Raw genomic sequence first — 60,685 nt, 5'->3', positions numbered from 1 at the left:
GCCGGTCAACTGGATGCCCTGACGGCAACTGCGTCACATCATCGTCGATGAGGGTGGGTTGCTGGTCATCCACCACCAAATCGAACGGAGATGGAGGAGACTCTAGTGTTTGAGCATCTGGACACAGATGCTCCTCTGTTAGGTTCGTGGAATCGTGACGTGGAGAGGCAGGTTGAGGGACAATGAAAGGAGCGGAGAACAGCTCTGGGGAGCAGGGACAGTTTGGGTTATTGTTCTGTAAAGCTTCGGAATTTTGGGAGGAAGGAAGACAAGACTGTTGGGTAATAGGAGGAGAGGAGGCAGAGTCTGACTGGCTGCTGGACAATGTGCTGTAAGCGTTCTCTGACAGCCATTGCAAGACCTGTTCCTGGTTCTCGGGCCTACTAAGGTTTGTACCCTGCAGTTTAGTTAATGTGGCAAGCAACCCTGGCACTGTGGAGTGGCGCAATGCTTGCTGCCCCACAGGAGTAGGCACGGGACGCCCTGTGGCTTCACTGCTACCTTGCTCCCCAGAACCATTCCCCCGACCTCGCCCACGGCCTCGTCCACGTCCCTTTCCGGGAGCCTTGCGCATTTTGAATTCCTAGTTAGAAATTGGCACTGTATACCAGTAGTAAAAATTGTGGGTGCACGTAACCCCAATATATTCTTTGAATTCCCAGTCAGACACTGGCACTATATGGCAGTAGCAAGAAATGAGGGTATTTGTATTCCCAATATATTCTTTGAATTCCCAGTCAGACACTGGCACTATATGGCAGTAGCAAGAAATGAGGGTATTTGTATTCCCAATATATTCTTTGAATTCCCAGTCAGACAATGGCACTGTATACCAGTAGTAAAAATTGTGGGTGCACGTAACCCCAATATATTCTTTGAATTCCCAGTCAGACACTGGCACTATATGGCAGTAGCAAGAAATGAGGGTATTTGTATTCCCAATATATTCTTTGAATTCCCAGTCAGACAATGGCACTGTATACCAGTAGTAAAAATTGTGGGTGCACGTAACCCCAATATATTCTTTGAATTACCAGTCAGAAACTGGCACTATATGGCAGTAGCAAGAAATGAGGGTATTTATAACCCCAATATATTCTTTGAATTCCCAGTCAGACAATGGCACTGTATACCAGTAGTAAAAATTGTGGGTGCACGTAACCCCAATATATTCTTTGAATTACCAGTCAGAAACTGGCACTATATGGCAGTAGCAAGAAATGAGGGTATTTATAACCCCAATATATTCTTTGAATTCCCAGTCAGACAATGGCACTGTATACCAGTAGTAAAAATTGTGGGTGCACGTAACCCCAATATATTCTTTGAATTCCCAGTCAGACACTGGCACTATATGGAAGTAGCAAGAAATGAGGGTATTTGTATTCCCAATATATTCTTTGAATTCCCAGTCAGACAATGGCACTGTATACCAGTAGTAAAAATTGTGGGTGCACGTAACCCCAATATATTCTTTGAATTACCAGTCAGAAACTGGCACTATATGGCAGTAGCAAGAAATGAGGGTATTTATAACCCCAATATATTCTTTGAATTCCCAGTCAGACAATGGCACTGTATACCAGTAGTAAAAATTGTGGGTGCACGTAACCCCAATATATTCTTTGAATTACCAGTCAGAAACTGGCACTATATGGCAGTAGCAAGAAATGAGGGTATTTATAACCCCAATATATTCTTTGAATTCCCAGTCAGACAATGGCACTGTATACCAGTAGTAAAAATTGTGGGTGCACGTAACCCCAATATATTCTTTGAATTACCAGTCAGAAACTGGCACTATATGGCAGTAGCAAGAAATGAGGGTATTTATAACCCCAATATATTCTTTGAATTCCCAGTCAGACAATGGCACTGTATACCAGTAGTAAAAATTGTGGGTGCACGTAACCCCAATATATTCTTTGAATTACCAGTCAGAAACTGGCACTATATGGCAGTAGCAAGAAATGAGGGTATTTATAACCCCAATATATTCTTTGAATTCCCAGTCAGACAATGGCACTGTATACCAGTAGTAAAAATTGTGGGTGCACGTAACCCCAATATATTCTTTGAATTCCCAGTCAGACACTGGCACTATATGGCAGTAGCAAGAAATGAGGGTATTTGTATTCCCAATATATTCTTTGAATTCCCAGTCAGACACTGGCACTATATGGCAGTAGCAAGAAATGAGGGTATTTGTATTCCCAATATATTCTTTGAATTCCCAGTCAGACAATGGCACTGTATACCAGTAGTAAAAATTGTGGGTGCACGTAACCCCAATATATTCTTTGAATTCCCAGTCAGACACTGGCACTATATGGCAGTAGCAAGAAATGAGGGTATTTGTATTCCCAATATATTCTTTGAATTCCCAGTCAGACAATGGCACTGTATACCAGTAGTAAAAATTGTGGGTGCACGTAACCCCAATATATTCTTTGAATTCCCAGTCAGACACTGGCACTATATGGCAGTAGCAAGAAATGAGGGTATTTGTATTCCCAATATATTCTTTGAATTCCCAGTCAGACAATGGCACTGTATACCAGTAGTAAAAATTGTGGGTGCACGTAACCCCAATATATTCTTTGAATTCCCAGTCAGACACTGGCACTATATGGCAGTAGCAAGAAATGAGGGTATTTGTATTCCCAATATATTCTTTGAATTCCCAGTCAGACAATGGCACTGTATACCAGTAGTAAAAATTGTGGGTGCACGTAACCCCAATATATTCTTTGAATTACCAGTCAGAAACTGGCACTATATGGCAGTAGCAAGAAATGAGGGTATTTATAACCCCAATATATTCTTTGAATTCCCAGTCAGACAATGGCACTGTATACCAGTAGTAAAAATTGTGGGTGCACGTAACCACAATATATTCTTTGAATTACCAGTCAGAAACTGGCACTATATGGCAGTAGCAAGAAATGAGGGTATTTATAACCCCAATATATTCTTTGAATTCCCAGTCAGACAATGGCACTGTACACCAGTAGTAAAAATTGTGGGTGCACGTAACCCCAATATATTCTTTGAATTCCCAGTCAGACACTGGCACTATATGGCAGTAGCAAGAAATGAGGGTATTTGTATTCCCAATATATTCTTTGAATTCCCAGTCAGACAATGGCACTGTATACCAGTAGTAAAAATTGTGGGTGCACGTAACCCCAATATATTCTTTGAATTACCAGTCAGAAACTGGCACTATATGGCAGTAGCAAGAAATGAGGGTATTTATAACCCCAATATATTCTTTGAATTCCCAGTCAGACAATGGCACTGTATACCAGTAGTAAAAATTGTGGGTGCACGTAACCCCAATATATTCTTTGAATTACCAGTCAGAAACTGGCACTATATGGCAGTAGCAAGAAATGAGGGTATTTATAACCCCAATATATTCTTTGAATTCCCAGTCAGACAATGGCACTGTATACCAGTAGTAAAAATTGTGGGTGCACGTAACCCCAATATATTCTTTGAATTACCAGTCAGAAACTGGCACTATATGGCAGTAGCAAGAAATGAGGGTATTTATAACCCCAATATATTCTTTGAATTCCCAGTCAGACAATGGCACTGTATACCAGTAGTAAAAATTGTGGGTGCACGTAACCCCAATATATTCTTTGAATTACCAGTCAGAAACTGGCACTATATGGCAGTAGCAAGAAATGAGGGTATTTATAACCCCAATATATTCTTTGAATTCCCAGTCAGACAATGGCACTGTATACCAGTAGTAAAAATTGTGGGTGCACGTAACCCCAATATATTCTTTGAATTCCCAGTCAGACACTGGCACTATATGGCAGTAGCAAGAAATGAGGGTATTTGTATTCCCAATATATTCTTTGAATTCCCAGTCAGACAATGGCACTGTATACCAGTAGTAAAAATTGTGGGTGCACGTAACCCCAATATATTCTTTGAATTCCCAGTCAGACACTGGCACTATATGGCAGTAGCAAGAAATGAGGGTATTTGTATTTCCAATATATTCTTTGAATTCCCAGTCAGACAATGGCACTGTATACCAGTAGTAAAAATTGTGGGTGCACGTAACCCCAATATATTCTTTGAATTCCCAGTCAGACACTGGCACTATATGGCAGTAGCAAGAAATGAGGGTATTTGTATTCCCAATATATTCTTTGAATTCCCAGTCAGACAATGGCACTGTATACCAGTAGTAAAAATTGTGGGTGCACGTAACCCCAATATATTCTTTGAATTCCCAGTCAGACACTGGCACTATATGGCAGTAGCAAGAAATGAGGGTATTTGTATTCCCAATATATTCTTTGAATTCCCAGTCAGACAATGGCACTGTATACCAGTAGTAAAAATTGTGGGTGCACGTAACCCCAATATATTCTTTGAATTCCCAGTCAGACACTGGCACTATATGGCAGTAGCAAGAAATGAGGGTATTTGTATTCCCAATATATTCTTTGAATTCCCAGTCAGACAATGGCACTGTATACCAGTAGTAAAAATTGTGGGTGCACGTAACCCCAATATATTCTTTGAATTCCCAGTCAGACACTGGCACTATATGGCAGTAGCAAGAAATGAGGGTATTTGTATTCCCAATATATTCTTTGAATTCCCAGTCAGACAATGGCACTGTATACCAGTAGTAAAAATTGTGGGTGCACGTAACCCCAATATATTCTTTGAATTACCAGTCAGAAACTGGCACTATATGGCAGTAGCAAGAAATGAGGGTATTTATAACCCCAATATATTCTTTGAATTCCCAGTCAGACAATGGCACTGTATACCAGTAGTAAAAATTGTGGGTGCACGTAACCACAATATATTCTTTGAATTACCAGTCAGAAACTGGCACTATATGGCAGTAGCAAGAAATGAGGGTATTTGTATTCCCAATATATTCTTTGAATTCCCAGTCAGACAATGGCACTGTATACCAGTAGTAAAAATTGTGGGTGCACGTAACCCCAATATATTCTTTGAATTACCAGTCAGAAACTGGCACTATATGGCAGTAGCAAGAAATGAGGGTATTTATAACCCCAATATATTCTTTGAATTCCCAGTCAGACAATGGCACTGTATACCAGTAGTAAAAATTGTGGGTGCACGTAACCCCAATATATTCTTTGAATTACCAGTCAGAAACTGGCACTATATGGCAGTAGCAAGAAATGAGGGTATTTATAACCCCAATATATTCTTTGAATTCCCAGTCAGACAATGGCACTGTATACCAGTAGTAAAAATTGTGGGTGCACGTAACCCCAATATATTCTTTGAATTACCAGTCAGAAACTGGCACTATATGGCAGTAGCAAGAAATGAGGGTATTTATAACCCCAATATATTCTTTGAATTCCCAGTCAGACAATGGCACTGTATACCAGTAGTAAAAATTGTGGGTGCACGTAACCCCAATATATTCTTTGAATTACCAGTCAGAAACTGGCACTATATGGCAGTAGCAAGAAATGAGGGTATTTATAACCCCAATATATTCTTTAAATTCCCAGTCAGACAATGGCACTGTATACCAGTAGTAAAAATTGTGGGTGCACGTAACCCCAATATATTCTTTGAATTCCCAGTCAGACACTGGCACTATATGGCAGTAGCAAGAAATGAGGGTATTTGTATTCCCAATATATTCTTTGAATTCCCAGTCAGACAATGGCACTGTATACCAGTAGTAAAAATTGTGGGTGCACGTAACCCCAATATATTCTTTGAATTCCCAGTCAGACACTGGCACTATATGGCAGTAGCAAGAAATGAGGGTATTTGTATTCCCAATATATTCTTTGAATTCCCAGTCAGACAATGGCACTGTATACCAGTAGTAAAAATTGTGGGTGCACGTAACCCCAATATATTCTTTAAATTCCCAGTCAGACACTGGCACTATATGGCAGTAGCAAGAAATGAGGGTATTTGTATTCCCAATATATTCTTTGAATTCCCAGTCAGACAATGGCACTGTATACCAGTAGTAAAAATTGTGGGTGCACGTAACCCCAATATATTCTTTGAATTCCCAGTCAGACACTGGCACTATATGGCAGTAGCAAGAAATGAGGGTATTTGTATTCCCAATATATTCTTTGAATTCCCAGTCAGACAATGGCACTGTATACCAGTAGTAAAAATTGTGGGTGCACGTAACCCCAATACATTCTTTGAATTCCCAGTCAGACACTGGCACTATATGGCAGTAGCAAGAAATGAGGGTATTTGTATTCCCAATATATTCTTTGAATTCCCAGTCAGACAATGGCACTGTATACCAGTAGTAAAAATTGTGGGTGCACGTAACCCCAATATATTCTTTGAATTCCCAGTCAGACACTGGCACTATATGGCAGTAGCAAGAAATGAGGGTATTTGTATTCCCAATATATTCTTTGAATTCCCAGTCAGACAATGGCACTGTATACCAGTAGTAAAAATTGTGGGTGCACGTAACCCCAATATATTCTTTGAATTCCCAGTCAGACACTGGCACTATATGGCAGTAGCAAGAAATGAGGGTATTTGTATTCCCAATATATTCTTTGAATTCCCAGTCAGACAATGGCACTGTATACCAGTAGTAAAAATTGTGGGTGCACGTAACCCCAATATATTCTTTGAATTCCCAGTCAGACACTGGCACTATATGGCAGTAGCAAGAAATGAGGGTATTTGTATTCCCAATATATTCTTTGAATTCCCAGTCAGACAATGGCACTGTATACCAGTAGTAAAAATTGTGGGTGCACGTAACCCCAATATATTCTTTGAATTCCCAGTCAGACACTGGCACTATATGGCAGTAGCAAGAAATGAGGGTATTTGTATTCCCAATATATTCTTTGAATTCCCAGTCAGACAATGGCACTGTATACCAGTAGTAAAAATTGTGGGTGCACGTAACCCCAATATATTCTTTGAATTCCCAGTCAGACACTGGCACTATATGGCAGTAGCAAGAAATGAGGGTATTTGTATTCCCAATATATTCTTTGAATTCCCAGTCAGACAATGGCACTGTATACCAGTAGTAAAAATTGTGGGTGCACGTAACCCCAATATATTCTTTGAATTCCCAGTCAGACACTGGCACTATATGGCAGTAGCAAGAAATGAGGGTATTTGTATTCCCAATATATTCTTTGAATTCCCAGTCAGACAATGGCACTGTATACCAGTAGTAAAAATTGTGGGTGCACGTAACCCCAATATATTCTTTGAATTCCCAGTCAGACACTGGCACTATATGGCAGTAGCAAGAAATGAGGGTATTTGTATTCCCAATATATTCTTTGAATTCCCAGTCAGACAATGGCACTGTATACCAGTAGTAAAAATTGTGGGTGCACGTAACCCCAATATATTCTTTGAATTCCCAGTCAGACACTGGCACTATATGGCAGTAGCAAGAAATGAGGGTATTTGTATTCCCAATATATTCTTTGAATTCCCAGTCAGACAATGGCACTGTATACCAGTAGTAAAAATTGTGGGTGCACGTAACCCCAATATATTCTTTGAATTCCCAGTCAGACACTGGCACTATATGGCAGTAGCAAGAAATGAGGGTATTTGTATTCCCAATATATTCTTTGAATTCCCAGTCAGACAATGGCACTGTATACCAGTAGTAAAAATTGTGGGTGCACGTAACCCCAATATATTCTTTGAATTCCCAGTCAGACACTGGCACTATATGGCAGTAGCAAGAAATGAGGGTATTTGTATTCCCAATATATTCTTTGAATTCCCAGTCAGACAATGGCACTGTATACCAGTAGTAAAAATTGTGGGTGCACGTAACCCCAATATATTCTTTGAATTCCCAGTCAGACACTGGCACTATATGGCAGTAGCAAGAAATGAGGGTATTTGTATTCCCAATATATTCTTTGAATTCCCAGTCAGACAATGGCACTGTATACCAGTAGTAAAAATTGTGGGTGCACGTAACCCCAATATATTCTTTGAATTCCCAGTCAGACACTGGCACTATATGGCAGTAGCAAGAAATGAGGGTATTTGTATTCCCAATATATTCTTTGAATTCCCAGTCAGACAATGGCACTGTATACCAGTAGTAAAAATTGTGGGTGCACGTAACCCCAATATATTCTTTGCATTCCCAGTCAGACACTGGCACTATATGGCAGTAGCAAGAAATGAGGGTATTTGTATTCCCAATATATTCTTTGAATTCCCAGTCAGACAATGGCACTGTATACCAGTAGTAAAAATTGTGGGTGTATATAGCCCCAATTCTATTGCTAGGGGACTTGCAGGGTATTTCTGGGGTGAAGGTGGGGGGGCACACCGTTGGAACGGGTATCGGGGTATATATCGGGTATACGGGAATACACTGACAGTGTATTCCATTCAGGATCCTGGGAAAGCTGGGTTGCGGCGATTGAGCCCGTCAGTGCCACGTTACACTGACAAGCTTCTCCCTGGAATTTAGCTCTTACAAGAGCTGTTGGTTGTCTTCTCCTTCCTATCCTAGCCTGTCCCTGCCTACCCAGAATCTAAGCCCTAGCTAGCTGGACGGAAACCTCCGTCCTCGGTGAATTGCAAGCTCAGAATGACGCGAACCTGGGCGGCGCTGTTCTTTTAAATTAGAGGTCACATGTTTTCGGCAGCCAATGGGTTTTGCCTACTTTTCTCAACGTCACCGGTGTCGTAGTTCCTGTCCCACCTACCCTGCGCTGTTATTGGAGCAAAAAAGGCGCCAGGGAAGGTGGGAGGGGAATCGAGTAATGGCGCACTTTACCACGCGGTGTTCGATTCGATTCGAACATGCCGAACAGCCTAATATCCGATCGAACATGAGTTCGATAGAACACTGTTCGCTCATCTCTAATCATTTTCTATTCAAATTTTTCTGGGAGGTGAAACAGCAAAAACCCAGAACTGCACTAACGACAATGCCATATCTAAAACAAATAAAAACACATGTCCAATAATGAATAGTTTTATTGAGTGTATAAGATGACTCAGCACCCATATGATTTCATGTATAAACAGTACGGGAAAATATGGACAAAACAAAACACATCCCACTGCCATAAAAGTCACAAAAAAAGGTTAAAAACCGGAAATATCCATTTGGTAATATGCTTGGTGATATGAGTATTTAAGACATACACAACTATGCATCAGTATGAGGAGAATGAAGAAATAAGATATGAACTACATTTTGTAAACAAAAATTTAAAAGGGTTATGTCAAAATCATTTATCCCCTATCCATCCACAGGATAGGGGACAAATTGCTGATTGGTCTGATTCTGATCCCACAAACCTCACAGATTCTGGGAATGGGAGTGTTTTAGTACTGTTTAGAATGTAGCAGTAAATGCAGAATGTGCACCCCCACCTCCTCCATTCATTTCAAGGAGGTGGGGGGCATGCATTCTGCACCCACTATCATATTTTAAAAAGGACACAGAAGTTCTCAGAATAGGTGGGGTTTCAGCAGTCAGAGCTCCATTAATCAACTTTTGTGGCAAAACCCCTTTATCCTCTTACTTACAAGGCACATTCTCAAATTTAAAGGGGATCATTCATTGGGAAAAGTAATTTTTAACTAAACATATCCTTGCATAAACTTTAGAAAGGCTATTCCACACGTACCTTTTGTATGTAAATCGCCTCAGTTTTTGAATGAGACAGTTTTTATTCATATGCTAATTCGGCTCTAACGTGCACCCCGGAAGTCTCAACAAGCACACATTCTCCTGTGTGTACAACATAGGCTGCTGATGATGACTCATCTCCTTGCTCTCACACATAGAGAATAGCAGAGATGAGTGCTCGCAGAGAACTTCCTGTGCTCGCTGGAAGCTAATTAGCTTATCAATAAAAACAGGCTCATTCAAAAACTACTGGGGCGATTTACATACAAAAGGTATGTGTGTAGTAGCCTTTCTAAAGTCTATGCAAGTATGTGCTTAGTTAAAAATGACTTTTGCCAATGATAGAGCCCCTTTAAATATAACACATCTGTGAAATACATTCATATTGCAGAATTTATACATTTTTTTTTAAACGCCAAGTATTTTAAGAAGGCATCTGCAGTATATAAAATACAAACCCAATTTACCCAACAAAATCCCACCGGGTACTGCAATAGGAATTACAATTACTTCTTATCCTCTAAAACTTGATGGGGGACAGCAGTCAAAGACCTCCCCATGATAGATAGTAATCCAACTGTAATATTTTGGCATGCGACTGGCTTAAGTATATACTTCGAAATGTAAAAAAATATATATAAACAAACTGTGAAACAAGCTAAAAAGCTATATTTTCCAGACACAAAACCTTTCAAAAGGAAAGAAAAACCTTTCAAAGTATGTACACCCATGTGTTATTGTATTTTCTTGAAAATAGAAGCCCTAAGGAAATTTGAAGAAAGCATGTTTTATTATTTTGACAATCTTAGAAAAAATATCAACATTCTGACTTAAATATTGCAGTTAGTAAAGAAATGCTACTTAAATAAACAGCTGATTGCACAAAATCAATTTGTCTGGAATAGTGGAATAAAATTTTAACTTCTACAATGCTAAACTTTCTTCACCAGATAAACGAACAAGATCCATTTACAGTATAATGCGTTCCAATTATATGAAGTGGGACTTGCTATGGAATGCCTTAAAGTGAACCTGCATACACAAGTCCCATTGCCAGGATATTGTCTGCAACAGTGTATAATATGTTCCAGGAGAATACAAAAGAACAGTTTATACAATGGATCGCTTGTTACATCAGTTTTACTGGCAATTCATTTTGTAGTGCCATGTACAGTAAGAAAAGGAAAAAGCTATTGAAGGCAACCTTGCAATAATTCATATAGTCTGCTTAACCTTCCTGTCCAAAGTCTTCTGTGAATTTCCTTAATTTCTCCAGATCCTGATCATTTACAGTGGGCTTCGTGTGAGCTAGTGACCTCAGCATGTCAGGCTGAAATGGAAAGCAATTTATACTTATTAGAAATATCATTCAAGGCTGTGAGCTCAGTTTTAGAGAACAGCAGGTATTTTCTTTAGCTTGACTGCATTCCAAAAATGCTAAATATATTTGTAACAATATACTAGTACCTCAATCACATACATAATTCTTAAAGTCATATATATATATATATATATATATATATATATATATATATATATATATATATATATACACACACACACACACACTGTTTATTAAGACTTGTAATGTTGCAATAAGAATAAGAAAAGTATATCAAAACAGAAGAAAGAGGAAGAGAAGGAAGCTGCCTTCAGAGAAAATACGGTGTCAACCAGGTACTTTCCGATATCACTAAAAAGGACCTTCAACTACCTCCACTAATTCTAGTTCAGTTAACAGGCGCTGCGCTACTGACTCCAGCACAGTTGGCATTTTCTCTCTAGACCAACCACCCCGACCAACAAACACAGTAAGTTTTTGAGCCTGATGTGCTATTTAAGCTCTGTAGAAGGGCAATGTCAGACAGCAGAATGAAAGGGGGCATTATTCAGAGCTCCAATCAGAGGCAACCAATGCCAGAGCTTAGATTCACACCCCTTGCCTGCTCCTGCCCGACACCACCACTTCTGCCAGTACAGATCCTAAATAGCACATCAGGTAGCACAACTAAAAGCGACGATTTCTCAGAAACCCTAAAGAAAAAATTCCAACTGTGCCAAAATCAGTGGAAGGGTGGCTTATTAAAGGATGCAAAGAACTGTATGTGCTGGAGGTGGTGAAAAATCCTCTATAAAAAATAGTGCAAGTTCCTAACACTATATACAGAGTATAAACAAACCAATGTGGAAAACAGACCTTGATAGAGATTGCCATTCTCTTGCTGTTTACAGATTGATACACTGTTAAAGTTAACTAATTGGTTAACAGTAAGGAGTGATTTTGGGACTTTAACCCTTTCCCGCCGATGGCATTTTTTGATTTTCGTTTTTCGTTTTTGACTCCCCTCCTTCAAAACCCCATAACTTTTTTATTTCTCCGCTCCCAGAGCCATATGAGGTCTTAATTTTTGCGGGACAAATTTTTCTTCATGATGCCACCATTAATTATTCTATATAATGTACTGGGAAGCAGGAAAAAAATTCAGAATGGGGTGGATTTGAAGAAAAAATGCATTTCTGCGACTTTCTTACGGGCTTTGGTTTTACGGCGTTCACTGTGCAGCCAAAATGACATGTCCCCCATATTCTGTATTTCGGTACGGTTCCAGGGATACCAAATTTATATGGTTTTATTTACATTTTGACCCCTAAAAAAAATTCCAAAACTGTGTTAAAAATTTTTCTTCTAAAAGTCGCCATATTCCGACGGCCGTAACTTCTTTATACGTAAGTGTACGGGGATGCATAGGGCGTCTTTTTTTGCGGGGTCGAGTGTACTTTTTAGTTCTACCATTTTCGGGAAATGTTATTGCTTTGATCACTTTTTATTCAAATTTTTATTAGAATTAAAACAGTGAAAAAACGGCGGTTTGGCACTTTCGACTATTTTTCCCGCTACAGCGTTTACCGAACAGGAAAAATATTTTTATAGATTTGTAGAGCGGGCGATTTCGGACGCGGGGATACCTAACATGTATGTGTTTCACAGTTTTTAACTACTTTTATATGTGTTCTAGGGAAAGGGGGGTGATTTGAACTTTTAATTCTTTTTATATTTTTTTAACTTTTTTATTTATTTTTTTTTGCATTTATTAGACCCCCTAGGGGTGCTGAACCCCAGGGGGTCTGATCACTAATGCAATGCATTACAATGCTAATGCATTGCAAAAAAGCATCCTTTCTTTTGCAGGCTGCATAGACCAGCCTGCAAAAGAGAGGCTTTGCAGACAAGCCTGGGAGCCTGTACAAGGCTCCCGGCTGTCATGGCAACGGGACGTCAGCCCTGGAGCATGCTCCAGGAGCCGGCGATCCCGGCCAAAATGGCGGCGCCCATGCGCCGCCGGGAAAATGGCGCCGGAGGGGTTAATGCCTCCGATCGGTCCGGGGACCGATCGGAGGCATTAAAGCCGGTTGTCTACTGCTTAAAGCAATAGACACCCGGCGGCTATGGCGGCCGCCCGGCTCCCGGGCGGTCGCCATAGTTACAGACCCGACATGCGCCGTACTATTACGGCGCATGTCGGGAAGGGGTTAAAAGGGCACTTTTATCCTGCCCTAAGCTCTGAACTTGCCTCCATTGACAAACTGTAAGCCTGGGGGAATACATGAGAAAAAGCAGCTAGCCCACTGAGATCTACAGTAATAAAATAGCGGTAGTAATATCAGTCTCAAAGCTGTTGGTAGCTTCCATATGGCTGTGGAGCTTACCCTCTTCTAAAATTACACTGGTATGCCACTAGTATATGTGCTGATGCCTTCAAATTGGTGGTACACTAAAAAATGTAGCTTACTACATGGATAGGCATTAAAAAGAAACTTACCATGCATACTACTGGCTCCAATAACTTATTTCCAGGAACGTCCATCCATGTCATTTCAATGGCATTTGGATCCCCAGGAGAACATGGAGTAAGTAGATCATTGCAAACTACATCCGGATCCAGGGGAGATTTACCTTGTACCTGGTATAGTGCATAAAACACAATGCATTCAGCAATACACAGAACACGAGGACTAATGTCTGCCTTCTTGGTGCTTTCTTCTAGTAATAAATATGGTGAAGAATTAACTGCAGTGTCCAAATGCCAATAATCCCTCAAATAATTTGTGGCTATTGATCAGGGAAGTGAGGACCTTTACAAATAAATATTGCAGTATACCAACAAACAAGTATACCCTAATAAAGGATGATGATTTAGAAGATTCATTATCGTCTGGTGAGTGCCCTCCTTGCTTTTTCCTTTCACCTCAAGTAATTTTCACATGCTTATTCTGTATATTTTTGAGGAAGAGCACCACCAATATTCTAAGATCATTTTATCTTCAGTTGACCTACATGTTTTTTGAATATATCTAAATATGGACTTTATTCAGAACTAGAAGAGCCATCCATATACCTCTTTTCTTATAGATGTTCACATCTACAAGGTATTGCGATTAAGTTTGTAAATAATTTTCCAGTGACAAACTCAATAGACCATTATACTCTGCACAACTATTAGGCCACTGCAGCTGACAATTACTATATGCAGCATTGGCTCAGCTTCTGATCTTGCACCATATTCTTCCAATACAAAAACTGAACTTTGCAGTAACTGGTAACCTTCAAGTAATAGTTGAAAGAACAGTGCCAATTGAATAGAAATTGTATAGAAAGAACAGAAAAATACCTTTTTGAAGTGAGTAGCAGACTGAACTTTTCTGACTGGCTGCATTAAGGCATCACGTACAATGATGCTGATATCTGCACCAGAATATCCATTTGTTCTCTTTCCAAGCTCTCGATAATCAGCCTCGGAAAGACTGTGTGGAGTTGTTCCAAGATGGAGTTTAAACATATCAGTTCTAGCATGTTCTTCAGGTAAAGGAATGTAAATTCGCTTTTCAAATCTGTGGAAAGATAAAAAAAAAAAAAAAAAAAAATTTAAACAATTTTCCTTTAATGAACCTGATATTATATGTATAATTGTTCCACAAACACTCTGTCATGTGTTTCATCACATATTCAGCTCAAAATTATATTGCATAAATACCACAGAAAAGGTTACTCTACCTTCTCCTAATTGCAGAATCCAACACCCAAGGTATATTGGTGGCTCCAAGTACCAAAATCCCTTCATTGTCAACTCCAACACCTATAAATAGAAAAAAAAAAAAAAAATATTACACACAAACTTTCCTTAATTCCACCAAGAAAGCTAAGGAACCTGATCAAGATCTCTTGCCTTGCATTTGGACCAAAAATTCTGTTTTAATCCTCCTGGCAGCCTCGCTTTCATTCTCACTTCTGGAGCCGCATAGTGAATCAACCTCATCAATGAAGATGATAGAAGGCTTGTGTTCCCTGGCAAGCTGAAATAAGTTCTTTACTAACCTGTAATATAAATAATGGCTCATTACACAGAAATCCTTTTAAAAAAACATGTATATAATAACAAACAATTTTAACTTCGCACTCTGAATTGTACAGGTGTATACAAAAATCAATCTCCTACTTGTTGCAGTTTGTTTATATTTATGGGATATTCAGAATTACTGTAAATGTGAAAAAAAAATTTTGTATGTCGCAAAGGAAAAAAGAAGCACCCTACAAAAACAAAATGGACTCCTATAAAACACACCCATAAAAGAGAACCTTTCATCACTGCCACCAAGTTCAGCACCTTGTGTTATTGCTCCACCGATTTCCAAACAGTTGGAACTTCTTCTTTAGCCCCAACGTTTTTGTGTAATAGCTGCCTGATATGCTATTTAGGTTCTGTCAAAGGAGCAGTGTCAGAAAAACAAGAAGGTTTATTTCCATCTAAAATATAACTTTTCATTGATTCCTTATTAAACTTTCCTATAAAAACTAGAAGTGTCAGTGCACCAATAAACCAAACAAATAAAAAGAAAGAGGCCTACTGTTTGGTTTTCCTCCCCATAGTCTCAGAACATGTACATTAATCCTGGTCCGAAGAGTTTCCTCCTACAATATCTCAGGGTTCTCAGGGATTTTTTTGTACTCACTTTAAAATCCTTTTCTCAGTATATTCACTGGGGGGCACAGCACCATGGGTATAGACCCGGCCACTAGGAGGCAGACCCTAGGAGAATGAAAAGCTGTCTGCTCCGCCTCAGTTTATATATCCTCTCACAGACACTGTACTAAGCCAGTTTGTAGCGCAGTAGTAAGAGACGCAAAAGGAAGAAAAAAAAAAAAACAACAACAAAAAAAAAAACGAACACAGAACCAACCACCACCAACATGACTTGAACCTGGGAAGAGCAACCATAAAGAAAACAAGGGTGGGATCTGTGTCCCCCAGTGTATACAACAAGAAAAGGATTTTATGGAGAGTACAACGCCCCCCCCCCCCCCCAATTTTCACGCTTATTTCACTTGGGGAAAACCGCACCATGGGATGCCTTTAAGGCAGTCCCAGAAGGTGGGAAACATACAGCCATGCAAACAACCTAGCGCACAGTCGCTTGCAGTACCTTAAAACCCAAGCTGGCATCAGAAGAAGCCACAAAATGGATCTGGTAAAACTTCAGGGAAGTGTGATTGGAAGCCCAGGTGGCAGCCTTGCAGACCTGGGCGGCAGAAGCTTGATGCCGAATAGCCCAGGAGGCTCAGACAGCCCTAGTGGAGTTAGCTGTCATACGGAAGGGCAGCTCCTTACCCTTAAGTGGATAGGCCTCCTTGATAGAAGAGTGAATCCATCTGGAGATGAAGCCTTAGAAACAGGCAGGCCCTTGCAAGGGCCCTCAGGGAACACAAACAAAGCATCCGAGTGACTGAAAGACAAGTCAGTGAGAGACAAGTAGACCTGAATCGCCTGGATAACATCCAGGCAGTGAAGAGAACGATCATGAGGATGCTTGGAATCAAGACAAAAGGTTGGCAAGACTATGTCCTCAATGTGAAAGGAGGAAACCACCTTAGGCAGAAATAACTGTGGTGGATGAAGGACAACCGTCTCTGGAGAACGCCAAAACAGGACAGCAAGCTCAGAGACCCTCAGAGGCTTGAAAGGTCGAGTTTAAAACACCACAAGGATGAGGTTAAGATCCCACAGATACACAAGTGGCTGTAAGGGGGGTGGGGGAACACAGTGTGCCACACCCTGGAGGAAGGGTCTTCACCTGAGGGCAGAAGGCCAGGGATTTCTCTTAGGGTCAGATTTCTGCCCTTTCTATCCTCTTTCAGAAGACAGACCAAGATCTTGATCCATACCCAAGTGAAGGAAAGCCAGGATCCTGGGAAGAGAGAAGGAGAGCGGATGATAATCATTACTCTCACAGCAGTGGATGTAAGCCTTCCACATGAGTTGGTAGATCTTGGGCGACTGGCGTTTCCGGGCCTTCAGCATGGTCTGGTTAACAGGCTCCGAAAGCCCACAATGCCTCAGAACCGCAGCTTCAACAGCCACGCTGTTCAACGCAGCTGATGTAAAGTGGGGTGAAATAGCAGACCTTGAGAAATGTCTACCCGCAGGGGAAGAGGCCAAGGAGCATCCGCCAGCAGGAACATGAGCTCCCCGTACCAGGTCCGGCAAGACCAATCCGGAGCCACCAGGATGGTAAGAAACCCCTCGGTCTTGAGGACCCGAGGGAGAATGGGAAGAGGAGGAAACAGGTACAGGAGGTGTAATTCAGACCAGGGAATCACGAAAGCGTTGGCTGCAAGCGCTCGATGGATCCCGGGACCTGGCTACACAGAGGGAGATCTTGTGGCTTATGCAAGAGACGTTGACGTCGGGTAGACCCCACCGGGAGCAGAGCCGAAGGAAGATTTCTTGATGAAGAGACCACACGCCTGGGTCGAGTCTCTCTGCTTAGGTAGTCTGCCGCCCAGCTGTCCATGCCTGGAATATGGACTGCCGAAAAGAGCTGGGACATGAAGCTCTGCCCACATAAGAGCGGTAAAGGTAAACAAACAAAAGTAAAAATAGTTAATGGCCAAGATGAACTCTACAAAGTTCATCATAAATTATGCAGCATCATTCTTCTTGTGTTTCCAGAAGTAGCTTCTATTTACAGGCCCCCGGCTAACATCCTACTTATGTCAGGTCTTCACAAACACTAATCACATGAGGACCAGGGATTGGTATTTTTTATTTTATTGCCCCTAATATAAAAGAGGAGAAGCAGGGCACTGATGGGAAAAGCAATTACTGTATAAAGTATTATATTCACTCTCTCAAATAAGCATGCTTCTGATTTTTAGCAGAATTGTAAAGGCAATGCTAAGTTAAGCTGCCCTTTCATTCAGGCTTTCTCCCTGGATGCAAGCCAAGATTAACAGTATATTTCACTTAAAATAGTAGTTGAGTGGATAGTGTGCTGAATATGGACAGCATGGTGGCTCAGTGGTTAGCACTGCAGCCTTGGAGTCCTAGGTTTGACTCAGACCGAAGACATCTGCAAGGAGTTTGTATGTGCTCCAAGTGTTTGAATGGGTTTCCTCACATTCCAAAGAAATACCTATATGGGACAGTGATTAACAAAGTCTGTAAAGCACTTCATAAGAAAAATGAATAAATATAATATGGATCCTTTTATTAGTTTCTTAGCAAAAAAGCATGGAAACTGAGAAACATGGAAAAAGATTTTATTTTTAGGCAAAATCATTCAGCCGTAATACGAATAGAGCAATATGCTGAAATGTTTGTCATCTTGCTGCTGACACCTTTATGCATGTCAACTATTGGGAATGACTATTGTTAGGAACTTTAGTCTCCTTAATTAGCTCACGTAAAATGGCCTTAGAATAAAAGGTAGATTGACAGGTTTACTCACTTTTCACTTTCTCCCAACCATTTGGAAACAAGGTCTGAGGATGATATTGAAAAGAAAGTGGAGTTGTTTGCCTCTGTAGCTACAGCCTTAGCCAAGTAGGACTTCCCTGTTCCTGGTGGTCCAAAAAGAAGTATACCACGCCATGGAGTTCTCTTGCCTGGAAAAGTTACAAGTGATGGAGATTAGTACAGGTTAACACTTCCACTGTTTTTTCTGATAGGTTTTCTGAGTATCTTGAAAGGGGTTGGCCAGTTCTTTACATACTAGAGACTAGAGGTGAGCGAACACTATTTGAAACAGCCGTTTCGATTAGCACGCTCTCATAGAAATTAACGGAAGCGGCTACATCCATTCATTTCTATGGGAGCGTGCTATTCGAAACGGCTGTTTCAAATAGTGTTCGCTCATCTCTACTAAAGACCCATCCTTAGGTCAAATCATCAATAAAAGATCAGTGGGAATCAAATTTCAGGATTGTACCACAGAAGTGAATGGGACAAGGCAGTAATTACATTGCATAACTGATATATAATGGCATGGGATGTAAACAATAGAGGGGTTATGAAACTCCCACTCCTGTGATCAGCAGAGGTCCTGGGTGTAGGGGTGGGGTAGGGTAACCCCTTTTAGACTAAAGCTCCCACGTAGCGAGCCGCAGCATCTGCATTTCCATAGGTATAATTGAGATATTGCAATTTTCAAAAATGCAAGAGTTTGCAAAAACACTGCTTTTTTCCCCCTGCAGATTTTTTTCTGCAATGTGTGCATGGGATTAGCCAGAATCCAATCCACTTTGAAGGTACTGTAAATGCATCTTTTCTGCTGCGGTGTGGCCACTGTGGCAAAAACAGTCTTTGCAATATGAGGCCCCGGCTTAAAAGCCAGAGATCCTGTCACATGAGCAAACAAACATATACAATAAGCAATAATATAGAAAATCAGTCAGCTTGGCATCATTACCACTTGCGGATTTGCTTATTATTAGGAGGGGCTTATAAGACTGCTCTTTCAATCAATTTTACAATATCTTTCATGTGCAGGCTTAAATTATTTGTTGGCAGCACAGCCCATGTAAGAAGCTCTTTAACTAGCAGAGTGAGGAACACAATTTAGCACACTTAAATCATCAGAGCCTCATATGAAATTTAATGATAAACATTTGTTAGACTAAAAGAGAGCCATATACAAAGCCAGTGTGAGGAACTTTAAGAAAACAAAACGATTAGGAGGGCGTGTGATGTGAAGGGGCTTGCAATAAAAAAAAATATGTACAATATGTTAACCTGTAAACAGATGAGGAAATTTTATGGGTAAAATGACAGCTTCTTTCAGGGCTTCCTTGGCACCTTCCAATCCAGCAACATCATTCCACTTCACATTTGGTTTTTCCATGACAATAGCACCTGCACACACATTAACAAGGGTTATTAGAAACACTGTACACTAAACACTTGGCTACACTAAAGGACTGCAGTAAAAATATAAATAACATTTTTAATCCCCTTAAGGATGTGGCTTAATTTGATCTTTAGGATATTACACATTTTTGCTTTGCTTCCTTCATCGAACTTTTATTTTTCCATTGTCACAGTCAGATGAAAATGGCACTTTTAATTTTTTTTTACTGCATTTTGATTCCATTCAAATCAATCATCCTGCAATAAATTTAACCTCCCTGCATATCCACTTTAGGCTAAGGCCTGCCATTGTGGAAACCCAACATATATGTTATGTTTTTGGGGGGTTTTTTGAGCCAAAGCCAAGAATGGCTACAAGAGGAGTGGGAAGTATATAGGCAGTTCCTATACTTCACCATTTTGCTCAATCCACTACTCCTGGTTTGGGCTCAAAAACAACAACAACAAAAAAAAAGCTGCATTCAAGCGTGGGGCCTTAATCTTAAGGTGTTATTAGGATGTATCCTTGGGGTATTAATGTAACAAGACTTCCAAAAATTTGCAGCATGATCATATGGAGCTAAAATGAAAGATCTCCTGGTAACACACCAGAGGCACAATCTCAGCACTAGTGAATAAAAGTATAGGACACTAATAGCACAAATGTACCCCAGTTACCTTGGAGCTGGCTCTGCATTTTCTTTTTTTCTGGGTCCTCTGACTCTCCATCATCACTTTCATTTCTAAATAAATGTGACACTTGCAAGATTAAAATCAAAATTATAAACTTGCTAGAACATTACTGGACCTATAGCAACTGTCAAAGCACTCCCTTTAAGGGCAAAGATAGACATGGTAAGCATTCTTTATCAGAGACTAATCCACTTTATATCAAAAGTGTTATATGGCAATTTTTGTTGCATGCTTGCTCTGAATTCTGTAGCTTTTGAATGGGTTTTTGAAAACGCTATCCACATGCATGCATGTAGGGAAAATTAAAAAACAAACAAACAGCAATATAGTAATTAAAAGGCTGTAAAGATCACACAGTAGAAAAGTTCTTGTCCTAACTGCAGTGTTAATTTATAGACAAAAACAACCCATACCCTTTCTCTTCAGCCCGCGGCGGCGCTCCTTCCTTCACTGGTTTTGGAGGAGCCTTTTCATTTTTCTTCAGGTAAGCTTTCAACTGTTCTGCTCGGTCAAGATACTCTATGCACTTTGACCTGATGCTTTGTTTTGCCTTTTCACCTTGAGCATCATCTGGGAGTTGTAAATAAGTATTTCTTATTTTAGTAATGCAAACATACTATAAAATAGTAAATATTCCACTATAGTGTAAAACAATCAGCTCTACAGAGTCTGCTTTGAACTGAAGCTCTCAGTTTGTCTGATTTTTAAAAGTGATTTACAAACCAAACCAATTTTATAGAAGGAAAGAACACAAACTAGACTGCTGTTTATTTTATTTAAAAAAAACAAACAAAAAACACACAAAAAGCACACTAACAAAAGAATGAGGCTTTAAACCAGGGGTCTCAAATACTTTTAGTAAAGGTCTGCTGAACGGGGTCTGCCATCAAGTAAAGATTCAAACTGAACAGCAGTTTACCAAGTTCAGTATTTTTCGGACAAAATGACATCTGACCAAAATAACAAAAAAAAAAAAAAAAAAAATTATATATCTATTATTATTATAGCATTATACTGAGAGCGAGGGCACTAAGGAGCATTATAATGTGGGTGGACACAATAAGGAGCATTCTAACATCCCATTAGTGCTCCCACAGAGTATAATGCCCCAATACAGCGCCTCCTCACTGTATGCTCGCAGCCACTCGTTGAAGGTTACTGTGTATGGAGTACAAGCTTGAGTAAATTATGTATTTTTTGCACCCTCAGTACAGATAAAACACTTGGACTTCCAACGGGTCATCAGATCTAGAATTATGGCTCTCTGACTACAGCAATAATGAACCGCAGATATTGACCATAATATGTAAGCAATATAGCGCCAATGTTACTCCAATTTAAACTGGCTCTAGTTATCACATTGGTTATAGAGATTATAATTATTCATTAGTTACTTTTTTTTTTTTTTTTTATGGTGGGGGAGGTGATAGAAAATCATATTCTTGTGCAACCCATACTTAGTTTGCATGCACAGAATTGGTTGCTGCATTTCTTAAATTTATGACATTTCTTAAACACCTGCAAAAATATATATGTGTGTGGGATGTGCAAATTCATCACATCTTGCAGGTTTTTGGGAAGTACATTTTGCTTGCTGAAAGGGGTTACTTGAGCATGCAGTGTCAAATTTTGCGTTTTTGTGCATATTTTTCTTGTAATCTCTACTGAAAAGTTACATGAAGGTGGTTATATACACATTAAAGTTTGCTATGTGCAGCATACATTTTTAAATGTTAGTGAATAACAGCAAAATACTAACTTGTCTTCTGTATCTTAGGAAGTACGAGATCTTGTTGTAGTTTGCGGTATATATAAATTGTGTACACCTTGATCTATTATTTTAAATGTTTTATGTGCAAATGTAAAATTGAAGAGTAAATACAAATGTATGTTTTAGTGTATTTTTTCAAAAAAATAATTTGACACTCCCCCTCCCCCATTCCAATTCTGGTGAATTTCTGAAATTTGCGCATGCAGGTGTGGACCCAAGTGATTTGCTTGGTTTCAACTTTTAACAACTAATCCAATTGTTTTTTTTTTTTAAATAAAACTTCCAAAATATCCGAAAACCCCTAGCTGCGAAAGTGTTAGAGGGGTTATCCGGTTTTTGACATTGACATCTCAGACCCGCACAGGTGACCAGTAGCGACAGTAGAGTTTTCAGTATTGTTTTCACACAGTGAGCCACACTGCTCACTTGCTGTACAGACTGTAGCGGCAAGTATAAGTACTGCAGCGCTGCCGCATCAGGTTGAATGGGACAATGCTGCAGTACCTACACATACAGCTATGGTTTGTACAGTGAGTGAGCATTGCGGCTCCAGTTCAACCATGCTCTCTAGGTACCCGTGACATGGGGGGGGGGGTTCTGGGTGTCTGACCCCCCCCCCCATAGATCTAATATTGATGGCTTATCCTAAGGATAGGGCATCAATCTCAGAAACCAGATATCCCATTTAAAGGAATATTTAGTGGTAACTATGGCTGACAAACTGATTGCATTGTTTGAATTGAGAATTGTAATTTGAAACCAAATGTGGGATCCGAATTAAAAGCAAGAATAAGGGCCCATTCACATGGGCACTGAGGGGGCGGATTATGGCGCGTAATCCACGTCAAAATCCGCCCCTCACAATGGTGGTCTATGTAGACCGCCAGGATTCTTTTTTCCCGTGAGCGGGCTGCCCTTTCTTCAGACGGATTCCATGGCTCAGTGAGCCGTGGCAGCAACTTCCGGAGTCGGCCCATTCATTTGAGCCGACTCCGGGAACAGAAGCCGCGACCGTTGTGGCAGGCGGGTTTTGACCTGAGAGTGACGCGGCTCACCATGTCAATCTTGGTGCCAAAACCCACTATACAGCCCCAGTGTGAACTAGCCCTTAGAGTATTTCTCCAGCTAAAGAATCTCAACTAGGCTGCTGCTCGCAAATGCAGTATCAGCTCAAATTTATAACCAAAATTCTTGTATGCATAAATGTTTAAACAGCTATGGTTACAAAACACAGCTCCTAGCAGGATCACGCTACAGTCATCATTAAATGCTGTGCACAAAATGGGACTCCACTGTAAAGTTGGCAGCCCATTCCTGCACTGGGTGCTCACAGTGAACAGTGTAGTATGCCATATTTAAAGTGACCATGAATTATTACCAAGTATTTGACAATTATTTATTATGATGTCATCAGTGAGCATGCAGACATCAAAATGGGCATGCCACAGCTGTCACATCATTTAAATAGCATCTTTCCAACGTCAAAAATTTACAAATTTGAAACAATTAATAAGGAAAGTGTAAGACATGTAGTCCAACAACTTTAGCACACTTACATTTTACAACGTGAAGAAAATATTGGACAGCACATTGATATAATCGTAGAGCTTCCTCATAGTTTTTTGCTTTGTCCTCTTGTGCGGCTTTGCTGGCCAGATCAATAGCTTTCTAAATGTTTAAAAAGAAAAAAAAAAAAATTAAACTCATCTTACAATTTAATGTAAAACACAAATGCTAAGTTGGGTCATAATTTTGAACTATGAAAAATAAAAAAATAAACCAACAAACAGAAGAGCAATACAAAACTTGGTAAAACTGTTGCCATACCGCAACATCATGAGCTCAATGGAGGAGAGACTAGCTTTCAGGACCCTTTCCATCAAGCCCTGCTACACCTATTCTTTTCCCATAAAAAGAGTCGCCTGATATATAGGCACATCATCACTATAGCCACATAAAGACGGCTAAGGATTGAACAGATTTTTATTTGCTGAATTTGGTTCATAAATCTGAATACCTTTTTATCAGATTAGCTATATGCAATTTTATAATATATAAAATATATGTAGATTTTATTATATATACACACACATATATATATATATATATATATATATATATATATATATATATATATATATATATATATATATATATATAATCATATATACACTCACAAAAAAAAGGGAACACAAATACCACATCCTAGATATAAATGAATTAAATATTCCAGTTGAAGATCTTTATTACATGGTATAACACGTTGAGAACAGTAAAACATAGAAATGGTCAATGTAAATCTAAATTAAACATCCTATGGAGGTCTTGTTTGTGATGATACTCAAAATCAAAGTGGAAAAATCAAATTAAAAGCAGATCTAACTTCAGTGGAAATGCTTCAAGACAAGGAAATGAGGCTAAGGAGAGAGTGAGTGCCTCTATAATCCCCCTACAACGCCTGGGCATGCTCCTGATGAGGCAGTGGATGTTCTCCTGAGGGATCTCCTCCCAGACCTGGATTAAAGCATCAGTCAACTTCTGGACAGTCTGTGGTGCAATGTGGTATTGGTGGATGGAATGAGACATGATATCTCAGATGGATGTGCTCTTTCGGATTCAGGTCTGGGTAGCAAGTAGGCCAGTCCATAGCATCAATATCTTCATCATGCAGAAACTGCTGACACACTTTAGCCACATTAGGCGTAGCATTGTCATGCATCAGAAGGAACCCAGGGCCCACTGCACCTGCATATGGTCTCATAATGGGTCTGAGGATCTCATCCCAGTATCTAATAGCAGTCAGAGTACCTTTAACTAGCAAACGTAGGGCTGTGCGGCCCTCAAAAGAAATGCCTTCCTACACCATTGCCAATTCCATACCCACTGCCAAACTGGTTATGATGGAGGATGTTGCAGGCAACAGAACGTCCTCCACGGCATCTCCAGACTGTCACATGTGCTCATTGTGAACCGGCTGTCATCCATGAAGAGTACAGGGTGCCAATGTCGAATCTGCCAAGCTTGACATTCGCTGGTAGATGCTGTAAGCACAACACCCCTTTGTGGACGCTGTACTCTCAGAGTCAGTTTCTGGTAGTTTGAACAGACACATGTACATTAGTGGCCTGCTGTAGGTCATTTTGCAGGGCTCTGGCACTGCGCCTCCTTGCAGAAAGGAAGAGGTAGTGGTCCTGATACTGGGTTGTTGCCTTCCTATGACCCCTCCATGTCTTCTAATATCTGCTCCATGCTCTGGACACTGTGCTGACAGACATAGCCACCTTTCTTGCCACAGCTGACACGGATATGCCATCCTGGAAGAGCTGCACTACTTGAGCAACTTCTGTGCATTGTAGACACCGCCCCATGCTACCGCCAATGGTGAGAGCAATGACAAAATGCAAAAGTGACAAAAATAAAAGCCAAAAAAGGATAAGAACAGAGAAATGGTCTGTGGTCATCACCAGCAGAACCCTCCTTTATCGGGGTGGCCTTGCTATTGCTATCATTTCTACCTGTTGTCTGTTTCATTTGCACAACAGCAGGAGAAATTGATCCACATTCAGTGTTGATTCATAACTGGACAGGTGGATTTCACAGAAGTGTCACTGACTTGGTGACTTGAAGTTACATTGTGTTATCTAAACTGGTCCATTTATTTTTTGGAAGTGTGCGTGTGTAAAATAAATAATATATATATATATATATATATATATATATATATATATATATATATGAATGATAAGATGATCCTTTACTAGTCCCACAATGGGGAAATTTCAGTGATACAGCTTCATAGATGATACAGTAATGTATTTTCTGGACTATAAGGCGCACATAAAATCCTACGATTTCCTCAGAAATCGTAAGTGCGCCTTATAGTCCGGTGCGCCTTATATATGGATTGAAACTTCTTACAATTGAAGTTAGAGATGCGCAAATACTATCTGAATAGCGCGCTCCCATTGCAATGTATGGAAGCAACCGCCGCCGGCAAAGTCTGCCTGCCGCTTCAAGGGATTCTACCATTAAAAGAAGTTCTTTCCTCTGACCACGTCGGAATAGCCTTAAAGGCTATTCGTCTCCTACCTGTTGCCATAGCCAGCGCCGCCTTCTTCCTCAGCTGCGTCCTCCCCTTCTGTGTTGTCTTCGTTGGGCCCCATGGATGACGCATGCGCAGTCGGCTCTGGCTGCGAGAGCCGACTGCGCATGCGTCATCCATGAGGCCCAAAGAAAACAACACAGAAGGGGCGGACGCAGCTGAGGAAGAAGGCGGCGCTGGCTAAAGGTAGGAGACGAATAGCCTTTAAGGCTATTCCGACGTGGTGAAGAGGAAAGAACTTTTTGATGGTAGAATCCCTTTAACTCCTTGCATGCCGAGCGCTTCCATTCATTTCAATGGAAGCGTGCCATTGAAATGAATAGAAGCGGCTGGCACGCGGTGGGTTAAGCGGCTGCCGGCAAAGTCGGCGTGCCGCCGCTTTCAATCACATATAAGGCGCACCGGACAGTGCTGCGCCTTATAGATCGGTGCGCCTTATATATGGACCTAGGCAGGACTATAAGGCGCTCATGGGCAATGCGCCTTATAGTCCGATGCGCCTTATAGTCCTCAAAATACGGTAGTATATAACAAGAGAGGAAACACATACAAGCTCATGGCAGATAGAGAAATACTAGGAGTCATAGCAACTAAAAAAAGAAAGAAAAAAAAGACACACTGCAGGATTATTTAGTTCTGTGTGTGAAGTGATGTTGATAATACGGCCTGACCATGGTTGAGGACACGAGGAAGGGTCACAGCATGTAGATATAACATGCAGAAACGTTTTTTTTTTGCAGAGGAGGGGGGCATATGCAGCTATCATGATAACATGTGGTAGTTCCTTTGGTAGGTGGTGAGATCTCATGCTCACAGCTGATAGTTCGGTATATTGCATCAGCGCTATTGTCCATTAACCACAAAAAAACATGTCCCAAATGTCCTTCATCACAAACCCTCCTCCTTTCTTCTTACCACTGTGTTCTAACGCCCAAAGAAGTCTGAAGCCATCCAGGTATACATGGTGCTGCTCTCTTGCCAAGCTTCCATAAACACATGGAGTAGGTGGGTGATGGTAGGCTCCCAGGCTGTACAGAGTCCCACGTGTCCACAGTAAAAGAAAGAAATACTAGTCAGCCGTAGGCATCTTCACACATCAGCAATAGACGCCAAAAATCATCTCATTGAAAGAAGAAGTCCGCACTTTCATGTAGGTCTCTCCTCCATGCTTTGTCTGCCTCATGGTGGCCATGCTGTCCTTAGCTCGTGGGGGGATGGTAACAGGCATATGTGCACACAGGAAATTCCAGCTGATCAGGTCTTGAGTCTTGTCCATGCTTTAACAACAGAAACAAAAGGAAAAACAAATACTCCACAGGGTCTTCCATTCGATTTATAGCTGCTAATTCATAGTGCTAGTTTGCTTGAGTAGAGGATTCTTGAAGATACAGAAAAAAAAAGAGTGAAAAGGAAAGATAAAGGTTGCTCTCAGCTTGGAGCTCTGTATCAAGGCTGCCACTCATGCGGCGCCATCTTGGAAAAAAAATTAAAATAATATATATATATATATATATATATATATATATATTATATACATACACACACACACAAATATATATGTGATATATATATTGGGAGAAACATCTAACATTACTACATCCTATACCACATTGTGCCATTATGGTACAGTGATAGTGCTGGCAGAATACTTCATTTACACACTGCTAAATCACAATGGCGTCTCTTGCTCATGTTTTGGAGGCAAGGAACTTCTGAAGCCAGTTTTTGGGATTTATGACACCAGTGCCAAGAAAGAAATTTTTGAAAAATGTGGCTACCTACAAATCTCTCTTTAGGGAAGGCAGTATGAGAACATGTGAATGCCTGTTCAGCCAGTCACTGTTATGCAACTCCTACAGTCACGAGGAAAGCATGAGTAATGGGGCAATACAATAAATGAATAGGCTCAGAGAAGAATCAATACAAATAAATCAATAGCTATAGAACCTTTAAAAGTATCTGAATGTCTTAAAGTTTACAGGGCAGTGTGAATCTCTAAGAGTCAGGGCACCTGGGAACTGTTCACATCAGGTTTTGCTCACCTGTTTAACAGATTAATTTTCCAGGTGCAAAAATTATGAGAGTAGTAGGATGTGAAAGTTTGGATGCCAACAAACTGCTCATTATACAGCATCCCAGAAAGCTACTGAGATGCCGGAACAATCACAGGCACGGCGTGAGGACCAAGTTCAGCAGCAGGACAGCTTAAGAGCTGCCGAAACGCCGGAGCCGGCAAACCATTAACGGCAGCAATTTGGCAGATCATCGATGCCAAAAACAGGCAGACGAAGTCGTGGGCAGAGACACACACACAAACGACATACAAAATACACGAGTGCAAAACTGGGCAATTCTTATTGGGCCACTACACAAACAAAAAAATTAAATATACCCGTGTGAAGCCAGGTCCTCCTGCTAGTATTAAATAAACTGTTCTCTCCAACGTAATATAAAAAAAACAAAAAACTTGCGAGTCTTCAGTAGGTGATACCTTTTTTAATGGCTAACTCATAATGATGACAGAATATGACGTTTCGAAGCCTCCTCTGGCTTCTTCTTCAGATATATCTAAAAACACTTTCTGTCATCATTATGAGTTAGCCATTAAAAAAGGTATCACCTACTGAAGACTTGTAAGTTTTTTGTTTTTTTATATTTCATAACCACTGGCTAACACGGTACAAAAACTAACATTTTCCTCTCCAATGTAGTACAGGAGATTGTCTAAATGTAAAACCATATATCAGTGCTTTATATACTTTAAGTACCATAAAAAAAATAAAGACATTGACTTCAGCATCTGTTTTTGTATCCACAAAACTGATCCATTAACCACAACCCAGCAGTGACATTTTACGATTTTTGTTTTTGATAGAATGGGGTGGAATTGGAGAAAAAGTGCATTTGTGAGACTATCTTACGGACTTCGTTTTACAGCATTCACTGTGCAGCCCCAATGACGTAACCAGTAGTAATATGCTCCGGTACATATATTTATATAGTTTTACTTACATTTTGACCCCTTAAAAATCTAAAACTCAGCAAAATAAAATTCTGACATCCAAAACTTTTTTATATTTCCATGTACAGGGATGCATAGGGCATCTTCTTTTTGCTGGGCCAGTAGGGATAATGGCCCAGGAGGGTATTTTTGTTGTTGTTAGTTTTGGGGGGGGTCACACAGTAGTGTATTGTCCATGCTCAGAGTTTACAGGCATTAGCTCTGGATCTCTGCTGTACATTACAGAAGGCCGCCATCTTTAAAGACCCAGCATCCGCCGGTTATTTTCTATTCATGTCTAGGGTCAAGTTCATACTGTTGCCTGTTTTTTTGATCTGTCATTGGATCAGCTGTCAGAATAAGAGATGAAAACTGAGCACCCTGTTTGCATGCGTCAGTATTCACTCTAATGTTGAAACCAAGGAAACTTTCTTCTACCTTGTTTCTTATTGTTTTAATGGAAGAGAAAGACTTATTCCATTAAAAAAAAAACAAAACACCCCACCATTGAAGACCGGTTCCATCTTAACTGTGAACATTTTTAACATATGCAACAAAGGGCCTAATAGGATCTCCCTGGATAAACCCTTTAACCAGCGCTATTCAGTCTGAGTTGGGATCAATTTTAGGGAAACACCACATGTCCGTGTTTCACCTGTGAAATACTGTTCGCGTGTCAGATTTATCAGCAATGATGCTAGAAGTCCTTTCCTCCGGCAACATACTGTTCTGTACCAGTTACAGCACTGCTAGGAGTCCGGCTCCCAGAATGAAGTTCAAGTTGGTAAATCTGGCTAAGACACGGACAGTTTTTCACAGGCGAAACATGGTCGTGTGTTGTTCCCCTTAGCTGGAGTCTGGGGAAAGAAAACAAAAAACAAAAAAACAAACACACCACAACTGACTCCAGCTTTAAAATAAAATTAATCTTAAATAATATTTTACAATTTATTAATATTGTTGCATAACTACTTCATAGAAAACTAATCACTCGGATTTAATGAATTACAGAAGCTTTACTGCTTCTCACTGACCATGGCTATCAGCCATTTGTGGAATCCATAACAGAACCCTTGGAAGGAGACTACCCATCCTGGGACAAGAAACCAGAGGATAAAAAGGCTACACCCCATCCACTTCTCCTAAATCTCCATGACTACTGAAATACAAGAGGAAAAAAAACCCAAAAACAAAAAAACAAAACAAGCCTTACAAATGATGCCTCATAAGCAACAATCTAGGTAAAAAAAAAAAATGCAGAAAATCTATACAGTTCCAGAGAAAAAGTGGCACTATCGCTTTATATTTTACGGCTCAGACATCATGTTCAAAGATACGGTCACATAAAGATCTTCAGAGTGGTGCTCAACATCCCAAAGAGACCAGTGAAATGAAACTTTTAGAAGAAAAAAGCGGGGGGGGGGGGGGGGGCACTCATCCAATTGAAGATGTTTTTCTTAAAACTCTATCTTTTATTGAAGCATAATATTTAAAACAAAGCCGGGAGGGAGAAGCGACATACAGTGGCGTGGGCAACAGCCGTTTCGTACCAACATAGGTGCTTTCTCAAAGCCTAGTCTCATACTAGGCTTGAGAAAGCACCTGTGTTGGTGCAAAACAGCTGTCGCCCACGCCACTGTATGTTGCTTCTTCCTCTCGGCTTTGTTTGAAATATTATGCTTCAATAAAAGATAGAGTTTTAAGAAAAACATCTTCAATTGGATGAGTGCCCCCCCGCTTTTTTCTTCTATAAAAAAAAAAAAAAATTAAAAAAAATCTCAAAGCCTGGGAGACTCCGAATCGGAAACTCCTGTACTGTACTGTACTGTACTGAGGGTTTGTGGACCAGAAGGACTATGGACTTGCTAGAAGTTGCCAACCACTCTTCCACTTATACTCTCCTCCTGGGTCTGGATGCAGAAATGGCCTTTGTTGGCCTTGGTTGAAAATTTATGCTGGCCTCTTTCGCCTCCCTACCCGTTCGGCAATGGGACCCAACATGGGTACCCTCTATCTCCTCATTTGCGCTCAGTATCGAACCCTTAGCTATCCAGATTCAACGGAACCCGGACACTGCAGGGATTAGTGTACAGGACAGAGTTTAAGATTTGAAGTTTTGCTGACTATGTTCTTCTCACTCTTAGTCGCCCTAACAACACTACCTAACCTACTGAGCACCCACCCTGGGGACCTACAGCCTCCTCTCTGACTACAAAGTAAATTCCAACAAGACAGAGGGCTTCCCAATTAATATTTCCCACAATCTTTTATCACTCCTCCAAAGCAGCCACAACTTCCAATGGAAAACCAGCTCCACCTATTACCTGGAGATCCAAACCTACTCCACCTGTAATTTCCCTTATTTATTCCGTGACCTTAAGGCTCTACTAAAATGGTGTTCTCTACCCATCTCTCTTTTAGGTCAAGTAGCAGGGGTTACGATGTTCATATTGCTAAAACTGCTGTATTATTTTGAAACTATGTCAGTCTGTGGCAGTCCTACGTTAATTCCAAAACCTTTAGAAAGTGATATTCTAGTTTATTTGAAGCGCCACCATATCCCGAAGTCTGTGATGTCGGTGTGGAGGGGTGATGGTGCACTGGTGGTCCCACATATACTTCACTACTATTGGGTGACCCACCTGCAATGCATCTCATTCTGGGCAGCTTCATCTGCATTCACTAAATGGATGAAGACTGAAAAATTGTGGCTTGTGCCTATGCATCCCAATACTTATTTATGGATCTCCTCGCACCCCCACCCCTTCCTTCCTTTACCCTTCTTGTTGGGACCCACTCGGTTCACTAAATCAATTTGGACTAACTGTAGAAAACTGTCTCCTCTTATCTCTCGATGCTACTCAATGGTTTCCCTTTTATACAACCCGTTCCTCCCGGAGGGTATGACTTCTGCAACAGCCTGTGCATGGTCAGCCGCGGGCTTTTTTTTTTTTTTTTTTTTTTTTTTTTTTTTTTTAAGAGTGGCTGATATGATAGATCTTGCTACCTTGGAGTTCCGGTCACTTGAATACCTTACCTCCATCTCTCTGAAGCAGAAAGGCTTCACTACCAGCAGGTTACTTATTTCAACGCTCCCTTTATGGTGATCTGTAGGTTTGAGATACTTTGCAGGGCAGGTACTTCAACTAAGGGCCTGATCTCCACCATATATCCATTCTCTCATCCGAAGGACCGAGACCATCCAACCGTTACATGTCCTGCTGAGAACCAGCTACAGGGACACAGATATCCGCCACTCAATGGCAGATTAACTGGTCTACAGCCTCCAAGCCCTCCACTTACATTACATTTAAGGCTTAGATGCACAATATACCACTCATGCATTGGTACCATACACTAGCCCTGTTAAACTCTCAATCAACTATTCTGGCCGATTACTAGTGCTGTTACTATGCCGCAATTTTTGGAATACCCTGGACGGATGTTCTTTTTATTCAGGGAGTGTCCATGAGTAGTGTTGAGCGAATAGTAGATACTAATACCTCGGCAAATCTTCACAGCGCTTAAACCCATGGTGTTTGGCTGCTTCCACGCATTCCTATGGGAGCGAGGTATTTGTCAGTGGCTTTCTCTAATAGATCACCCAGCTCAGGACCTAAAAGTATATCATCCACACAGAGAATACCACAGAGACAGTATCTCTGGGAAAAGATGGAATGGAGACAAACAGTTGGAGAACCTATGTTTAATTAAAATAAATAAAAATAAATTAAAAACAAAAATAAATCAATGATAGTCTCCCTTTACTCACAAACAGCGACAAAACTATATACTATACTCCATTTTTAAACAGTAACACCCCACCAACAGTAATAAAAGCTAATTAAATATTTGTACCTCATGGCTATTTGGACAGAAGAATACAAGTAGTTATAAATGTTGGAAGGCAGAGATGGAAATATAAAAAAAAAAGCCATCAAGCCTTAATGGTGTTGTCCAGTATTTATAGATCTCAGACTGGTGACGTCCCAGGTACTTTCCTGTGACTGCTGAGGCCACCGATTGGCAAGGCCTTTTGCTGAAACAGAAGCCCTGGCTGCCGCTGGACTGGACAGAGACAGGAGAGTATGTTTTTATTAATTTTTTGTCACCTTCCCAGCCTCTTGGCAGAGATGCAAAATCCTTAGACAACCCCTTTAACAACAAAGCTACCTGGTACGCTTAAAGGGTTAAAGAGGTTTTCGGGGTGGAGGAGTAAATAACTTGTGCCCAAACAGTTCTCTACCTCCATTCTCAACGATGAGGTAATGCCCGCTCAGTGACCCACCTCTGCCAGTGCAATACAGGACCCTAAACTGCGTGGTCAAGTATAGAGGAGAGGAATGCTCATCACAAAATACATTTCAATAGCTTAATGAAAGTTATACTTCAGAAAGGGGCTGTGAACAGAACCCATTTTCTATACCCCATACATATAACCTGGCAGAACAGAGGGAGCAGCTCCTCAAGCTCTTCCTCCCATAGCAGAGGCCGCCATTCACGACGCCCATCACCTGACCACCTCACCTGTACAGGTGTATTCAGCCCCACACCTCCTTCCCATAGTGACACAGGCCATGGCCTTGTAAGAGGCACGACGAGCTGGCCACCCCGAAAAGAAGACGCAAACCTCGGCTTGAATGTGTAACAGTGAAGTGGTTACCTGTAAAGTTGTGCCGTTGGCAGCCATGTCCACTCAGCCCCTCACCCAATAGCAACTTAGTCTCTGACGCACCGTCTTAGACAGCACTATAGCAGGGACCCACTTCCGGGTGTATATAAACACCTTCGGGTTTTCTTCGATTTCCGTATGGAACGATACATGCGAATTACGTCACTGCCGAATCAACCAACCATCGGAGTCAGGGAGTTCCAGCACATGACCGGATGACGACATCCATGATGTCAGGAAGCCGCACCCGCAGCAGTGGAACGCCTCTCGAGAGCTTGAGTGGTAGATTGATAGTGCATGCGCATTGCAGAGTTTCTATGCGTCACATGACTTTGATATTACTTCCTGCTGGGCAGTCACGTGATGAGTGACTAGGAGGACAGTACGTTGCGTATTAGAAGAATGACATTATTGCTGCAGAGTCATGGACTGTAGTAGAGATCTACGGCATATATTTCCTGTTAGCCATAGGAAATGCTCACATGATTATACAATCAGTGCTTGTCCTTACTAGGTTCTACCAATGTAGGCTTCATCCTAGTGTTCCCTGTGCCACCCAGTCTCTCAATACATACTTTGCACAGATTAGCCACCTGACTGATGACTATATACTAGTACATACTGTACAGTTCACTGTATAGATGTGTGTCTTTTGTGTACTGTATGTGAACCCTCAAGTGTAAAGCACCATGGAATTAATGGTGCTATATAAATAATAATAATAATTAATAATACAGTGCCTATAGTGTTATATTGTGCCCATACTGAGGCAAATGTTTCCCACTTAATATTGAACAATACAATTGACATTTTATACATCAAGGTTAAAGTAGCTCCCCAAGACAGAGTGATGTTGCCCTATTCTTAAAGCAGACCTCCACCAATTCCAGCTCACTGATTTCCCCCCAGCTGGAAATGTTTGTGCAGTCCCACTGTTTCTGAGCAATCACATCTGATTTTTTTTTCTATTAAAGGGACAATCAGATCGTGATGTGAGCGTTCCCTTGCGGTTGGTGGAGGTAGTCAGGCTAAGCACCTGGCAGACCTGGGCAAGTGCTAGGATCCCACAGTCTCTGGCGATGCCAATTAGCATCAATACAGATGAAAGTGCTCATTGCGTTGGTAATGGCTCAAAGAGCGAACAGTGTGTATGGATTTCATAAATACTTATCGTTTTTATCTCCCAGACTCCCGGCACTGACACGGTTATCCATGCTGGCTCTGGGCAGAGAATGGGCGAGTTAGTATGGGGAGCTATGAGCAGTGAGTAATAATGAAATCTATACTCATTGCTTGCTCCCTGGTGCCCTGAACATCATTACCGTAAGGAAGGGGAGGGGGTGCTTAGGCTTGAGAGGGCTATTATACTGTGTAGGTACAGATAATACAAAGCAGTTGGATTGGTTGCTCTGAGCAACTGCCTCATTTTTCTCTTCTACTTCTAAATAAACCATCACCCATTACATGAAGATGACCCTGGATTCAGTTTAAAGAAGAGAATCTCATATTTAAAATGATACCAAGATCATCATGATAGTCCTTACAGATCCAGAGCGAATCTCTGGTGGAAATGCTATTCAGCATTGAGATCCGAATGCAGATCTCAATTTCCGACAGCGGTTTTAACAGCAGATCTCTTCGAATCTGTAATGGCGGGCCCCATGGTGAACTTTTGACATGTGCCCCCCGCCCCCCCCGGCCGACGTTGAAGACCTCGTCCCACTTGACCCCTAATGCCACCCCCCCCCCCCCGCGCATTTCTGCGTACACTATAATACCCCATATTGGCCCCTGCACACAGTAGTATGTCCCAATAGTGGCCCCAGTACACAGTATTATGTCCCCATACTGGCTCCAGTGCACAGTATTATGTCCCCATACTGGCATCAGTACACAGTATTATGTCCCACTGTTGCCCCTGCACACAGTATTATGCCCCCATACTGTCCCCAGTACACAGTATTATGTCCCATTGTGGACACACATGAACAATTATTATACTCTGGGGTCTTTTCAGACCCCAGAGTATAATAATCGGAGACCCAGAGGGATGCAAACATAACAAACTACTGTTACTTACCTATCTCCCGGCTCTGCTGCATTCTCTGTCGCTGTCGGCCATCTTCCGGGACGTCATGTGACCGGGGTCCTGCTTCACAGGTCATGCAAGTAGGCCGAAGCTTGCCCGGAGCCTGGAGAGGTAAGTAACAGAGTTTTTTATGTTATCTTACCTCTCCCGGGCCTCCGATTGTTATGCTCGGGGGGGGGGGGGGGGGGGTCCAAAAAGACCCCTGAGTATAATAGTGCTTGTGGGGCCCGCGCCGTCACTTACCGATTCCGGCCCTTGCCAGGATCGGTAAGTATATAGGGCCCGTTACCGGCTGGAGATAACGGCTTATTAAAAAAATACAAAAAAACGCAGAGGTCGCAGTTGTCGCCAGGCCCCTAATGTCCCGGGCCCTGTGACAGCTTCCTCCGCTGCTTCCCCAGTAGTGATGCCCCTGGCTATAAGGAAGATCTTGGTATCATTTTAAAGATGATAACCCTAACGGATCCTGAGATATGGGGATCTAAAGTGTCCTTCTCTCTCCAGCCTCTGGCAGGATCTTAGAGCTGCATGTAAAAGGACGAATGAAGAAGGAGAGGGAAGGAGCAGAGCTGCAGTCTGCACAGATGATGATAAATCATCATTGTCTGTGCATAACCTTTATGTGACCCCAGGGGTGGGGTAGCATGAACTTTTGTCCATGTTATCTCCTATCAATCAGAGAGCATACTATATGTTTGTGCTCTAATTGTCACATAGAGATATAATGTAATACTCCACTGAGCCTAATCAGAGGAATATTCTTATGTAATACCCCTCTGAACATAACCAGGAAGTTTACTGGCGTTGTGGCCCAGATATTTACCATTGTCCAGGTCGCAGCGCCAATAGAATTGCACCAAACACATACAACACGTACACAAAGTCATCAATAAAGTTTACATTTGACTCATACCTGATTTTTTTTAAGTAAAATATGGGGATAGAAAGAAAGATTTTTATGTAAACTCATATTTAACTTGCATGCACAAAATTGGTTGGTGCATTTCTGTGATTTTGGCATTTCTTTAACCCCTTAAGGACACAGCCCAAAAGTGCGTTAAGGACCAGGCCTCTTTTTTCAAAACTGACGTGTCACTTTAAATGGCAATAACTTTGAGACGCTTTACTTGCACAAGTGATTTTGATATTGTTTTTTCGTAACACATTATACTTCATGTTAGTGGTAAACAGTAATCAATATTTTTGTATTTATTTATAAAAAAAAATAGGAAATTTGATGGAAATTTGGAAAAAATAGCAATGTTCAAAATGTGAAATTCTCTGCTTTTCAGGCAGATTTTCATACCACCCAAATACATGAATAAATATTATCTACCATATCTCTGCTTTATATCAGCATCATCTTTTGATTGTCTTTTAATTTATTTTGGACGTTACAAGGCTTACAAGTGTAACAGTGATTTTCCAGATTTACAAGAAAATTCCCCAAACTATTTTTTTTAGGAACCACTTCAGTTCTGAAAGGAATTATAAAGGCATATATAATAGAAACCCCCACAAATCACCCCATTTTCAAAACTGCACCCCTCAAATAATTCAAAACAGCATTTGGGATGTTTGTTAACCCTTTAAGCATTTCATAAGACTAAAAATAATATGGAGGTCAAATTTAGACATTTCATTTATTTTTCACTAATACATTCATTTAGACCTAAAATTAACACATTCACAAAGGGTTAAATGAGAAAATGCATCTGGAAGTTTATCATGCAATTTCTCCCGAGCACAGAAATACCCCACATGTGAGTGTAAACTGATTTTTGGTCACACGGCAGCGCATGGAAGGGAAGGAGCGACACTGGACGTTTGAACAGCAGATTTTGCTGGAATAGTTTTCAGGTGCCATGTCTCATTTGCAGAGCCCTTAGAGTACCAAAACATTGGAAACCCCCAAAAGTGACCCCATTTTAGACTCTACACCTCTTACAGAATTTATCAAGGAATATATTGAACATTTTGACCCTACCGTTGTTTCACAGATTTTACTAACATTGGGATGTGTAAATGAAAAATGACTAAAATATCACTTTATCCCCAAAGTTTTCATTTTCACAAGCGGTTGTAGGAGAAAAAGCACCCCATAGTTGTTTAATCAATTTATCCTGAACACGGCGATACCCCATACGTGATTGTAAACTGCTGTATGGGAACATGGTGGGGCTCAGAATAGAAAGAGCACTATTTGGCTTTTGAAGGGTGGATTTTGCTGGAATATTTTTCAGGTGCCATGTTGCAGAGCCCCTAGAGTACTAATACAGTGGAACCCCTCAAAAGTGACCCCATTTTGGAAACTACTCCGCTCATAGAATTTATCTAGGGGTAGGGTCAGCATTTCGATCTCACATCTGTTTCACAGATTTTATTAACATTGGGACGTAAAATTTTAAAATGACTTTTTTTTCCAATAAATCATCCATTTAGCACCATATTTTTAATTTTGCAAGTAGTTAAATAATTAAAAACACACCACAGTTTGTTACACAATTTCTCCTGAACACGGCAATACCCCATATGTGATCATAATCTGCTGTATGGGGGCATGGTGGGGCTCAGAATGGAAAAAGGGCTATTTGGCTTTTGGAGGGAAGACGTTACTGGAATAGTTTTCAGGTGCCATGTCGCATTTGCTGAGCCCCTAAAGTATCAATACAATGGAAACCCCTCAAAAGTGACCCCATTTTAGAAACTACACCTGTCAAGGAATGAATCAAGGGGTATTATCATTTAGAGACTAAAAATGCTTCCCAAAAATTAATTTGTAGTGAGCATTAGTATCCCAGAAGTGAATGCACAGCGGATGGTGAAGAAGGAATATGTAAACTGTGCGGAGTACATTGCAAACACCAAATTCCCTACTATGTCCTAGTAACTCCTATGATTGGGGGAGTCACTCTGGGGTCACTTTGGGGGTCACTTCTGGCGTCTTTTCCCTCATAAGCTCTAAATCTGGGGTGTCCCCTGATATACGCTCGCACAACTTATACATTCCCTTCCTGCCGCAGCCAGTTGTGTTCTAATAATTTGGCGATTTTGGGGGTGTTTGTCTTCACATTGCTAAATGCTATATTTTCTTTATTTTTCTGGTGACGTGGCCATATAAGGGCTTGTTGTTTTCGGGATGAGATGCATTTTGTAATGGGTGCTTACAACTTATAGTTCTATATACTGCTGGAAAGCTGACAGTGCGCTGAATTCAGCGCACTGTCGGCTTTCCCGATCTGTGTCCCGAGTAAAGCGCTATCGGTCCCGGTACCATAGCGCTTTACAGTCAGAAGGGCGTTTCTGACACTTAGCCAGTCCTTCTGCCCAGCAGCGCCTATCGCGCTGTACTGTGGAGCGGGGAGGAACGCCCCCTCCCTCTGCTCACACAGCTCGTCCATAGATGAGTATTATCAGGAGGGGAGGGGGGCGTTCCTCCCCGTTCCACAGTACAGCGCGATAGGCGCTGCTGCGCAGAAGGGCGTTCCTGGCTAAGTATCAGAAACGCCCTTCTGACTATAAAGCGCTACGGTACCGGGACTGATAGCGCTTTACCCGGGGCACAGATCGGGAAAGCCGACAGTGCGCTGAATTCAGTGCACTTTCAGCTTTCCAGCAGTATATAGAACTGCCTGTGCCCAATCTGATGAAAGGTCCTCTTTAAGAAAAAAAAATAAATAAAAAATTGAGTCCATGAGCTGTATCTGGTTTGGAGCTTCTGAATCCTGTCCAAGAAACTAGCAGTGCTATATGTAGCGATAACTCTGAAGAGCAGAGTCCATGTGAGGTCAGCATACCTGCAAGTAGCTCAAGTAAAGTACCCAGTAATGCACAAATCCTGCAAGGCTACGTGCACATCTGTGTCGGAGTAAGCCCATTAACGGATTTGTTGTTATTCGCAGGTCCTTCCTTCCAACCGCGACCAGGCTGTATAATCTACATCAAACCAAGCGAAGATCACTCCGCACAGAGAACTAATGATTATGACGATGACCATGAGGTCTTCCTCTTTCTCTTCCGTTTTTCCTTAGCTGCTATGGACTCCTAGTATATCTTCTTTTCTCAGTATATGTGTGTCTACGTCTGTAATATTACTGTGTATTATCCTGTATCTGTATTACTATGCTGCTGTAACATGCTGATATTTCCCCAATGTGGGACTATTAAAGGATTATCTTATTCATCATTAGACAGATCATTTTTACCATTTTTGATGAAGATGTGGATGCTGCTTAAGTTGGTCTGAGTAAGTAGGGCGCTGGCTGGCCTGATCTACACTATTGGGTTAGCTGACATGACAGACAGATCTGCTCCACGAACTCATTGCATGGTCATCTGTCATGGTGTGTATACCAAACGTTTCCTCCTCAAGTCAAGACAGTCCATGATTTGTTGATGTGTTTATTATTTATTGGCTATATGTTGTTATATAATGTTATATAAATATATATGTCTCCTCCCGCTGAAAACGCTTATGTGGCTTTCATTGGTCTGTATGTTTTGTTTTGTCATTTTTGGTCCTGTGAAGCCATTTGTATTGGCATTTTTCTGTGGTACAAAGGGATATTATGTCTCCTTTGGCATGCTGAATTTGCAGGCCTCCTTGAGGTGTGTAGAGTCTAACAGAACATGCATGCTCAACTAGGAATTCTGGGAATGGAATATGCAATTAAGCTCTCCTTGAGGGTAAAAGTTAAACTTGCTCTAGCACCACCTTTTGGCAGGTAGCTCACTGCAGATCAGGGTTAATCAACTGGTGGACAATGATAGCCAGATGTCTGGACCCTTGCCTCCAGGCCCTCATAATGGCTATGTTCCTAGCCTAATAGCATTGGCAGCAGTATAGAAAATCATCTCCTTTGCCTGGAAAGCTTCTGTGCAAACACTTGGGATGATTACCTATCTCTGCTACCACTGTTGTAAAGCATGAAGACATATGGGACAATGGACAGAAGGCACTTAGGAGCATTATACTATGTGTAGGTAGTAAGGGGAATCAATCCTGGGTGGTCTAGGCGGACACCAGTAGTTCTTCATAACATCCAGAGGCTACCATTGGGGCATTATACTTTGGGGTCTCTCCTATGCATTATAATGTTCCTTAGTCCACCACACACAGTCTAATGCCACATTAGTGCCCCTGCCATGGTATAATGCCGCATTAGTACCTCAATCAGAGGATAATTTAATGTTAGTGCCCTGCACATTGTATGATGTCACATCAGTGTCCCTACAAACTATAATTCATGTTAGTTCCCCCCACATAGTATGATACCAAATAATTGCTCCCTACACAGTATAATCCCCCATTAGTTCTCTTTAATACCCCCCTACACAGTATAAAGCTCCCTAATGTCCCCTAACTAGTTAGTGACACTGAGCTCTAATAAAAAAATTTTTTTGCTAATTTTTCATCTCTAAACCAGGGGTGTGTCTTATAATCAGATGCATTTTATTGGCAGAGAAATACAGTATACACTGGACATGTTCATCTGCTGTTCAGCTTGGACCTTCACCTGATGGTGAACCCCTGGTCAGTGGACTATTACTAAATGTAGTAGAGTACTCCTGTGCTAGCCCTACCATACATTTAAAGGGACTGTCTGGATTAGGACATTATAAAAACATGCTTTATTTTCATCCCTGTGAACACCATTATAGACGATCAAGATAAAAAATGTTTCAGATTTTGCTGAAAATTGCCTGCATTTTATGTACCCTGCTGGGTATATGCAAGACATCCATTATTCGGTCCATGTTTTTACACCCATGCTGTTATCTGTCTAGTCTTAGTAATTATTTTGCTATACAGATATGTAGGACAAGACCCTGTCTGAATTCATAAAGTTGAAATACGCACAATGAGAGCCGTTTCTTCATTCTGGATCTGCTACAGAACATGTAAATGAACAATGCGTAATTTTAGTTTCATGAATTTTGTTTTTAAGTATGTCAAAGGGAAATGATAATGTGTGTTTTTAAGCAGCCATGTGTTTCTAAGGGTCCATTCACACGGAGTAAACACACGCTCATTTTGGCAAAATACATGTGTAAAGAAGACACGTGTAAAATTAAGACTCTCATTGACTTCAATGACATTTTACATGTGTATTTTGACGTTTTTTGACGTGTATTTTGACGTGTTTTCTTTACACATGTAAAAAAATGTTATTGAAGTCAATGGGAGTCTTAGGGCCCGTTCACACAGAGTAAACGCACGTGTATTTTGGTAAAATACATGTAAAAAATACACATGTAAAAATAAGGCTCCCATTGACTTCAATGACATTTTTTTGCACGTGTAAAAAAAAAAACATGTCAAAAAACACGTTGAAAAAATCACATCAAAATGCACGTCAAAATACACAAAATGCCAAAATGAGTGTGCGTTTACTCCATTTGAATGGACTCTTATACTTCCCCAGGATGGCCATATTGGAGCCGTACACTATGTTGTCTGTATAGATGACTCTGCTCAGTTAGTCTCAGTCTATACAGCAAAACTGACGTGTGACCTACACAAAACAGGAAGAGTCAGCCCATTCTGACTGCTCCAGCAGCTAGAGTGAAAACTGCAGTATTGAAATGATTTTTATGTGGATAGCAGCAGAAAAAACAGTATAATGCCGGGGCGCTAGGTTACGTAAATGCCACAATTTGTCATGGCAAAAACCTCTGCATTTTACTGTACAGTAACTGAAAAGTGGATGGGATTCTGTCCCCACGCAATGCAGACAAATATCCGCAGTGGACATGCTGCTATTTCCAAAACCATTGCGTTTTTGTGAATCACGGCATGTCAATTATACCTATGGAAACACTGGGGTTTTCCGTATAAAGATAAGATACAGCAAACATAGTTACTTGCAATTATTTATTTAGGTTACTTGTATAGTGTCATCATATTACACAGATTTGCTATTGTGATTAAGGCACAGCTGGAACCGTTACTATTGCTGTCTATGCTATGGATCTAATTGTTGGCACTGTTACCATATCCATTTCATCCTATTGGTTATTTAGGAGATTTCTTCAAAATCAAAACAATCGTTGTATAGATACAAAAGTATACAGCCAAGATTCCGCCCACTCTTCCTAAAACTTCGGGTTCATGTGCATTAACATTAGATTGTGTCATTGGCATAAATAATATGTTTTAAATTTGAAAAGAACTGAAGCCTCTATTTGTGATTATAATTATTAATTATTTTTATTTTATTAGTAGTAGGGAAAGGTGCAAGACGCTACCTTCTGAAGGTCTATGGACAGAGGGAGAAGGCGCAAGACACTACCTTCTGCGCGGTCCATTTTCGGTGAGAGAAGGAGCAGCCGCTACCTTCTGGAGGTCTATGGACGGAGAGAGAAGGCGCAAAACGCTACCTTCTGCACGGTCCATTTTCGGTGAGAGGAGCAGCCGCTACCTTCTGGAGGTCTATGGATGGAGAGAGAAGGCGCAAGACGCTACCTTCTGCGTGGTCCATTTTCGGTGAGAGAAGGAGCAGCCGCTACCTTCTGGAGGTCTATGGACGGGGGGAGAAGGCGCAAGATGCTACCTTCTGCGCAGTCCATTTTCGGTGAGAAGGAGCAGCCGCTACCTTCTGGAGGTCTATGGACAGAGGGAGAAGGCGCAAGATGCTACCTTCTGCGCGGTCCATTTCAAGTATTGTCTATTGTCTTAGTGTCTACACTAAGGAGGAGAAGAGGACGTTTGAATTTTCTTGCGATGGAAATAGTGTGTAGTATTTAGGGAACTCCAACAGACAGGATTCAGCCCTATACCAACTGAATATTTTTTGGAGTTCTCACTATAATTCTTTTGTAAGATGTGAAAGGCAGGAATTAACAGAGCGTTGCCCTATCCACCGCATCAGCGTTCTTGTGCCTTCCCATTTCACACGTGGGATAATCTTTGATCTGACCAATATAACTTTCAAAATGATGAGCTCAGCCACTTGGGTGAAACACAGGTCTTTCCCACCAGCATGCAGGACCAGGATAATCGGTAAGGAAGCTGACCTGCTCACTTCCATAGCTTCCGGGAGTACCTGTTACCACTTCAAACCACTAACATCTCTCCAATCCATCTCCACATTTTGGAGGTGAAAGACTTGCCGCCAGGTCTGGTCACCGCACGTTGAGCACCTCAAAATATGTAACTGTGCCCTTGGAAGAACACCCAGGGGCATCAGCTCTTTGAAAGAAAATAACATTAACACAGTAACTCAGGACAAATGTAAAACAAAACAGCAAAACAAGAAGACTTTCATCTCGCAATACACTGGAGCATCTCGTTGGACAACCCCACCCTCAATGTTTCATTATCTGCGGCGATGCGAAAAGAATGGGTGTCAAATTCTGAAGGATCAACACCCACAGAACACAACGCTGTTTGAAATTGAAAACGAGTGAGGATCCTGCCATTGTCATGACACAAAAAATTTGTCCCATGAACATGAAAGCCCAAACATTCTCAAACTGATCTGAAAGGACAAGTAGAACCTTCAAATTTATGAAATAGGATCCAAGGGAATCCGTCCTAGACCAACGAATATGGAGCCGAACAGACTCATTGGAAAAGGTAATATCATCTGCCAGTAGTTCTCCCGGTTTGCGGACCAATGGGAGGACCAGTTCACCGATCTTAAGGGATCCAAAAAACACCAAACAAAAACTAACCCCAAAAAGGACTGCCTCTTACTGTGTGGCACAAATATTCCATGTTGTCTCTAATAAATGACATAGAAGAGCGTGAGAAATAGACTGTCTAGTGCCTCTAGAGTTATGATCGAGTGCCCACCCTTTTAAACCCTGCCTGATAATAAATTGTTTTGTAACGTCCAGCCAAACCCTAAACTGAAAGTAAAACACCCAGCTTCCAAAACGCCTCCAAGTTACCGCAGCCGAACAACCCAAATCCCTTAAATACAACAAATAACGAACCATAATATCCAGGCGGAACTCATTGCTAGAAAGATCAGAACCTTTATCCGCTAATTGACTACACTCACTTCACGCCATAGTATAGTAGGCATCCCAGAATTCCTACCAACAGAAACAGGACAAGCAATCAGCGGTGCTGTTGTCAAGACCTGAAACATGTCTAGCCTTGACCCAAATGTTCAGCTCAAGGCAGCGTAGTACCAGATGCCACAACAATGACAAAATGTGAATAGGGGAAGATGAAAAGTTATTCACACACTGAACTATACCCATTTTTTCCATCCTATTCTTGAGTTCAGGTCCCCATAACACCACAGCCACAACTATGGGAAACAATTCCAATAGGGCAAGGTTTTTGCATAGATCCAAACTCTGACACTGCAGTGGCCAGCTAGTAGTACAACAGGAATCACCCAGAATAGCCCCAAAACCAAGGGATCTGCCTACATCAGTGCACAGGGACAGTTCAGCATTTGTTACCTCAACTGATTGAACACACGTATGATCATTATAATTGCATAAAAAAATCACGCTATGGATTCCATGCTCTAGTCTACGAACACCGCGGGTAGCAATTAAGAACGTCCTAGAAAAGACACTCCCCATGGGCATAATACGGCAAGCAAAACCTACCAAGCCCCATAGTGATTGTAGCTGTTTTAACGTTTCCTTTGAAATTGAACAAAAACCTTCCATCAAGGAAAGCAAATGGTGCAACTTCTCCAAGGGCGAGTCTAAACTCTGTTGTGTCAGCAGGTGTACCAGACAAAACAGTCTTCTCTTCAGAAAGTGCAACTCCAAACTTATGTAACCCCTGCTAGGGGTAAAGTAACAGCAGTAGACAACACTGTACAGACACCCTGGATTACCTATCCCAGCCCCACCTTTTTCTCGGTACCCCTGCCACCTAGGGGAGGAGCTGCAGAGGATTGGGGGAGAAGGGGATTGTGGGTCAAGGAAGAGCAGGAAGGAGATGAGGGCAGAGAGTTCAGTACCTGCTGACACAGGGCAGAGCTCCAAGGACAGTCCTGCCAACACAGCAGCTAAGACCAGGAGAGGAGGTCACCCTGCAGCTAGACAGCTCTACCACTTGACTCTGGAGAGACCACTTGTTTCATCACACAAGCGGACCCTGCCCCACTCCACCAGGACTTGATTGCTGCAGAGCCAAGCAGAATTCTGGAAGTGGATGCCCCTATGTGTCTGGGAGTTGTGAGTAGCCACTGCTGAACTGTGTTATAGACTTGTTGTGGGAACTATTTCTGAGGACAGTAATCATAAGTGCACCAACGGTTCCAGCAAGCGCGCCAACGCCCGCGGCAACAGGGCCCCAACTGATGGACTGAGTTATTTATGTTGCTGCAGCTTTATTAGGGGAGATTTGGTACATGCAGCTAGTTATGTGGCGTGTGTGTGCCAACTTATCTGTGTGAGAGAATTATGTACTATGTGTGGGTCATTGTACATTAACCCTGTGTTCCCCAGAGTTTAGAGTATTAGGGGATCCATTTATACTATTATATCTGCCAGACCTGGCATGCATTTATAGCTCATGGTTACAAAGGAGCAACCGCTGGATTGTTTATATGTTATGTTATATGCTATCTTACCTTTCTACTTTTGCAATCTGCTCTCCTGAGAACATTCCTATTTAATTCTATCCCAATAAATATTCCCCAGTTGTTTTACTCTTATTTCTGTGAGTGTGTACTGAGCTTAGTCAGGAGTTTCCTGAGTCAACCCCTGGCAGAAGAGGACAACCCTCCTGCCTTCCTACAGAACTCCGAGAAAGATTCGGGTGGAGGCACTGCGCCATAGCGAATTTAAAGATACACACACCCCTCCTATAGAGTGAGGTCTGAAGGGGTGTTACACTTAGGGCCCCTTAACACAGAGTAAATGTGCGTGTATTTTGGCAAAATACACATGTAAAAATACACGTGTAAACATAAGACTCCCATTGACTTCAATGACATTTTACACTTGTATTTTGATGTGTATTTTGACGTGTTTGTTTACACGTGTAAAAAAAAATGCCATTGAAGTCAATGGGAGTCTGATTTTTACACGTGTATTTTTACACGTGTATTTTGCCAAAATACATGCACATTTACTCCGTGTGAAGGGGCCCTTAGACATGAAGAAATGAAAGATATCACGAAGAAAATGGCATCAATCCGATTCACCAGGGGCAACAAACAAAAAATCATCTAAATAATGGACTATGGAACTACAACTCGTCTAAAAGTGGACTACCCATTCTAAGAAAGAAATGAACAATTCTAAGAAATGACAGGCCCGAGAACAACCCATAGGCAAACAGGTATCATAGTAATAGAGACCATCAACCATGCAACTTAGCAGATGATAACAGTCTGGATGAAACGGCAACAAGCGGTAGGCACTCAATGTGGGACTTAGCCAACAGGGCACCAGTCCCAGACGACCAAAGCAAGGCAACAGCTCTATCAAAAGATACATATGAAACAAATGCATCCTCTTTAGAGATAACGTCATTAACAGAACTGCCCTTGGGGTAAGATAAATGATGGATGAGTCTCTACATACCAGACTCATTCTTTTTATTTAGGTACTACCCACAGGGAAAAATGTGTAGATTGAAGAAGGGAAGGGGGGACAAAAAGGGGTCCATGATCCTACCTAGGCTATCCTCCTTACCCTCCCTATCACACAGAACTTCTGGAGGTCCCTAGCAGACTAAGTTATCAGAGAAACTAGATTCCCTAGAATAAAAGAACGATATGAAAAAAACTAAAGTCAAAGCCTCACAGAACCTTGCTGCAGCCTCTCTATTGGGATACAGGTCTAGCCACAGCACCATCTTAACCACATTCACTTGGGTTTTTCTCTTCAGCGGGAACTGCGGGTTTACCCAGCTACTTAAGACACATGCATCAGATGACGGCATGACTGACTTCACACACTAAGCACTGAAGCTTGTAATTGCAAAAGACACTGGCCACTGGACCCTGAAAGACATTGGCTGGTCCAGTTGAGACATCATTAAATGTAACTAGATCTCTGTAGCTTTAAAGTCCTCATCGTGATTCCACCAGACACTACCTGACTCGAGCTGAGACAGAAGGGTCTTTAGCGTAGGTATCACCTCGCTATCCATGCCCCAGCAAAACCAAAGTAATCGGATGAAGGAGCCACGCCATCTTGATGATCTGCTGTGAACGCCAGGAACCATCGGAAGAAGAGGAGATCGCCAACACAAAGACCTCAACTGACCTGAAGGATGATTTCTTCTGGAGCACCTGGAATGATGGCAGAAGCAGCATCCTGAGACCACCTGGAGCCCTGGGAAGAAGTCCCCAAAGATAAACTGTGAGCGGACTTGAGACCCCCTGGAGCAATGCACGTCTCAAGCTCTAGGAAGAGCTGAATCAGCTGTGGGAACAGAGGGCGCTGTAGGAATCTCCAAGGCATCCACAAATTGGAGCACTACAGGGCTAGTGGAAGGGTCCTGAGCAGGAAGGACCTGCAAAATCTTGGAAACAGGGTGGGGGGCATGAGTCTCATCAAGAATCATGTGGGAAGCCACTGCAGGCTATGATGGAGGAGGTAACTCTGCCGCAGAAGATGAGCTCTGAGCTGCTTTGAGGGCAGGGAGCTAAACTGTGCTGTAGAAGGGAGGGGGTAATACAGGAAAGCCATAACTGTAGCAGTAGTGGAGGCATGCGGCTGCCTTGAAGCAAACTGCACATGTGATGCCAAACTTCTGGTTCCAACCGAAATGGTGGGGGAAGCGTTGCCCCTGACAGCTGAGAAACAGCAGGAGCAAGGGGAGGAGCTTGAGGCATCCAACGCCTATATCCAGGAGGAGTAGAAGTGCTGGGATTCAAACGCGATGGAGAGCGCAAGCACCTGGCGGATCAATGGCCCTGAACCCCTGAGGACTCACCAGGCGGGAGAGAAACACTTTGAGGGTGAATTCACACTGAGTAAACGCTAGCTTATTCTGAACGTAAAACACGTTCAGAATAAGCGGCGTCTAAAGCAGCTCCATTCATTTCTATGGGAGCGGGGATACGAGCGCTCCCCATAGAAATGAATGGGCTGCTTCTTTCACTCCGTGCAGTCCCATTGAAGTGAATGGGGAGTGCCGGCGTGTACGCTCCGGCATGAGCAGAGCTTGCCGTATACGCCGGCACTTCCCATTCACTTCAATGGGACTGCACGGAGTGAAAGAAGCAGCCCATTCATTTCTATGGGGAGCGCTCGTATCCCCGCTCCCATAGAAATGAATGGAGCTGCTTTAGACGCCGCTTATTCTGAACGTGTTTTACGTTCAGAATAAGCTAGCGTTTACTCAGTGTGAATTCACCATGAGACTGCAACTGGAGAGGATGCCTGACAGCCAGCCATCAACCTTTGTAGTTAGCCTGGAGCGTAGGGCCGCAAGCAAAGTCTTGTCTGCCATCCTAAACACAGGGAAGCTTGCTGTGCAGGAGCAGGAAAAAGGAAGAGCGAAGCAAATATAGTTATAGCCCTGATAGAGCCCACTTAACTTGCAGAGGGGGTTGGGGGTGTAGTAAAAGATGAGATGCAACATCCACCTCATAACAGGCATGCAATATTCCCCATTCCAGAACTTCTTACCTGGCCACCTAACAAGTCACAAGAGGAGTGATAACTCCTTGCTCCCCATAAGGCTCTACTGTCCAGGGGACCTTTCTTAAACAGGGAGGTCTCCACTTTGACTAAATGCTTACTTTGTATTTTACACTCCTTTTCCCAGCAAAATAACTTTTGTGTTTCTGCAATATAGAGCCTTAGTCTTAAGATGTGGTTCATACCGAACTTATTTGAGTTGAATCTTGGGACCAAAGTACCCGAACTTAAAACTAAATGAATCTTGAGAGGTTGGCCCATCTCTACAAATTATACATGTAGAAATGCATCCTTAGTATCATATAAAAGAAGAGAATCTCCTCTTTAATATGGCACCAAAAATGCAAGTTTCTACGATAGTGCCAGGAAATTGCTAGATGAGCAATTCCCCAGTAGCTGCTGGTGAAAACTTGGAAGAAGGGAACAACAAGACAGTGATCATGAACCTGCCCCCTGTCCCTGAATTTTGCCTCAACTACCCTAAACAGTAGAGGACTACTGGGCGACAGTCCCTTTCTATGATGCAAGTAATAACACAAAACGCAGACAATACAAACAACAATAAACAGGGTGGTCAGCTAGCCAAGGGGTTGAAACCAATGAAGCAGTGAAGTACAGAGTCAGAATCCAAAAGAGTAGTCAGAAATATGAGTGTAGATAGCAACAATACAGCACGCGCAAGGCAATAGCAAGCATAAGTGAGTGGGCTGGTAAAGTATATAAAGGAATCCGCCCTACACTTGATTGGTCAGGAGGAATGTCAATCAAAAGCTACTAACTTAACTCAATAATAACTAAAGGAAGTAAAGTACTGTCTGGACTCCCACACAGCAACGAATCCTCAGCTGTGCTACAACAAGTGAAAAGGATCACAACTGAGCGGGCCTCCTGTGCCGAAGTGTGTGACTGGAGGATGGCGCAGGGGCCCTCACAGGCAAAGATGTTACAGAAAGTGCCCGAGATATAACGATTTTTATATTACAAAATGTATTAATGACTAGAGATGAACGAACACTAAAATGTTCGGGGTTCAAAATCCGATTCAAACAGCCTCACACTGTTCGACTGTTCGAACGGGTTTCGAACCCCATTATAGTTTACGGGGGGAAATGCTCGTTTCAGGGATAGGCAACATTCGATCAAATTCTACTTACCAAGTCCATGAGTGAGGGTCGGGCTGGATTCTTCTCCCTGCGCAGCATCCCCGCATCCTCTTCCGGCCTTGAATTCACTCTGCTAGGCATCGGGCCTGGGCAGAGCCAACTGCACATGCCCGCACTACAAGCAGACATGCGCAGTCGGCTCTGCCCAGGCCCGATGCCTGGCAGAGTGAATGAAGAGCCGGCAGAGGAAGTGGGAGCGCTGCGCAGGGAGAAGACTTCTAAAGGTAAGAGAAGAACCAGCGTTGATTGGCAATGTATAGCATTCTGCCAATCAACGCTGGTTCTGCATCGAATCTTAACTTCGAACAGCTAGTAGTACTCGATCGAGTACGAGTATTTCGAATACCGTAGTATTCAATCAAACACCTACTCGATCGAGTACTACTCGCTCATCTCTATTAATGACACAATACTGGCAGAAAATCAAAGATTATACATTACACCTGTGTGTTCACTATTACTGTTACTCACTTCTTCACCCTAAAGTTCTAGCAGCAGGATAACATTCTCTGCAGTGATGACTTAACCACCTTCTACATATGACCACTGAGGCCAGTGATCTAATGGAGTGACCACCTGGGGGTCCTTGATGTCATTGTTGGAGTATCTGAGAGGACCAGAACCTGTTACTGTAACATCTGCGTGAAGAACAGGTGAGAAGAAAAGGTAAGTAACACTTCTATTTATTTTTGCACTCTCCTCTGCCCACACTTATTTAATTCCTGTAAAAATTCTTGAACTTTTTTTTATTGTTATTGTTTTAAAGAAATACAGAAAAATTAAAACAAAAAATTAATATCTAAAACTATTTACAGATATCTAAAGTTTTGTTATGACTAGAGATGAGCAAACACCGTTCGATCGAGTAGCTATTCGATCGAATATCAGGCCGTTCGAGGTATTCTATTCCAATTGAATACCAGACTGCAAACGCAGTAAGAATTCGTATCCCATCCCACCTTCCCTGGCGCTTTTTTGCACCAATAACTGCGCAGGGGAGGTGGGAACTACGACAACGTAGGAATTGAAAAAAAATTGGAAAAACCCATTGGCCGCCGAAAACATGTGATCTCTGATTCATAAGAATAGGGTCGGCCATCTTCGTCTCATTTTCGTTTTGGAGTGATAGTGAGAGCTTGTTCTCAGTGTGAGAAACAGATTGTAGAGTGTTTTATAGGCAGGAAAAAACAGCTCTTTTCAGAGCTACACTGCAGGAACACTGCATACATACAGTGAAACTGCAAATCATACAGCAGGGTAGCAGCAAGGGACGTGGGCGAGGACATGGATATCCAGCTGGGTATCCAGTCCATAGTCCAGGTACTGGAGAGGGGCTGCCAGCAGTGCCCCTCGACAGTAGCAGCAGGGGACATGGATATCCGGCTGGGTATCCAGTCCAGGTACTGGATCGGGGCTGCCAGCAGTGCCTCTCAACAGTATCAGCAGGGGACGTGGAAGTGGATATCCAGCTGTGTATCCAGGCCACAGTCCAGGTACTGGAGAGGGGCTGCCAGCAGTGCCCCTCGACAGTAGCAGCAGGGGACATGGGCGAGGACATGGATATCCAGCTGGGTATCTAGTCCAAAGTCCAGGTACTGCAGAGGGGCTGCCAGCACCCAATTCACTCATCCTCCTCCTCTAACCTCAGCCCCTTCACCGTTATGAAATTGTAACAATTTTAATTAATTTTTCATGGATACCGCCCATGGACCTGCAAATCAATTTTTTAGGGCTCCAGCCCAGGGGCCTGCAAAATAATTTCTTAGGGCTCCCCCAAGGGCCTGAAAAATTAATGTTTTAGGGCCAAAAAATAAAACACTGCTGCTACAAGGCATTAGTCACCCCAAGGGCCAAAAAATTAAACACTGCTGCTACAAGGCTCTATTGACTCCAAGGGCCAAAAAATAAAACACTGCTGCTATAAGGCTCTAGTCACCCCAAGGGCCAAAAAATAAAACACTGCTGCTACAAGGCTCTAGTCACCCCAAGGGCCAAAAAATAAAACACTGCTGCTATAAGGTTCTAGTCACCCCAAGGGCTAAAAAATTAAACACTGCTGCTACAAGGCTCTATTGACCCCAAGGCCCCAAAAATAAAACACTGCTGCTACAAGGCTCTAGTCACCCCAAGGGCCAAAAAATAAAACACTGCTGCTACAAGGTTCTAGTCACCCCAAGGGCCAAAAAATAAAACACTGCTGCTATAAGGTTCTAGTCACCCCAAGGGCCAAAAATAAAACATTGCTGCTACAAGGCTCTAGTCACCCCAAGGGCCAAAAAATTAAACACTGCTGCTACAAGGCTCTATTGACCCCAAGGCCCAAAAAATAAAACACTGCTGCTACAAGGCTCTAGTCACCCCAAGGGCCAAAAAATAAAACACTGCTGCTACAAGGTTCTAGTCACCCCAGGGGCTAAAAAATTAAACACTGCTGCTACAAGGCTCTAGTCACCCCAAGGGCCCAAAAATAAGACACTGCTGATGCATAGCTCAACTCACCTGAAGGTCAAAAAACACTGTTGTTTAAAGGCTCAACTCATCCCAAGGGCCAACAAATCTCTGCTGGTGCAAAGCTGAACTAAGTTAAAGGGACCAAAACTCTGCTGATAAAAGGCTGAAGTCACCTCAAGGGCCTCAATCTTTGCTGGTAGCTCAGTTTAAGGGCCTCTAACTTAATTTGGAAGGGCTAGAAAAGTGAATTTTGGAAGGTCTTACCATATCTCTCTCTCTCACACACACACACACACACACACACACACACCCCCACAATGACAGTTCAGGGTGGATACTGTTGGATTTCCCATTGCCTATTCCATCTGTGGTTGTCATGGCAACGTGATTTAAAGGGGTGCTTGTTAATGTTTGTTGAGCTTAAATTTGGGCTTGTGATCATCCATTTGGGGGAAGAAAGAAGGTTTCCAGGTATTTTCCCACTATGATAGAGGTTTTTCTGAGTGTGGAAAGTGTGTAGTTGATAGGCTGTGATGTTGGGCTAAAACAGTGACTTGGGCATGTTAGATGCCCCCAGACATGCTTCCCCTGCTGTCCCAGTTGCATTGCAGAGGTGCTGTCATCATTTGCTGAGGTGTCATAGTGGACTTGGTGACCCTCCTGAGTCGAATGGTGGGATCCCCTGAAACAAAGCATTTTCCCCCATAGACTATAATGGGGTTCAATATTCGATATTTAATAGTCGAATATTGAGTGGGTATTTGAAACGAATATTGAATATTTTACTGTTTGCTCATCTCTAGTTATGACTATGCTTCTTAAAAAATCTTTTAGGAAAATTTAAGTTTATATGTTGGTCACTAGATGTCAGTACAACCTACATAAATATGTTATTCATCATACTCTTAAAGCTTCTCATATAATCACTCCTAGAATTTAGTCCTCGCACACTGAACTTTGGGAAGGCTACAAAGTTGTGGTGTGGTGTTGCAGTGTGCTTTTGCTTTTACACAAGTGATGCCCAATTTATAGTTAAGGGTGCACATGCAGCATAAAAACATCCAGTAGAGTCCATCAGAAAAAAGCTCTAATACTGTATTCATACCTTCAGAATTTTTTCAATCTGCAATAAGATTATTTTCATTAATTCCATGCAGAAGAGTTAAAGTGGTTATCCATTTTCTACAGTTGATGGACTATCCATAGGATAAGCCATCAGTATTAGATCACTTTTACTACTCGCCATACAAACTGTTGCGGTGGTGTTAGGAAACAGATGCAGCACCGAGCAAAATAGTGACTCCCAGCACCAGACACACTGTTCAAATGGTGCAAAACTGTGCTGAGCATCTTGTGCACTCCGAGCTGCACATCCCATGTATGAGACCATGACAGCACTGGGCAGTAACTGTAAGTGACCGACTGCTTCACCCCAAGTGTGAGAAGGAGCGCTATCGGAGGTCCTTGCTCCCACCGTGGTCAGGCTACATAATCTACATCAGGCTAGCGGAGATCACTCCCCACGGAGAACTAAATTATCCTGAGTCTTTCTTTTTTCCTTTTAGTTGCTATAACTCCTAGTATCTTTCTATCTGCTATTCTGAGCTTGCATGTGTTCTTTCATGTATATATTACTGTATTATCCATGCTTTTATCTAAGTCCCACATCCGAGAGGGGGGGGACTTAGATAAAAAGATTTTGCAGAAAGAGGCTGAATGGACGTATAGACTTAAAAGTCTATCACCCCTAGGCCTAAATGAAAACATCAACTTTAGCTGCTTTATATAGTGACATCATGAAATATGGATGATCATCATGAAATTCTATAAATTAGACGTGCAGAAGATATGATAGTGGAGCAAATGGGATTATAATGTCCTCCCTGTTTAAAAACACGGCGATAGGGTATATATTATGGGATTTTAAAGCTCATTATATTATCATCTATCCGTAGTTCAGATATGCATTATAATATATGACATTGGAACAAATGGTATATATATATATATATATATATATATATATATATATATATATATTTACATCTATCCAGGGTTCAGATTGCATAATATATCACAGGGGAACAAATATCTTGTCCCGTTTATTACTTCATTACATACATAATATGACCATAATGATATATATCATATATGTGAACATATAAGATTTGGTTTTATCTAAGATATGGATATACTCCATTAAAGGATACACGTTTATATGAACCATCATGGAGATTATTGTTCATATGTCTAATCCCAATCAGGAACTTCATGATGTTTCTTTCATATTCACAATCATAAATCTTTAAGCAGACCCCTCTCTATATGATACCATTCCCTCTCTGATCATCCCAACTGATTTGAATCTGGTCCTTACTTCCACTGGGTTTAAACATCTTTAAACAGTTGCATTTACCAATAGACACTTTTGTGTTATCTACTTCCATCATTATTTGGTTTTACTTCTGGCTGGGACTTGTAGTTCGCCAGCCAGAAGTCTTAGTGTTTACAGAAGCAATCACATGATTTTAGCCACACCCCTGTGAATAGATGCAACCAATCAGAAGGCACCATGTCATAGGAGGCGTCCACTGTGGGCGCCGCTTAGCTTTAAAAGGCCCAGCTGACAGCGCACTCGCCACCAGACCTACACAGTACCACGTCCTACCACCAAGGGCGTGGGAACTGCAGTTTTTACTGCACAACCTTTATCTTCCCTATATCTATCCTCCTGATGAGCTAGACTTTCAGGGTAACTAGCGAAACTCATAGTTGAGGAAGCCTTGTGTTTGCTATGCACATATACTTACCTGATTCCTTGTTGTAGCTAGGTCTAAATACATCAAGAGACTGATCTGCATATAGGGGCTGTTATGTAGTAGGAGCAGTGGATACTTGCTAAGGGCTATTTGCTATCCTTATCTGATGGACCTTTGACTTATGTAATGTCCCGGTTCTGCTCGTCCAATTCCCTTTAATAGTCCTTGCAGACTGAGATGGTATGGACATTTGCATATAAGGTAAAGAGGTTCCTCCCCATTCCTTCTATATATTAACAGTATTTCTATTTTACCAGAGCCAGCACACAGGGGGGTCTATTAATGCGCCATCTTGTGGATGTTTTGTGAACTACACCTGCCTTTACTTCCCATTGTAATTTATGTTGCCAATGTAAAGGAGTGTCCAGTGTGATCAGGTGACCTTCAGGACCAATCAAGCTCCCTTGACTGGCCTGGAGGAGGAGGAGTTACAGCCCTCTCTAGAGGGGGTTGGGAACCCTTTGTGTTCCTTGGTGTGAAGAGATCTAGACATGTGGAGCTGAATATGGCAGCCAAGCATCAGGGGACTTCCACCAGAGATGTCTTCTCCTCTGTACTCCTCTGTGCTCAAGATACTCCTCAGAGAGTGTTTTCCTCTGAAGTTCCAAGTCTATAAGTACTAAAGGATACGGACCTGGTTATCCATACATCTGGGACCTCTACACGTATCTCTCTATTCAAGTAAGTCTTTGGGCAAATCTATATTTAAGAAGCGCATAGCTAGTCTGACGGAATTTGAGGGTCTCCCGCTGTCGACACCCCAATTTCCTCTCCTACATACATGTACCCAATTTTTTGAGGACTAACCCCCTGGATACAGGCCATCTTTACAAGTATATACAAGTTTAACTACCCAAGCAACTACTAATTAAACTATCCAAAGCATTCCTGCTCCAAGCTCCATCGCCTGCTCGACTGGACACTATTTACAAAGATCACAGTATTGTATGTGAAGAATTACTCCATATGTACATTTGTATTACCTTGTCCTGCTAGTAAAAGAGCAACGACTACCCCCGAGACCTGGTTGTCTGTTGTCATTGTCAGGTACCACGTGGGGGTGGGTAGTCGGGGACATCAAAAAGGAGATTTTGTGCACATTTTGGACCCAGGGACTCCCTACAAGCCGGCCACATCTGATATATTACCCGTGATACCAGCCCTGGCCCTCCTAAGTGTTACACTAAGAGCAATCTATATATCTCTATAACTATAGCCCTTGCTAAGTGTTATTTGCTATCCTTATCATATGGACCCTTGACTAGGAGCAATCCACACATCTCTATAACAATAGACCCTACCTGCCCCTGGAATCAGCAGTATAGCAGACACTATAATTCATATATATCTATCTAATTTTGGGAAAAAGGAACTTGGGAGTATGGATATATAATAGGGGTTGAGGTTCTACCTACTCCATCTCCATTAACAGATATATACTCCCTCACTTGTTTCTAATCACATTTTGGGCGCTTGTTTATTTTTATTCTTAACATACCTAATAAAAGTTAAGTTTTAGATTTACTCCTTCAGTGAATATGAATTATCCATGCTGTGTAACACACCGAATTTCCTCATGGTGGGACTATTAAAAAATTATCTTATGTCTTATATCTTATCCGAAGGATAGACCATTAATTGTAGAAAGTGTATAACTCTTTTAGGGTGAATTCACACTGAGTAAACGCTAGCTTATTCTGAACGTAAAACACGTTCAGAATAAGCGGCGTCTAAAGCAGCTCCATTCATTTCTATGGGAGCGGGGATACGAGCGCTCCCCATAGAAATGAATGGTCTGCTTCTTTCACTCCGTGCAGTCCCATTGAAGTGAATGGGGAGTGCCGGCGTATACGGCAAGCTCTGCTCATGCCGGAGCGTACACGCCGGCACTCCCCATTCACTTCAATGGGACTGCACGGAGTGAAAGAAGCAGACCATTCATTTCTATGGGGAGCGCTCGTATCCCCGCTCCCATAGAAATGAATGGAGCTGCTTTAGACGCCGCTTATTCTGAACGTGTTTTACGTTCAGAATAAGCTAGCGTTTACTCAGTGTGAATGCACCCTTAAAGTAATAAATAACTTTGACTATCTCATTATAAATTCACTTGTCAAGAGGTTGAATGTATGAAGCAGTAAGTGAACAGTCAGCTCTTGAGCCTAATAGGCAAGAGTAAGGATCTGAGTAACTTTGATAAAAAAAATAAAATATTATGATATCCTGGTATGCAGTGACTAGCACCTAATAAAAGTGGTTCAAGGGTCATGGGTGCCCAGTGGTCATTGAAGTACATGGTGATTGAAAGTTGGACTCTCAAGTTCAATCCCACTGAAGAACTAGTATAGCACAAGTCACAGTGCTGGCTATGAATTTAGTACTCTCAAGAAACATTCCCAGACACTGCACAGCCACAACAGAATCGTCTTTCACTCCCCTGTTGCCTGGAAGAAAATAACTTTTCTTTTGTAAAGACTGAAAAAAAGAAAATATACAGGATGGCACTGCTGGATATATGGATACGAGTCTTTGATAAATCGGAAGTGGATATGAGGTAACAACCTTATATATTAAGAGCCGTGGGGGTGCTCAGCATGTAATGTCAGGAGGTATGGCTGCATTGTTAGAACATGGAGGCTTGCTGCAATCATCCCAATCCAGCAGGGGGAGCCAGTTCTCAGCTAGAGACAATAGAGTGACCTGGGAAAGTAGAAACTGGGGGCACAGGAAGTGGAGGACACACAGTGTTTCCAGGGGAAGAAGACTACAGTGCTGGAGAGCAGAAGCAGTGTCTGCCAACAAAAAGCAAGAGTGCTGTCATATAGTGACCAGAGCCAAGCAGAACAGCCCAGTGAAGCACAGAAGTGCTGAAGCAAACACTGAAGAAGGAGAGCAATACAGAGCAGTGCAAGTAACTGTAGTGCAGAGCACGTGATAGAAGTGCAGAAAAGACACAGAAGTGTGCAGCCAGCTTCCCCACTGCAATAAGGAGAAAGGTACTACCTTGGAAAGAGACAGAGCATGAGCCCCAGAGGAATCCAGTGCCCTCCAGCAGGATCAGTAAGCAAAGCCCATTGAGAGACTGTAACAAGTGACACAGTGCCACTAAAGCTGTAGCTATACCCCTCCTTTACATACCCACGTTCTTATAGAGACTATGTCCCTCCAGTATATGATTTACCTGTTGCAATAGTTCAAGAGCCTGTTGCTGTGTTCAAGAATCATAACAAGTAAAGCCATTCCTGTTTTATTCCGTTGTCTGAGTGAGTTTGTTGCCAGTCACCTGCACCTCTTACACGTGGCGTAGTCGGCAGGATGGAAACAAATATGGTGACAGAAGGGGCAACATCCTCAGTGAGTGGGACACAGCCTATGATTCCAGTGGGGGCGCTACTGAGCCATCTGCCCAAGTTTAATGGATCTAATGTGTTAATAGAGGACTGGAAAGAGAGGCTGGAGGGAGCTGCACGTCTATGTAATATTGCCTCACATCTGAAAGCAGAGCTTGCCTTGAACACATTAGAAGGGGAAGCCAGAAAGACAGTACTGCTGCAGCCGGCGAGGTCAAGACAGACGTTTGAACAGATCTCAAGCATCCTGGAAGATGTATATGGGGATACGACATCTGAAGCTATGCTGAGGAAGAGATTCTTCACCAGATACCAGGGGGAAGATGAAACACTACCCCAATATGCAAATGGCTTGCAAGAGCTTATGGCCACATTACAAAGAAAAGAAGGACAGGCAGTCACATCCATCACTAATACAGAAGTGGTCCTGCGAGAGCAGTTTCTCCTTGGCCTGAGGAGCCAACCATTATGGAGGATCCTACGTGAGAGATTCAAGTCGGAGCCCCACTCAACCTTACACCAGGCGCTAAAGGAAGCCATTGTCTTGGAAAAAGAGGAACTGGGTACTATGAATCCAATAGCCCACCAAGCAGAGGTGACACCATCCAAGGAGAAGGGTATGGAGGCCCGGCTGTCATCATTAGAAGAGGTGATTAGAGAACTGAAACAGGCACTGACTGTGAGAGAGGAGAGAGTGGCACCTCAGACCCATGATAGAGGGCAGTCCTACCCTGTTCCCAAACAGTCCTACAGAGGGGCCCGACCTGCAAGAAGATGCTGGACATGTAACCAAGAGGGACACTTAGCAAGGAACTGCCCCAACCGTGGCCTTAGCCGCAACCAGAGGGATTTAAACTAGCCCCACCTGCGATTGAGGGGCAAATCGCAGGAGGAAGCACAGAATTGCGCCCCTTTCTTGAAGCTATGGACTTAGTGGGAGAGAGCCCAGTCGTTACAGCCAAGTTCAATGGAATAGAACTGTCCTGTCTACTGGACACGGGGTCACAAGTGACAACAATGGCCAGGGAAATCTTTGAGGCTCACTTTCCCTCCTCCCTACACCGGGACAGTGCAGACTGGGTGAATCTGAAAGCTGCCAATAGTCTTCCTATTCCAACAGTTGGAGTCATGCAGGTCGACATTGAGCTTTGGGG

The 60,685-nt window shown here is 42.0% G+C and overlaps 2 protein-coding genes across 2 annotated transcripts in view; one reads left to right on the top strand and one right to left on the bottom strand.

Moving 5' to 3' along the window:
• Window positions 1-8,985: 8,985 nt before the first annotated feature.
• Window positions 8,986-34,247, bottom strand: VPS4B (vacuolar protein sorting 4 homolog B). The gene is made up of 11 exons (XM_075270880.1): window positions 34,076-34,247; window positions 23,866-23,977; window positions 20,952-21,108; window positions 20,524-20,588; window positions 19,732-19,851; window positions 18,449-18,605; window positions 14,890-15,038; window positions 14,718-14,799; window positions 14,335-14,554; window positions 13,486-13,626; window positions 8,986-10,994 (listed from the first exon to the last, which is right to left on the bottom strand). The coding sequence occupies exons 1-11, from the start codon at window positions 34,100-34,102 to the stop codon at window positions 10,893-10,895; spliced, it is 1,332 nt and encodes a 443-aa protein (XP_075126981.1). The 5' UTR covers window positions 34,103-34,247; the 3' UTR covers window positions 8,986-10,892.
• A 26,208-nt stretch (window positions 34,248-60,455) lies between these two features.
• LOC142201156 (uncharacterized) overlaps window positions 60,456-60,685 on the top strand; it is an 8,865-nt gene continuing 8,635 nt past the window's right edge. Inside the window, 1 exon segment of the mRNA XM_075271983.1 lies at window positions 60,456-60,685. This exon segment is cut by the window's right edge and continues 622 nt beyond it. Coding sequence (XP_075128084.1) covers window positions 60,456-60,685 — 230 coding nt within the window.

Source organism: Leptodactylus fuscus, chromosome 4 (genome assembly GCF_031893055.1).
Source record: "Leptodactylus fuscus isolate aLepFus1 chromosome 4, aLepFus1.hap2, whole genome shotgun sequence".
Lineage (NCBI taxonomy): Eukaryota > Metazoa > Chordata > Amphibia > Anura > Leptodactylidae > Leptodactylus > Leptodactylus fuscus.
The sequence above is the reverse complement of the archived record's forward strand: the minus strand, read 5'-3'. Positions and strand labels throughout refer to the sequence as shown.

What these genes read in the sequence shown, in the direction of transcription:
- VPS4B (XM_075270880.1), bottom strand. Translation starts at nt 34,102, where the DNA reads ATGGCTGCCAACGGCACAACTTTACAG. An exon ending in CCGCGGGCTGAAGAGAAAGG is followed by an intron (nt 20,589 to 20,951) that starts GTATGGGTTGTT and finishes ACATTTATTTAG; the next exon opens with AAATGAAAGTGATGATGGAG. An exon ending in AATGCAGAGCCAGCTCCAAG is followed by an intron (nt 19,852 to 20,523) that starts GTAACTGGGGTA and finishes ATGTGTGTGCAG; the next exon opens with GTGCTATTGTCATGGAAAAA.